The sequence below is a fragment of the Salvelinus sp. IW2-2015 genome, linkage group LG16 (assembly GCF_002910315.2).
Source record: "Salvelinus sp. IW2-2015 linkage group LG16, ASM291031v2, whole genome shotgun sequence".
Lineage (NCBI taxonomy): Eukaryota > Metazoa > Chordata > Actinopteri > Salmoniformes > Salmonidae > Salvelinus > Salvelinus sp. IW2-2015.
The window spans coordinates 23,201,753-23,273,841 of NC_036856.1; the positions used below are offsets into that span (position 1 = coordinate 23,201,753).

Consider the following 72,089-nt stretch of genomic DNA (forward strand, 5'->3'; position numbering starts at 1 on the left):
GGTGCACATGTAGCCTCTATCCTGTTCTAGAGAAATGTCATCATCAAATATTGTAAGAGCTTTCATTGTCTGCTTATATGCCTCCTTTATTTATCATACGGTTCTGAATTGGTGTACAGGGAGAATACTGTAAGAATGGCCTATGTTCTGAGTTCTGTCGCTGTACATTCCGCTCATCATTCCCTTATGCCATAGTTTGTACATCTCAATTGTCAGTAAAAACCACATTGTTTAGGTAAGTCAGCCATATCAGCTATGTTTTTTTTTAAAGGCAGTAAATGAGGCTGAATGAACTGTTTCGCTGTCAGACAAGGCTCTGCTGATAGCCAGGTGTAGTGGTGGTAAGGATTCACTCCATGGTGATGAAAAGAAAGCTCTACTGTTGGGACAGCTTTTTGTAGGCCCTAACAGTTTATGGGCACCGTTTTTCACCCTTATAGTGTAATTAATGTATTGTTTAGTGTTGCATCATTAAAAAAAAAAACATTTTGCCCCACCAAGATTCTTGCCCACCAAGATTTACATGCTAAAATCTCCACTGCTAGGAACTATGCCAAGAAGGCTGAAGCTTTATGGCACAGGTTAAAATTGCGAACAACACAGTCACTGGTAGCGTACTACATACTTAAACTGCATACTATTTACTCATCGTAGCATACATTTTAGCAAGCACTGTTTAGTAAACATTTTGGACTGGATCTTTTATTTCTGAGTCTCCTTATTCGTGAGTGAGCAAATTCTCACAGTATCTCAATGGAATTTGGGACTCAATCTCTCATGCTGAAACCGGAGTAGATACATACCGGTAGTGAAATGAAAGTTAAATGCCAAAAATATGGTATTACCAATGTCACTAAGCAAAAAACAAACAAACAAAACCGCAATAGCCACTACAATGTCGAAACATGATCTTGTCATGAGTTCAGTACCATTTCCTTGATTTTGCATACCCACAACTAGTGTATCGACATTAGCTAACTGGCTAACGTTAACATGCTAGAGACGCTAGTCAGCATAGGCTGCTACCGAAGCTAGCCAGCCTAGCAAGCTCTAGTCCAATGGAAACTGGTGCAACCCTGCTGGCTTCCGGCTAGCTAGATGACCAGATTCAAGGCTTTAATAATTGCCATTGTGCAGAAATAGCTCAGAAAATACTGATTGATGAGGTAGCTAAATTAGCTAGCAAGATGGCCATTATATTTTTTTATGGCTTTGATAGTTACCAGTGTACATGCACAAATGCATGATGACACATTGTATCGAAGTTTAAAAGGCATGCAGAACAAACTGCCTCTCTGGGACTGGACTGCTCCATCTAGCTGGCTAGTAGAGGTATATAAAAATGCCGGTATACAGATGCATAGCTCCTGCAATTATAATTTGTTAAAATTAAAATTGTAAAACTAGTTATTTACAATATATGTTGCAAAGTAAATACCTGCATCAAATATATTTAATTGTATGTAAGTGCATAATATTTCTAGTTGTTTTTTTGCATAGGAAAGGGGACTCACCCAACATCAAGCTTGTGAAGGGGGATACACATTTATGATAGCTAGTGACGAGGATGAAAAACCCGGTGCCCACTAGATGTCCTCGTATACCCATATTTAAATCAATGCACTAGATTTTTCATCAGTATTGTGAATGACAAGCCCATTCAATCTATTTTGGAGTATCTATAATTGTTTAAACTCAGCAGGTAGGAGCCTACGTACTTCAGATCATTTTTATTCATGAATGGTTTCATGTGAGCTTGGTTGCATTCCCCATCTTAAAGTGTAAGTTGGCATTTGATATCACAAATTAGGCTGTATTTCCATTTTTTCTGGATTGCCATTTCTCATTTAGTTTGTCCCTTCTCACCCCAGAAATGCAAATCAGTTGTCAAAAAAGTTTACAGAGAAAATAACTTGATCCATAAATGTTCAAGGTACCATATCTTAATAATATACAATTCATATATAATAGTGACATTTTACCAGTGGTGTAAAGTAGTTAAAACCTCTACAGGATCGATGTCCCCCCGCGGGACGGTTGAGCTAACGCAGGCTAATGTGATTAGCATGAGGTTGTAAGTAACAATACAATTTCCCAGGACATAGACATATCTGATATGGGCAGAAAGCTTACATTCTTGGTAATCTAACTGCACTGTCCAATTTACAGTAGCTATTACAGTGAAAGAATACCATGCTATTGTTTGAGGAGAGTGCACAGTTATGAACTTGAAAATGTTTGGGCAGTCTTGATAAAACATTTTGAACAGAAATACAATGGTTCATTGAATCAGTCTAAAACTTTGCACGTACACTGCTGCCGTCTAGTGGTCAAAATCTAAACTGCGCCTAGATTCCTAAGTCATATATTGGCCTTTCTCTTGCATTTCAAAGATGATGGAACAAAAAATAAACAAAAACAACGCATGTTTTTTTCTTTGTATTATTTTTTACCAGATCTAATGTGTTATATTCTCCTACATTTATTTCACATTTCCACAAACTTCAAAGTATTTCCTTTCAAATGCTATCAAGAACATGCATATCCTTGCTTCAGGTCCTGAGCTACAGGCAGTTAGATATGGGTATGTCATTTTAGGAGAAAATTGAAAATCCTTATAAAGTAAAAATACTTTAAAGTACTACTTAAGTCGTTTTTTGGGGTATCTGTAATTTACTTCACTATTTATATTTTGGATTACTTTTACTTTTACTTCAATACATTCCTAAAGAAAATTATGTACTTTTTACTCCATTAATTTTCCCTGACAGAGAAAATTACTCAAAATTACTAAATTTTGAATGCTATGCAGGACAGAAACGGTCCAATTCACATACTTATCAAAGAACATCCCTGGTCATCTCTACTACCTCTGATCTGGGGGACTCACTAAACACAAATGCTTTGTTTCTGAATGATGTCTGAGTGTCGGAGTGTGCCCCTGGCTATCCGTAAATTAAAAACCATGATCGATTGTGCCATCTTATTTTCTACTTTTACCACTTTTTCTCCCCAATTTTGTGATATCCAATTGGTTGTTACAGTCTTGTCCCATCGCTGCAACTCGGTATGGACTTGGGAGAGGCGAAGAAAAAGCAGCCAACAAGTGCTCAGCATATGTTGGAACTCCTTCAAGACTGTTGGAAAAGCATTCCAGGTGAACCTGGTTGAGAGAATGTCAAGAGTGTGCAGAGCTGTCATCAAGGCAAAGGGTGGCTACTTTGAAAAATCTCAAAACACTTTTTTGGTTACAACATGATCCCATATGTGTTATTTCATAGTTTTGATGTCTTCACTAGTATTCTATATGTAGAAAATAGTAAAAATAAAGAAAAACTCTTGAATGAGTAGGTGTGTCCAAACTTTGGACTGGTACTGTACATTGCTAGTTAACTTAACTAGCTCATCAAACTGTATTTTCTTTACTTATTAGAGCCTAGAATCTCATATGGACCTCACTGTCACCGCTGGTGATCTAGCTAGCCACATGGACTAGACTAGAGCTTGCTAGCTAGCTAGAGTGGCTAGCTAATGACAATATACACCATAGGTGTGGGTCCGCAAAATGTAAATGGTAAATGGTAGGTCTACTGAATTCATGACAAAATCATGTTTTGGTTGTTTGTTTCTTGCTTAGTGTAATTGCGAATATCATCTTGTTGGCATTTAACTCTGATTTAACTAGCTACAGTTGAAGTCAGAAGTTTACATACACCTTAGCCAAATACATTTAAACTCAGTTTTTCACAATTCCTGACATTTAATCAGAGTAAAAATTCCCTGTCTTAGGTCAGTTAGGATCACCACTTTATTTTAAGAATGTGAAATGTCAGAATAATAGTAGAGAGAATGATTTATTTCAGCTTTTATTTCTTTCATCACATTCCCAGTGGGTCAGAAGTTGACATACACTCAATTAGTATTTGGTAGCATTGCCTTTAAATTGTTTAACTTGGGTAAAATGTTTTGGGTAGCCTTCCACAAGCTTCCCACAATACGTTGGGTGAATTTTGGCCCATTCCTCCTGACAGAGCTGGTGTAACTGAGTCAGGTTTGTAGGCCTCCTTGCTTGCACACGCTTTTTCAGTTCTGCCCACAAATTTTCTATAGGATTGAGGTCAGGGCTTTGTGATGGCCACTCCAATACCTTGATTTTGTTGTCCTTAAGCCATTTTGCCACAACTTTGGAAGTATGCTTGGGGTCATTGTCCATTTGGAGACCCATTTGCGACCAAGCTTTAACTTCCTGACTGATGTCTTGAGATGTTGCTTCAATATATCCACATAATTGTCCTTCCTCATGATGCCATCTATTTTGTGAAGTGCACCAGTCCCTCTTGCAGCAAAGCACCCCCACAACATGATGCTGCCACCCCCTTACTTTACGGTTGGGATGGTGTTCTTCGGCTTGCAAGCCTCCCCCTTTATCCTCCAAACATAACGATGGTCATTATGGCCAAACAGTTATATTTTTGTTTCATCAGACCAGAGGACATTTCTCCAAAAAGTACGATCTTTGTCCCCATGTGCAGTTGCAGACCGTAATCTGGCTTTTATATGGCGGTTTTGGAGCAGTGGCTTCTTCCTTGCTGAGCGGCCTTTCAGGTTATGTTGATATAGGACTCGTTTTACTGTGGATATAGATACTTTTGTACCTTTTTCCTCCAGCATCTTCACAAGGTCCTTTGCTGTTGTTCTGGGATTGAATTGCACTTTTCACACCAAAGTACGTTCATCTCTATGAGACAGAACTCGTCTCCTTCCTGAGCGGTATGACGGCTGCGTGGTCCCATGGTGTTTATACTTGAATGCTATTGTTTGTACAGATGAGCGTGGTACCTTCAGGCGTTTGGAAATTGCTCTAAAGGATGAACCAGAGTTGTGGAGGTCTACATTTTTTTTTCTGAGGTCTTAGCTGATTTCTTTTGATTTTCCCATGAGTTTGAAGGTAGGCCTTGAAATACATCCACAGGTACACCTCCAATTTACTCAAATTATGTAAATTAGCCCATCAGAAGCTTCTAAAGCATGACATAATTTTCTGGAATTTTCCAAGCTGTTTAAAGGCACAGTCAACTTAGTGTATGTAAACTTCTGACCCACTGGAATTGTGATACAGTGAATTATAAGTGAAATAATCTATTTGTAAATAATTGGTGGGAAAATTACTTGTGCCATGCACAAAATAGATGTCTTAACCGACTTGCCAAAACTATAGTTTGTTAATTAACAAGATATTTGTGGAGTGGTTGAAAAACGAGTTTTATAATGACTCCAACCTAAGTGTATGCAAACTTCCAACTTCAACTGTATGTATTTAATCCGGTTTCAGATCCTGCAAAAATGTGCAGACTCACGGATACGGAGCGCTGAGGTATAACAATAACTGGAGACTGGGTCCAAGGTAATCTACTGAGGTTTCCATACTCCGATACATATATCCGGGTTGCTTCCAGTATGGGTAGCTGCAGCCCAATATGGCAACCGGAGTATGGGCAAGTGGGTGTGTTGAAAAGTATGGGTGTATGGAAATCTAATCAGTTAATTGGGCAGATTTGTTGCCACTCAAGACTGTTTGGCGTTTCTGATTGGACTGCATGATGAGATAAGCCAGCGACCAGTGCACAGGTGCTTCCTACTGGGTATCACGGTCGTGTTGCCGGTGGTAGCTAACTTGGCCATTTTTTTCTCCCACATTATTATTTTTTCAAGTAGGACAGCAGCCTACACAAGAAATAACTTATATTGATATCCATCTAGATGTCACCTTGATACATAGGCTACAGTCTAGTTGTCACGTTCTGACCTTAGTTCCTTTTTTATGTCTTTATTTTAGTTGGTCAGGGCGTGAGTTGGGGTGGGCATTCTATGTTGTTTTTCTATGTTTTGTTCTGTTGTTATATTTCTATGTGTTTGGCCTAGTATGGTTCTCAATCAGAGGCAGGTGTCRGTCGTTGTCTCTGATTGGGAGCCATATTTAGGTAGCCTGTTTYCTAKTGTGTTTTGTGGGYGGTTGTTTCCTGTTTCAGTGTTTGCACCATACGGGACTGTTTCGRTTGTTTGTTTGTGTTTTGTTATTTTTGTTCTGTGTTCATTTTGATTTATTAAAAATCTATTATGGACACTTACCACGCTGCACATTGGTCCGATCCTTGCTACTCCTCCTCAGACGAAGAGGAAATACATTACACTAGTCTACAACTCAATGGGAAGGGCATAAAAAAAACAGGACACAGTGCCGTTCGCATCTGCATGACAAGCACTACTGTCCAGCAACAGAGTGGGAAGTAGCTACCCGGTAGCCAATATCAGGGTGACTGTCACACTAAACAACAGTACACACATCGTCAATAGTTTAATCAAAATCAATCGTCAGTTTACAACTGAAAATGTACAATTATTTGTGTAAAACTAACAGTGAATTACAACTCAGACTCATTCTCTGGTTTAAAAACAAAAGTCAAAACTCTTGCGGTATGGTAACTCAATGTACAGCAGTCACCTGGTAATGGAAGAAAAACAACACAGCTCAATCTGAACAGTCTAACCAATAACAAAGTGCTTTTGACACACCCACTCCTTTCCACACGCCCACTACTTTCCTTTCGACAAACCCACTCCTGTCCACACACCCACTACTTTCCTTTCGACACACCCACTCTTTTCTACATGGGCTAAACACCCTTTTCTCATCTGGACTGACCACCGCAACCTGGAGTACATCGGGGCAGCGAGGAGACTGAATCCTTGTTTTTATTTATTTTTTATTTCACCTTTATTTAACCAGGTAGGCTAGTTGAGAACAAGTTCTCATTTGCAACTGCGACCTGGCCAAGATAAAGCAGGCCCACCTTGTCAGGCAAGGTGGGCCATGTTTTTTTTACCCGTTTTGTGTTCACCCTGTCCTACAGACCAGGTTCCCAAAATGTGAAGGCAGACGCACTGTCCCGGCTGTATGACAGAGGAGCGGCCCATGGATCAGATTCCCATACTCCCGGCCTCCTGCCTGGTAGCGCCGGTCGTGTGGGAGCTGGACACGGACATTGAGCAGGCGTTACGTACAGACCCCGCTCCCCCCCAGTGTCCCGTCGGGCGTCTGTACATTCCGTCTGCTGTCCGTGACCAGCTGATCTATTGGGCCCACACCTCACCCTCCTCTGGGGATCGGTCGGACGGTGCACTGTCTGAGTGGGAAATACTGGTGGCCCACCTTGGCAAAGGACGTGAGGGTTTACAGTATGTTTCCTCCTGCTCGGTTTGCGCCCAGTGTAAGGCTCCTAGACACCTGCCCAGAGGGAAGCTACATCCCTTACCTGTTCCACAACGGCCATGGTCACACCTGTCGGTGGATTTTCTGACCGATCTTCCTCCCTCACAGGGAAACACCACGATCCTGGTCGTTGTGGATCGTTTCTCTAAGTCCTGTCGTCTCCTCCCTCTGCCCAGTCTCCCTACGGCCCTACAGACTCCGGAGGCCTTGTTTACACACGTCTTCCGGCACTACGCGGTGCCTGAGGATATAGGGTAGGTTTCTGCGGTCATATTGCCAGGAACGGCCGGGGGAGTAGGTGGCGTTCGTGCCCTGGGCAGAGATGGCGCAGAACTCGCTCCGCCACTCCTCCACCAACCTCTTCCCTTTCCAGTGCGTACTGGGGTACCAGCCGGTTCTGACGCCGTGGCATCAGAGTCAGACCGAGGCTCCTGCGGTGGATGACTGGTTCAGGTGCGCGGAGGAGACATGGGAAGCCGCCCATGTTCACCTCCAGCGGGCAGCGTCGCGCCAAAAAACCAGCGCGGACCGTCACCGCAGTGAGGCCCCGGTGTGCACACCGGGGGACCGGGTCTGGCTCTTGACCCGAAACCTGCCCCTCCGCCTGCCCTGCCGGAAGCTGGGTCCGCAGTTTGTGGGGCCATTTAAAGTCCTGAGGAGAGTGAACGAGGTGTGTTACAGGTTACATGTGTCTCTCCTCAGGCTGGTGGTGGTTGGTCCGCTCCAGGATTCTGAGGTACGGGAGGTTCCTCCACCCCCTCTGAACATCGAGGGGGCCCTGGCGTACTTCGTTCGGTCCATCCTGGATTTGAGGCGTCGGGTGAGGGGCCTTCAATACCTCGTGGAGTGGGAGGGGTACGGTCCGGAGGAGAGGTGCTGGGTTCTGGTGGAGGACGTGTTGGACACTTCAATGTTGCTGGAGTTCCACCGTCTCCGGCCGGATCGCCCTGCGCCTCGCCCTCTGGGTCGTCCTTGAGGCCTGTGTCGGTGCGCTGCTGGAGCCGCGCGTCAAGGGGGGGTACTGTCACGACTTCCGGTCGACGTCACCGGCCTTCTAGCCATCGCCGCTCCACTTTTCATTGTTCCATGTGTTTTGTCTTGTTTCCCCTCACACCTGGTTTACATTCCCTAATCACACTACATATATATTCCCTCTGTTCCCCCCATGTCTTTGTGTGGAATTGTTTTTGTTACGTGTTTTGTATGACGCGCCAGGCTGTTTTTTCTCCAGGTACCATGTTCAACCCGTAGTATGTTTAATTGTTAAACATTTTGCATCTTGGTGACTTTGTTGCGCTTTTCACTTTTGCCTCTGGCTGGAGGTTTGTTTGACGCAGTTACGTCCGTCTGTTGTTTGCTTCTGCCAAATAAAGTGTGCGCCTGATCACAACTCTCTGCTCTCCTGCACCTGACTTCTACACCAGTAGCGCACAACCTGACAATTACAAGGGAAAGTCTGCTTGCGTTTGTGGGTAAAATGACTTTAGTGTAAAGTAAGCATTTCATTTCATGTCATTCAGGGCCAGACTCCAAGGTGCTCAGCGATAGAAACACAATTCCCCACAGTTCTGTATAATCACTGTAAATCAGTCAGCCCTTTTCATATCTCAACCCCACCCTAACCGTAGTTTCATGTCCACACCGGCTCAACCATAAACTTGGAGGTCTGCAAACTGTGATGAAATATTTAGGCTGTCATTGTAATAAGAATTTGTTCTTAACTGACTTGCCTAGTTAAATAAAGGTTACATTAAAAAAAAAATGTTAATGAAGCGATGGAGTGACAGATTGAGAGAACAAAATGTAAGGGACATAGCAAAAAACACAAACCAAAAACACAATAAAAGAACACGAATCATCCTCCTGTTATACAATCACATCTGACAAAGATCTGTCTGAATAAAAAAAAAAAAATGTAATACCTTTATTAGAATATAAAAAATTGGATCCCTGTTGACGTATATAAAATCCCAAACATGGACATTTTTGTGTTCTAATGAACATACATTCAGACCTGCAGCTGGAATCAGTGTCAGATCTTTATCATAATAAATACGACTTTTTTCTCCAGCATTTTAGTGTTTAGGTTCTCTGAGTGAAATATCAGTTGAAACCAACTCCAGATTTCATCCTTTTTGCTAGATCTTGTGGAGTCCAAAGAAGTTGGCATGATGAGTGTGGCTGAGCATGGCTGGGTGGGAGACGTTCACATAGACCCAGTCCTGCTTCTCCAGCTGCAATGTGGAGCCCAGGTAACTCCCAGAGGTCCAGACACGCCCATTAGAGCCTGAGCTGCAGTAGCCCTCCCTGTGCGACTCTATCAAGGTGAGAGGCTTGGAGCTCCAGGGCCTCCTCACAAACACAGAGTGAACCAAGGCATCTGTAGGGGTGCAGTGATTGGCCTCAAACTGCACCCGGGAGTAGATGTGGTAGAGCCCAGTCTCGTTGACCTGCAGACCACCATCCCGATAGACCACGCCTCCCTCTGTGAAGGCCCGCCCTGCCTTGGGCTCCCAACGCAAGGTATTCTGGGAAACATCCTTCTCGATACGGCCTGAAGGAGACAAAGGGAGACAGCAGGGAGAGTGGGGTTAGATATGAGACTTCACTGGATTTTACAGTCCCTACTCTACATCAGGGGTGCACACCTGATTCAGTTAATCATGATCCTGATTAGCAGCCGATTACTAGAATCAGGTGTTTGAGAAGGGCTGGAACAATAGCCTGCACACCCCAGCTTACTTACCTATGACGTGTGCTGCAGGTCTGCTGGCCTTCTTCCCTGTGTCTGGATCAGACTCTGGAAGGTCACCCACTAGCTTCTCAGGCGCACAACCTTGGCTCTCAATGTTAACCTGTGAAATAAGAAGAAAAAAGACATCAATGTCACATCACGTTAACATACACACAGGTTATTTTAAATTACATTTTGGGGTTAAGGGTTAAAGAGAAATGTTGCGCTAATGTGCGCTGAACATCAGCTCCTTTCTGAACGTGTTCTTTGATATGAGTCAAGGATATCCTGTAGCAGCGCTGGACTGGTGACCACAATTCTGAACAGATTCCGGTCTTTAAATGTCATTGCTACTTAATAGTCTGAGATGCAGAGGCAGCAATAAATCCTGCACGAAAATCAAAGTCAAACCTTTTTTCATCTAGACTTTACCTCAGTCTGTTTGTACCACCTACCTCTCACCAGTCTCCCACTCAATTTCCAGTGGTCACAATCATCTATTTTTAGGTTCAGAGTTTTCAACAGTTGTTGCATGTTGTAATGCATTTTAGGGGGGAAAAAACAGAGACTATAGAGCTCGCCAGCTTGTAGTACTTGAAGCCAGAAGTGAATTATGTCCGTTTCGTTCTGCTATTCCTATGGGGGAAATGAATGTTGCCCCTATTGGGGAAATAAAAAATAGGGTTTGAGGTTAAATGCCAAAAATGAGATCTGAGGTTATCACAGTCTTAGGGGCTATTATGCATTTTGTTCTAGATGATATCAGTCAGTTAACATGACCTTTATGAATTATGAAGCCTTTTTTGTGCTCGTTTTGAGCACATAAATGCTTAAACTCAAAAAGTGACGTTAGCTGATGAAGATGATCAAATAACAAAACATAAGATCTCCTAAGCATGTGTTTACCACAGACTATTTTCAGCGTTTATCCAAAACCCCCATAGGAAAAATTTTGCCCAAAGAGCCATGGTGGAGTTAATGCCCACAAAAAGTTGCCATTACTATTGCTCTCTATATGCCTGTTTTCCTCATCAGTAAGTTAAGAGGTTCCCAACAACAAAACAATGAAATGCAACAAGATGATAAATATGAACTGCCACAGATTCCTCCCTGCATCCATTTCATTGATATTTTTTGCAGAGGAGCAGTGCAGTGTCATTGCAAAGAGATGCTCTTATAATATCCTACAGAAAGAGCATTATGAGACAGAAGTGACGAGATACAAAGACCCTTTGATACAAATAGAAAACCCCTCACCTGTTGTATCCCATCCAGTTGAGTCTGTAGCCTGTGTATCTGGTAGGCTCCCAGCCCCAGAGCCCCAAACACCAGCAGCAGCAGAAACAGCAAAGCCACAACCAGGCTCCAGGAGCCAACCCCCCTGCAGCCCCTGGCCCTGCCCTGCTCCCTTACCCTCTCCTGGGCAGGAGGGAAGGACCAGCAAGGTACCAGGCCTGGAGGTTGGACCGACGGCTGTGGACCTCCACTGCGGTCCACTAGAAACACCTGGGGGTATATATAGCCCTGGGTACCGCTCATGGTGCAGTGTGTGTGAGAGGAGTGTGTGTCGCCTCTGTGTGCAGGAGGTGTGTGCTTCTATCTGAGCCTTGGTCTTAAAAAAAAAAAAAAAAATTATCAAGGCGACTGGAACCCACAGCTTCCACCCCCACGCTGGGTGGGTCTGTGACAAGCTCACACCACCTCGCACTCACTCTCGCCATCCTCTCCTCTGTCAAAATGAAACTTAGACAGGTGACTGGTGCTGTTGCAGGGCAGGTAGATAATGACCTCAGAGTAGAGAAACTAATTTACACTTTTCGCACACACTTTCATACATCCATGTGCACATACGCTCACAGACTTAGAAAATGGAAGTTAAACACGCAGTGATAGTTTATTACAGTGTCATTAAACACTGAAAAAGTGTTTCTTTAATATGCTCTCCAAACCATTGCACACCTCTCCTTAGTGGGGTCTTTGCACAGTGCAACGCTACAGAGAGAGGAAGTGGGGTGTTTAGCTGACCTGCGCCCTTCTAACCACTTTGTTCATCTCACCGTGGGGCCAGACAAAGAGGACAACCTAGAAAGACTTCTTGAGAAAACCCCTCACTTGTACTCACGGCCCCACAGAACTACATATGACCTATGAGGAAAGTTTGAGCTTTTGGGTAGAGTAGGGGGACTGCTGCACCTATATAAATAAAAATTAAAGTTAGAGAGGATTGTGCATGTATATTTTTATTTGTAAACAGTGATGCAGCAGAAAATGATCGTTTCAGAAGCACACACAGTGGGAAGTAGAAACTGCCACATGAAAAAGCTTACAGCTACTCAGCCTGCTTTCATCGGGAGTCTGCTGCACTTCGTAAGAACTGAGAACGGTATGGGGTGTTAGTGTGTATGGTGTTTGTGCGGTCTAACCATGCGAAGGAAGAAGTCATATCGACTCAGAACCCCCTAACGTTAACTAACCTGGGTTTACAGGAAAGTGACACTGACACACTTGCGCCTCCACTCTGCACTCAAAGAATGGTATCCAGCAGTGTCTATTGACCCTTAGCTCTGGACAGCCTTTTGGAGGCCCTTAGCAAGATATGGTTGGGGGTTAGAGAGAGAATGCAATTCTACACATTTTCTAATGACTTATGCCATGTTCATTTGATATTTGAGTGAGAATGACTAACAAAGTTTTTAAATCAAGTTTAGATGGCTGGCTAAACTAACTACCAATCTAAAAATGGTTAACTGACATGGCTAATTGAGTGACTGTCAGTGACTGACAGAAAAACTGCTGATGCACAACTAAGTTTCGAAAATGTACCTGGTGTATTCTACTATTCTTACTCAATAGTAAGTTGAGTGAGTTGTTAATATACACAGTGCACAAAACATTAAGAACACCTTCCTAATATTGAGTTGCACCCTTTTGCCCTCAGAACAGCATCAATTTGTCGGAGCATGGACTCTACAAGGTGTTGAAAGCGTTCCACAGAGATGCTGGCCCATGTTGACTCCAATGCTTCCCACAGTTGTGTCAAGTTGCCTGGTTGTCCTTTGTGTGATTGACCATTCTTTATATTTTGTACACACACACACAAACAACCAAAATATAAATGCAACATGCAGCAATTTCAAAGATCTTACTAAGTTACAGTTCATATAAGGAAATCAGTCAATTGAAATGAATTAATTAGGCAACAATCTACAGATTTTACATGACTGGGGATACAGATAGGCATCTGTTGGTCACATATAGGGGTGTGGATCAGAAAAACACTCAGTATCCCCTTCTGTCCCTGCGGAGGTTTCAATCAAACGGTTCTGACATTTTCTGCACAAAGCAACTTTACTGAAAATCTAAAGGGGGAAATGATTGATATAATATACTATGTCAACATTTCGGAACATACAGTTGAAGTCGGAAGTTTACATACACCAGCTCTGTCAGGCTAAGGTGTAACTGAGTCAGGTTTGTAGGCCTCCTTGCTTGCACACGCTTTTTCAGTTCTGCCCACAAATTTTCTATAGGATTGAGGTCAGGGCTTTGTGGTGGCCACTCCAATACCTTGATTTTGTTGTCCTTAAGCCATTTTGCCACAACTTTGGAAGTATGCTTGGGGTCATCTGCGACCAAGCTTTAACTTCCTGACTGATGTCTTGAGATGCTGCTTCAATATATCCACATCATTTTCCTTCCTCATGAAGCCATCTATTTTGTGAAGTGCACCAGTCCCTCCTGCAGCAAAGCACCCCCACAACATGATGCTGCCACCCCCGTGCTTCACGGTTGGGATGGTGTTCTTCGGCTTGCAAGCCTCCCCCTTTTTCCTCGAAACATAATGATGGTCATTATGGCCAAACAGTTATATTTTTGTTTCATCAGACCAGTGAACATTTCTTTGTCCCCATGTGCAGTTGAAACTGTAGTCTGGCTTTTATATGGTGGTTTTGGAGCAGTGGCTTCTTCCTTGCTGAGCGGCCTTTCAGGTTATGTCGATATAAGACTTGTTTTACTGTGGATATAGATACTTTTGTACCTTTTTCTTCCAGCATCTTCACAAGGTCCTTTGCTGTTGTTCTGGGATGGATTTGCACTTTTTGCACCAGAGTACGTTCATCTCTAGGAGACAGAATGCGTCTCTTTCCTGAGCGGTATGACGGCTGCGTGGTGTTTATACTTGCATACTATTGTTTGTACAGATGAACGTGGTACCTTCAGACGTTTGGAAATTGCTCCCAAGGATGAACCAGACTTGTGGAGGTCTACAATTGTTTTCTGGGGTCTTGACTGATTTCTTTTGATTTTCCCATGATGTCAAGCAAAGAGGCACTGAGTTTGAAGGTAGGCCTTGAAATACATTCACAGGTACACCTCCAATTAACTCAAATGATGTCAATTAGCCTTTCAGAAGCTTCTAAAGCCATGACATCATTTTCTGGAATTTTCCAAGCTGTTTACAGTTGACTATGTTGACTGTGCCTTTAAACTTCTGACCCACTGGAATTGTGATACAGTGAAATAATCTTTCTGTAAACAATTGTTGGAAAAATTACTTATGTCATGCACAAAGTAGATGTCCTGACCAACTTGCCAAAACTATAGTTTGTTAACAAGAAATTGATGGAGTGGTTGAAAAACGAGTTTTCATGACTCCAACCTAAGTGTATGTAAACTTCCGACTTCAACTGTATTAATTGAAATAGAAAATAAAATGTGTAATATCAGTAATTTGTGTTCATAATCTTTAGTCTTTACCAGTTCCCCTGCTCTGCGCAATACATTCATTTGTAAGTATTAGACATAACAATTGATAATGGTTCTTATCCTCCCCTCATCTCTACTCTGTGGTTTCTGCCATCAAACGATTATCTGACATGTTCTGCATCAAGCAACTTAACTTAAAATGTAAAAAAATATATATATTTAGCATATGAAGCTTACTCCTTTCAGTAATTTTCATTTAAATGGTCTTTCTCCAGTTCCCCTTCACGGCACATGGAATTGGTTTATAGTACAAATGTTTGTGATGGTACTCAAAACAACATCCATAGTATTAATTTTGGACATCACAAGCTCTTTGATCATTATAACTTCTGGAAAAAACAATGCCCTAATCTCTTCTCTACTGTGTTTCTGGAGGTTTCCATGAGACTGCATGTCAGCGCTCAGGGAGGGCCTGATCATCTGAATGTCAGAGCTCAGGGAGGGCCTGATTCCAGTGAAGGAATGAGTAATAGTGGTTACACAAACAGTCAGGCAGTGGTTAAACTGAAAGGGCATCACAATCCTCACAGTTCGGTTGACCAGATTAAAATCAACTGAAATTATGATAAATGGTTACGATAGTGGCACTCCTACACACCAGTAAAACTGCAAGCGAGAACCTCAGTAAATGTGCAGTTAGTGGCAGGAAAGTAATTGTATATATACAGTGGGGCAAAAAAGTATTTAGTCAGCCACCAATTGTGCAAGTTCTCCCACTAAAAAGATGAGAGAGGCCTGTAATTTTCATCATAGGTACACTTCAACTATGACAGACAAAATGAGAATTTTTTTTCCAGAAAATCACATTGTAGGATTTTTAATGAATTTATTTGCAAATTATGGTGGAAAATAAGTATTTGGTCAATAACAAAAGTTTATCTCAATACTTTGTTATATACCCTTTGTTGGCAATGACAGAGGTCAAACGTTTTCTGTAAGTCTTCACAAGTTTTCACACACTGTTGCTGGTATTTTGGCCCATTCCTCCATGCAGATCTCCTCTAGACAGAGTGATGTTTTGGGGCTGTTGCTGGGCAACATGGACTTTCAACTCCCTCCAAAGATTTTCTATGGGGTTGAGATCTGGAGCTGTCTAGGCCACTCCAGGACCTTGAAATGCTTCTTACGAAGCCACTCCTTCATTGCCCGGGCGTGTGTTTGGGATCATTTTTTAAAAATGCCTCCTCACCATCTTAAATAAGCATGCCCCATTCAAAAATTTAGAACCAGGAACAGATATAGCCCTTGGTTCTCTCCAGACCTGACTGCCCTTAACCAACACAAAAACATCCTATGGCGTTCTGCATTAGCATCGAACAACCCCCGTGATATGCAACTTTTCAGGGAAGCTAGAAACCAATATACACGGCAGTTAGAAAAGCCAAGGCTAGCTTTTTCAAGCAGAAAAAGCTAAAGTCCATGGAGAATAAGAACATCTCCTCCAGCTGCCCACTGCACTGAAGATAGGAAACACTGTCACCACTGACAAATCCACTATAATTGAGAATTTCAATAAGCATTTTTCTACGGCTGGCCATGCTTTCCACTTGGCTACCCTACCCCGGTCAACAGCACTGCACCCCCACAGCTACTCGCCCAAAACTTCCCCATTTCTCCTTCTCCAAATCCAGTCAGCTGATGTTCTGAAAGAGCTACAAAATCTGGACCCCTACAAATCAGCCGGGCTAGATAATCTGGACCCTTTCTTTCTAAAATGATTTACATTTACATTTAAGTCATTTAGCAGACGCTCTTATCCAGAGCGACTTACCAAATTGGTGCATTCACCTTATGATATCCAGTGGAACAACCACTTTACAATAGTGCATCTAACTCTTTTAAGGGGGAGGGGGGTTAGGAGGATTACTTTATCCTATCCTAGGTATTCCTTAAAGAGGTGGGGTTTCAGGTGTCTCCGGAAGGTGGTGATTGACTCCGCTGACCTGGCGTCGTGAGGGAGTTTGTTCCACCATTGGGGTGCCAGAGCAGCGAACATTTTGACTGGGCTGAGCGGGAACTGTACTTCCTCAGAGGTAGGGAGGCGAGCAGGCCAGAGGTGGATGAACGCAGTGCCCTTGTTTGGGTGTAGGGCCTGATCAGAGCCTGAAGGTACGGAGGTGCCGTTCCCCTCACAGCTCCGTAGGCAAGCACCATGGTCTTGTTAGCGGATGCGAGCTTCAACTGGAAGCCAGTGGAGAGAACGGAGGAGCGGGGGTGACGTGAGAGAACTTGGGAAGGTTGAACACCAGACGGGCTGCGGCGTTCTGGATGAGTTGTAGGGGTTTAATGCACAGGCAGGGAGCCCAGCCAACACGCGAGTTCAGTAATCTAGACGGGAGATGACAAGTGCCTGGATTAGGACCTGCGCCGCTTCCTGTGTGAGGCAGGGTCGTACTCTGCGAATGTTGTAGAGCATGAACCTACAGGAACGGGTCACCGCCTTGATGTGAGTTGAGAACGACAGGGTGTTTGTCCAGGATCACGCCAAGGTTCTTAGCGCCTGGGAGGAGGACACAATGGAGTTGTCAACCGTGATGGCGAGATCATGGAACGGGCAGTCCTTCCCCGGGAGGAAGAGGAGCTCCGTCTTGCCGAGGTTCAGCTTGAGGTGGTGATCCGTCATCCACACTGATATGTCTGCCAGACATGCAGAGATGCATTCGCCACCTGGTTATCAGAGGGGGGAAAGGAGAAGATTAATTGTTGTGTGTCGTCTGCATAGCATGATGAAGGAGAGGCCATGTGAGGATATGACAGAGCCAAGTGACTTGGTGTATAGCGAGAATAGGGAAGGGCCTAGAACAGAACCCTGGGGGACACCAGTGTGAGAGCACGTGGTGCGGAGACAGATTCTCGCCACGCCACCTGGTAGGAGCGACCTGTCAGGTAGGACGCAATCCAAGCGTGGGCCGCGCCGGAGATGCCCAGCTCGGAGAGGGTGGAGAGGAGGATCTGATGGTTCACAGTATCAAAGGCAGCCGATAGGTCTAGAAGGATGAGAGCAGAGGAGAGAGAGTTAGCTTTAGCAGTGCGGAGCGCCTCGTGACACAGAGAAGAGCAGTCTCAGTTGAATGACTAGTCTTGAAACCTGACTGATTTGGATCAAGAAGGTAATTCTGAGAGAGATAGCAGGAGAGCTGCCAAGGACGGCACGTTCAAGAGTTTTGGAGAGAAAAGAAAGAAGGGATACTGGTCTGTAGTTGTTGACATCGGAGGGATCGAGTGTAGGTTTTTCAGAAGGGGTGCAACTCTCGCTCTCTTGAAGACGGAAGGGACGTAGCCAGCGGTCAAGGATGAGTTGATGAGCGAGGTGAGGTAAGGAGAAGGTCTCCGGAAATGGTCTGGAGAAGAGAGGAGGGGATAGGTCAAGCGGGCAGGTTGTTGGGCGGCCGGCCGTCACAAGACGCGAGATTTCATCTGGAGAGAGAGGGAGAAAGAGGTCAAAGCACAGGGTAGGGCAGTGTGTGAGCAGAACCAGCGGTGTCGTTTGACTTAGCAAACGAGGATCGGATGTCGTCGACCTTCTTTTCAAAATGGTTGACGAAGTCATCCGCAGAGAGGGAGGAGGGGGAGGAGGGGGAGGAGGATTCAGGAGGGAGGAAGAGTGGCAAAGAGCTTCCTAGGGTTAGAGGCAGATGCTTGGAATTTAGAGTGGTAGAAAGTGGCTTTAGCAGCAGAGACAGAAGAGGAGAATGTAGAGAGGAGGGAGTGAAAGGATGCCAGGTCCGCAGGGAGGCGAGTTTTCCTCCATTTCCGCTCGGCTGCCCGGAGCCCTGTTCTGTGAGCTCGCAGTGAGTCGTCGAGCCACGGAGCAGGAGGGGAGGACCGAGCCGGCCTGGAGGATAGGGGACATAGAGAGTCAAAGGATGCAGAAAGGGAGGAGAGGAGGTTGAGGAGGCAGAATCAGGAGATATGTTGGAGAAGGTTTGAGCAGAGGGAAGAGATGATAGGATGGAAGAGGAGAGAGTAGCGGGGGAGAGAGAGCGAAGGTTGGGACGGCGCGATACCATCCGAGTAGGGGCAGTGTGGGAAGTGTTGGATGAGAGCGAGAGGGAAAAGGATACAAGGTAGTGGTCGGAGACTTGGAGGGGAGTTGCAGTGAGATTAGTGGAAGAACAGCATCTAGTAAGATGAGGTCAAGCGTATTGCCTGCCTTGTGAGTAGGGGGGAAGGTGAGAGGGTGAGGTCAAAAGAGGAGAGGAGTGGAAAGAAGGAGGCAGAGAGGAATGAGTCAGAGGTAGACGTGGGGAGGTTAAAGTCACCCAGAACTGTGAGAGGTGAGCCATCCTCAGGAAAGGAACTTATCAGGGCGTCAAGCTCATTGATGAACTCTCCAAGGGAACCTGGAGGGCGATAAATGATAAGGATGTTAAGCTTGAAAGGGCTGGTAACTGTGACAGCATGGAATTCAAAGGAGGCGATAGACAGATGGGTCAGGGGAGAAAGAGAGAATGTCCACTTGGGAGAGATGAGGATCCCAGTGCCACCGCCCCGCTGACCAGAAGCTCTCGGGGTGTGCGAGAACACGTTGGCAGACGAGGCGAGAGCAGTAGGAGTAGCAGTGTTGTCAGTGGTAATCCATGTTTCCGTCAGTGCCAAGAAGTCGAGGGACTGGAGGGACGCATAGGCTGAGATGAACTCTGCCTTGTTGGCCGCAGATCGGCAGTTCCAGAGGCTGCCGGAGACCTGGAACTCCACGTGGGTCGTGCGCGCTGGAACCACCAGGTTAGAATGGCAGCGGCCACGCGGTGTGAAGCGTTTGTATGGTCTGTGCAGAGAGGAGAAAGAGGGATAGACAGACACATAGTTGACAGGCTACAGAGGAGGCTACGCTAATGCAAAGGAGATTAGAATGACAAATGGACTACACGTCTCGAATGTTCAGGAAGTTAAGCTTACGTTGCAAAAATAAAATAAAATCTTATTGACTAAAAATGATATAGTACTGCTGGCGGTGAAGTAGGCTGGCTAGCAGTGGCTGCGTTGTTGACTTTGTTTGAACGTGTAGCTGGCTAGGTAACTCTAACTGGCTAGGTAACCTCGACAATTTCTCAAAACTACACAATTATCTTGGATAACAATAAAACCAAAAACATGGCCAGCAAACAAAACAACAACCTCATGGCTCGCCATGCTGAACCCTAATGATCTGCTGAAATTGTTGCCACTCCTATTACTAGCCTGTTCAACTCTCTTTCGTGTCGTCTGAGATTCCCAAAGATTGGAAAGCAGCTGCGTCATCCCCCTCTTCAAAGGGGGGGACACTCTTGACCCAAACTGCTACAGACCTATATCTATCCTACCCTGCCTTTCTAAGGTCTTCGAAAGCCAAGTCAACAAACAGATTACCGACCATTTCGAATCTCACCATACCTTCTCCGCTATGCAATCTGGTTTCAGAGCTGGTCACGGGTGCACCTCAGCCACCTCAAGGTCCTAAACGATATCTTAACCGCCATCGATAAGAAACAATACTGTGCAGCCGGTATTCATTGACCTGGCCAAGGCTTTCGACTCTGTCAATCACCACATCCTCATCGACAGACTCGACAGCCTTGGTCTCAAATGATTGCCTCGCCTGATTCACCAACTACTTCTCCGTTAGAGTTCAGTGTGTCAAATCGGAAGGTCTGTTGTACGGGCCTCCGGAAGTCTCTATGGGGTGCCACAGGGGTCAATTCTTGGACCGACTCTTCTCTCTGTATACATCAATGATGTCGCTCTTGCTGCTGGTGAGTCTCTGATCCACCTCTACGCAGACGACACCATTCTGTATACTTCCGGCCCTTCTTTGGACACTGTGTTAACTACCCTCCAGGCGAGCTTCAATGCCATACAACTCTCCTTCCGTGGCCTCCAATTGCTCTTAAATACAAGTAAAACTAAATGCATGCTCTTCACGACGATGCGCCTCGCACCTGCCCCCTGCTCGTCCACATCACTACTCTGGACGGTTCTGACTTAGAATATGTGGACAACTACAAATACCTAGATGTCTGGTTAGACTGTAAACTCTCCTTCCAGACTCACATACATCAAACATCTCCAATCCAAAGTTAAATCTAGAATTGGCTTCCTATTCTGCAACAAGCATCCTTCACTCATGCTGCCAAACATACCCTTGTAAAACTGACCATCCTACCAATCCTCGACTTCGTGATGTCATTTACAAAATAGCCTCCAATACCCTACTCAATAAATTGGATGCAGTCTATCACAGTGTCATCCGTTTTGTCACCAAGCCCCATATACTACCTACCACTGCGACCTGTACACTCTCGTTGGCTGGCCCTCGCTTCATACTCGTCGCCAAACCCACTGGCTCCAGGTCATCTACAAGACCCTGCTAGGTAAAGTCCCCCCTTATCTCAGCTCCCGGTCACCATAGCAGCACCCACCTGTAGCACGCGCGTCCAGCAGGTATATCTCTCTGGTCACCCCCAAAACCAAACTCTTCCTTTGGCCGCCTCTCCTTCCAGTTCTCTGCTGCCAATGACTGGAATGAACTACAAAAATCTCTGAAACTGGAAACACTTATCTCCCCCACTAGCTTTAAGCACCAGCTGTCAAAGAACCTCATAGATTACTGCACCTTTGCTTTGCTTTATCTTGGCCAGGTCGCAATTGTAAATGAGAACGTGTTCTCAACTTGCCTACCTGGTTAAATAAAGGTGAAATAAAAATAAATAAATAAAAATGGTCGGCCAGCACAAATGGATTGCTGTTGTTCAGTTGGTGGTGATGGAAAAAAATATATTCAAAAAAGAAACCACACACAGGCACGCCCAAATGAAATATTCAAAACCAAAACATGGCCAGCAAACAAACCAACAACCTCATGGCTCGCCATGCTGAACCCTAATTGACAGCACCTGATGTGCTTATCAAGGCTTCCTGGCAGAGCACAGCCTTTGACCCGGTTGGTGTTGCCACCTCAGGGATGGAGTGTGGAAATGTATCCTGGTAGTGTTGCCTAACTACCTAACTAACTGACTACAGAAAACCTTAACTCTGAGATAAAGACATTCTAGAAAACCGGACAAACCATAAAATTCACTGCTTTACACAGGAAATTTCTTCCTGCTAAAGAGTCTAACTTGAACAAACAAAAGGGACAAGCTGTGACCCATCTGGTTCTAAATTGAGAGACCAACTTCCTTCACTAGGCCCATGGTCACAAGCAACAAGCTCCATCTGATATGTAGCCAGCGTTAAAAGACTTGGAGCAAACACCACCAGGGAAAAGTGAACATCGACCACAACTTCAGCCAACTCACACCATCCATGTTCCCAAATAGCCCTTTTCTCCAGCCCTGAGCACTCACTGGAGGGGAACCGTTCATCATATCCTCCTCACTCATCAGACAACCTACTGAGAGTGACAATATTGGTGGATCTGGCTTTTCCATCAAACTCAATTCTTCAAGCTCCTGATTCTCATTGCTAGACAGCCGTGTCACCCTGCTAAACACAGACTTCGTCTTCCAGCAAATCCTCACTAATCTCACAACATGACTGGAAAGTATCTCCTTTCCACAGCTCAGTAAGAAACGTGTCAGCTAAATCAATACCTGACACCCAAACAACCTCATGGTCAGCAATGATCAACAACCAACCTCCTCTACCATGGCAAAGAACGTGTCCCCAAATTGACACCTGAATCAACCTCATCCTCAACCTGCACAGGGCACACTACATCATATCTCTGCCCAGGTCTCAGCTAGAGATACACAATAATCACCTTCCTCACAAGGGACAACCATTTCCTGGGAACCACTGTCTAGTTTGGCCAAGGAATGTTTCCTCCAAGTCCCCACACAAATCCTCCTCCTCCCTCATCTGGTTTGCCATCAGCACTCTGAGTAATTTCACAAACTGGGGATACCTCACCTCAAAACTCTCCTTGAGACTCCGGCCCCCGAATATACACCTGACTTTTCACAAACATTTGAGGAAACTAGCTCATCACTGATCACTGGCGGGAAACTGGTTTAGTGACAAGACTGTCTGACCGACTGGCAACACAAAATGTCTGTCCTCTATGCGGTCTTTAATTATTATGCTGTTTCAGCAGTGCCATCTCCTGTTCTAGCCACGCCATTTCCAACAAGACGTCTTCCTCCTGACTGCTATACACCAGAACCGGCGGCAAGAACTCACTCCACTTCTCCCAAAACATCACTGCAACGTCTAACTTGTTCTACTCCTCTGCTATTTCAACCTCCAGCATTTCTGCCACCTGACGTAACGATCCCTCATTAGCTTGAAAAAACCCCCCAACTATCTCTACAAAACACACTGCTGGCTCAAATGCCCTAGAGTCAAAATCAGTAGGCAAAACAGAACCAATAAATCGACTGGCAAAAGTTAGCCACTAGCTCACAGCTAACTAACCAATACCTGCACATGCTCAAAGCCCAAGAGATAACTCTAAACAGGCAAAAACCAAACCAGTACACCATGCACAAATGTTATAAACCATAGCCACAGTTAGCTACTAGCCTAGCGCTAACACGAACGCATACATCAAGCTACAAATCATTGCCACAGTTCAAAGCCCCAGAGATAGCCACTCTAAACAGGCAAAAACCAAACCAGTATGCCATGCACAAATGTTACAAGCCATAGCCCGGGTTAGCGACTAGCCTAGTGCTAACAAACACATGTGCCAAGGCTAAAAACATAGCAACAGTTAGCCACCAGCCTAGCATTAACACAAATGCATGTGCCATAGAGTCCTCCAAACTGGGAAATCTAATCCTTCAAACAGCACCAAAAAAAGTTACCAAAACCATAGGCAAAACCAGTGTTTTCTGTCCCAAGAAATGTTCTGTCCTAAGAGAAAAACACCTCATCAGCCCTACAGTAGCTAACAACTACCAGCTGCAAACAATTGAATACCTTCGTGGGCATGGCCACACCAAACATTTCTGTTGACCAAAACCATCAGCTATCTTGCTAGCATGCAACCTGACACTCACACTAGCGCTGCTGCAAACCTCACCTAGCATGCTAGCTCGACACAAACACCTGATACAAACTTTCTCAATAAATACTGTATACAAATAAATAAAAACATCCCACTCCTTCAGTCACAGTTCAAGTCACATCCCTAAACAGGCTCAGGTACATGTGAGGCTGGAGCATTCATTGACAGGATTCCTGAGTCCAAAAAACACTCAGCCGCACTCACAATGCCTATTTTCTCAGATTTCCTCTCTGTTTGGGCTGTGCAATTGATAACCAATGCAATACACGCTAAAGTCCACCTTCTTAATATGCAACATGTAAGGATCCCTCTGTTGACAAGGAATATTATCTGGTGTCTCTACTAGAGGTCGACCGATTAATCGGAATGGCCGATTAATTAGGGCCGATTTCAAGTTTTCATAACAATCGGAAATCGGTATTTTTGGGCGCCGATTTGCCTATTTTTTTATACCTTTATTTAACTAGGCAAGTCAGTTAAGAACACATTCTTATTTTCAATGACGGCCTAGGAACGGTGGGTTAACTGCCTTGTTCAGGGGCAGAATGACAGATTTTCACCTTGTCAGCTCGGGGGATCCAATCTTGCAACCTTACAGTTAACTAGTCCAACGCAATAACGACCTGCCTCTCTCTCGTTGCACACAAGGAGACTGCCTGTTACGCGAATGCAGTAAGCCAAGATAAGTTGCTAGCCAGCATTAAACTTATCTTATAAAAAACAATCAATCATAACCACTAGTTAACAACACATGGTTGATGATATTACTAGATATTATCTAGCGTGTCCTGCGTTGCATATAATCTGACTGAGCATACAAGCATACAAGTATCTAAGTATCTGACTGAGTGGTGGTAGGCAGAAGCAGGCGCGTAAACATTAATTCAAACAGCACTTTCGTGCGTTTTGCCAGCAGCTCTTCGTTGTGCGTCAAGCATTGCGCTGTTTATGACTTCAAGCCTATCAACTCCCGAGATGAGGCTGGTGTAACCGAAGTGAAATGGCTAGCTAGTTAGCGCGCGTTAATAGCGTTTCAAACGTCACTCGCTCTGAGCCTTCTAGTAGTTGTTCCCCTTGCTCTGCATGGGTAACGCTGCTTCGATGGTGGCTGTTGTCGTTGTGTTGCTGGTTCGAGCCCAGGGAGGAGCGAGGAGAGGGACGGAAGCTATACTGTTACACTTGCAATACTAAAGTGCCTATAAGAACATCCAATAGTCAAAGGTTAATGAAATACAAATGGTATAGAGAGAAATAGGAGTGATCCTTTCTTCCACTCTTCTCACCACCTCCGGATAGGAGACATGCTGGACATTCTTGCCACCTCCATCCCCTTCACCCTAATAGGACCATTCAGAAATTTGGGTGCATGTTCACCGCCACAATCGCAGCATTTAGACTCAGCTGGCATACGATACCCTTCCGTCTACATACACTTGACACATGACCAAATAATTGCATTTATCACACTGCATGGGTTTGGGCATGAAGGCTGTCACAGGGTATCGCATAAAACCCAAATACATGTAAGAAATGAGAGACGCTTCATCAAAAAACAATAGAACAGATGGAGTGGGCTTCGGTGTGCACCAACCACTTGATCCAATTCTTCACATACAGTACCAGTCAAAAAGTGCACACTTGGTATTTTCTCAACCAGCTTCATGAGGAAGTTCCATTTAATACATTTCAATTAACAGGTGTGCCTTGTTAAAAGTTAATTTGTGGAATTTCATTCCTTCATTCCTTCTTAAAGTGTTTGAGCCAATCAGTTGTGTTGTGACAAGGTAGAGGTGGTTTACAGAAGATAGCGCTATTTGGTAAAATACCAAGTCCATATTATGAAGGTCAGTCAATATAGAACATTTCAAGAACTTTGAAAGTTTCTTCAAGTTCTGTCGCAAAAACCATCAAGCACTTTGATGAAACTGGCTCTCATGAGTACCGCCACAGGAAAGGAAGACCCAGAGTTACTTCTGCTGCAGAGGATAAGTTGATTAGAGATAACTGCATCTCAGATTGCAGCCCAAATAAATGCTTCACAGAGTTCAAGTAACAGACACATCTCAACTTCAACTGTTCAGAGGAGACTGCGTGAATCAGGCCTTCATGGTTGAATTGCTGCAAAGAAACCACTACTAAAGGACACCAATAAGAAAAAGAGACTTGCTTGGGCCAAGAAACACGAGCAATGGACATTAGACCGGTGGAAATCTGTCCTTTGGTCTGATGAGTCCAAATCTGAGACTTTTGGTTCCAAACGCTGTGTCTTTGTGAGACGCAGAGCAGGTGAACGGATGATCTCCACATGTGTGGTTCCCACCATAAAGCATGGAGGAGGAGGTGTGATGGTGTGGGGATGCTTTGCTGGTGACACTTGCTGATTTATTAAGAATTCAAGGCACATTTAACCAGCATTGCTACCACAGCATTCTGCAGCGATTCGCCATCTCATCTGGTTTGAGCTTTTCAACAGGACAATGACCCAACACACTTCCAGGCTGTGTAAGGGGTATTTGACCAAGAAGGAGATTGATGGAGTGCTGCATCAGATGACCTGGCCGCCACAATCACCCGACCTCAACCCAATTGAGATGGTTTGGGGTGAGTTGGACCGCAGAGTGAAGGAAAAGCAGCCAACTAGTGCTCAGCATGTGTGAACACCTTCAAGCCTGTTTTATTTATTTTTTATTAACCCCCCCCACTACCCACCCTCTTCTGAGGACAAATATCTTCGTTTTTTTACAGCTTTTTTGCAACATATACATACATGTTACATATACAGTGCCTTGCAAAAGTATTCATCCCCTTTGGAGTTTGTCCTATTTTGTTGCATTACAACCTGTAATTTAAATTGATTTTTATTTGGATTTCATGTAATGGACTTACACAGAATAGTCCAAATTGGCAAAGTGAAATGAAAAAAATATGGAAAAGTAGTTTGTGCTCATGTCTTCACCACCTTTGCTATGAATCACCAAAATAAGAATTACCTTCAAAATCACATAATTAGTTAAATAAAGTCCACCTGTGTGCAATTTAAGTGTCACATGATCTCAGTATATATACACCTGTTCTGAAAGGCCCCAGAGTCTGCAACACCACTAAGCGGCACTATGAAGACCAAGAAGCTCTCCAAACAGGTCAGGGACAAAGTTGTGGAGAAGTACAGATCAGGGTTGGGTTATAAAAAAATATCTGAAACTTTGAACTTCCCACGGAGCACCATTAAATCCATTATTAAAAAATGGAAAGAATATGGCACTACAACAAACCTGCCAAGAGAGGGCCGCCCACCAAAACTCACGGACCAGGCAAGGAGAGCATTAATCAGAGAGGCAACACAGAGACCAAAGATAACCCTGAAGGAGCTGCAAAGCTCCACAGCGGAGATTGGAGTATCTGTCCACTTTAAGTGGACCACTTTAAGCCATACACTCCACAGAGCTGTGCTTTACGGAAGAGTGGCCAGAAAAAATATATTTCTTAAAGAAAGAAATAAGCAAACACGTTTGGTGTTCGCCAAAAGGCATTTGGGAGACTCCCCAAACATCTGGAAGAAGGTACTCTGGTCAGATGAGACTAAAGTTGAGATTTTTGGTCATCAAGGAAAACACTATGTTTGGTGCAAACCCAACACCTCATCACCCCAAGAACACCATCCCCACAATGAAGCATGGTGGTGACAGCATCATGCTGTGGGGATGTTTTTCATCGGCAGGGACTGGGAAACTGGTCAGAATTGAAGGAATGTTGGATGGCGTTAAATACAGGGAAATTCTTGAGGGAAACCTGTTTCAGTCTTCCAGAGATTTGAGACTGGGTCGGAGGTTCACCTTCAACAGGACAATGACCCTAAGCATACTGCTAAAGCAACACTCGAGTGGTTTAAGGTGAAACATTTAAATGTCTAGGAACGTCCTAGTTAAAGCCCAGACCTCAATCCAATTGATAATCTGTGGTATGACTTAAAGATTGTGGTACACCAGCGGAACCCATCCAACTTGAAGGAGCTGGAGCAGTTTAAAATGCAAGTGGCTAGATGTGTCAAGCTTATAGAGACATAGCCCAAGAGACTTGCAGCTGTAATGCCCAAGTATTGACTTTGGGGGGGTGAATAGTTATGCACGCTCAAGTTTTACGTTTTTTTGTCTTATTTCTTGTTTGTTTCACAAGAATAAATATTTAATATCTTCAAAGTGGTAGGCATGTCGTGTAAATCAAATGATACAAACCCCCCAAAAATCTATTTTAATTCCAGGTTGTAAGGGAACAAAATAGGAAAAATGCCAAGGGTGTTGAATACTTTCGCATGCCACTGTACATTCTATACACATTTTGCAACATGGTACTTTTATATTTATTTTATTTTTTATTTCACCTTTATTTAACCAGGTAGGCAAATTGAGAACACGTTCTCATTTACAATTGCGACCTGGCCAAGATAAAGCAAAGCAGTTCGACACATACAACAACACATAGTTACACATGGAGTAAAACAAACATACAGTCAATAATACAGTGAAAAATAAGTCTATATACAATATGAGCAAGTGAGGTGAGATAAGGGAGGTGAAGGCAAACAAAATATATATATAAATAAATAAAAATATAAAAAGGCCCTGGTGGCGAAGTAAATACAATATAGCAAGTAAAAAAAAAAAAAGTAGAGTAGAGATAGTAGAGATAGAAAAAGTAGAGATAGAAATAATGGGGTGCAAAAGAGCAAAATAAATAAATAAATACAGTAGGTAAAGAGTAGTTGTTTGGGCTAAATTATAGATGGGCTATGTACAGGTGCAGTAATCTATGAGCTTCTCTGACAGCTGGTGCTTAAAGCTAGTGAGGAGATAAGTGTTTCCAGTTTCAGAGATTTTGTTAGTTCGTTCCAGTCATTGGCAGCAGAGAACTGGAAGGAGAGGCGGCCAAAGGAAGAATTGGTTTTGGGGGTGACCAGAGAGATATACCTGCTGGAGCGCGTGCTACAGGTAGGTGCTGCATTGGTGACCAGCGAGCTGAGATAAGGGGGACTTACCTAGCAGGGTCTTGTAGATGACCTGGAGCCAGTGGGTTTGGCGACGAGTATGAAGCGAGGGCCAGCCAACGAGAGTGTACAGGTCGCAGTGGTGGGTAGTATATGGGGCTTTGGTGACAAAACGGAGGGCACTGTGATAGAGCTGCATCCAATTTATTGAGTAGGTTTTGGAGGCTATTTTGTAAATGACATCACCGAAGTCGAGGATTGGTGAGGATGGTCAGTTTTACAAGGGTATGTTTGCAGCATGAGTGAAGGATGCTTTGTTGCGAATAGGAAGCCAATTCTAGATTAACTTTGGATTGGAGATGTTTGATGTGAGTCTGGAAGGAGAGTTTACAGTCTAACCAGACACCTAGGTATTTGTAGTTGTCCACATATTCTAAGTCAGAGCCGTCCAGAGTAGTGATGTTTGACAGGCGGGCAGGTGCAGGCAGCGATCGGTTGAAGAGCATGCATTAGTTTTCTTGTATTTAAGAGCAAATGGAGGCCACGGAAGGAGAGTTGTATGGCATTGAAGCTCTATAAAGCAATCACATAACAATAATACATTACAAAACATAAGCTATTTAATCCCAACCCTCAGCCACTCTCATCCCATACCAACTATCACATTCCAGACTGTTGGAAAAGCATTCCTCATGAAGCTGGTTGAGAGAATGCCAAGAGTGTGCAAAGCTGTCATCAAGGCAAAGGGTGGCTACTTTGAAGAATCTCAAATATAAAACACTTTTTTGGTTACTACATGATTCCATATGTGTTATTTCATAGTTTTGATATCTTCACTATTATTCTGCAATGTATAAAATAGTCAAAATAAAGAAAACCCCTTGAATGAGTAGGTGTGTCCAAACTTTTGACTGGTACTGTATATTCTATTCTTTACTTCTACCGCCACCCCAGAGATAACACCTTTGATATGCACCCTGCTTCGAAGATCCACACACCACACATTCCACTCTGATATCTTCTTTAGGTGCAGAGCATGTTCCTCCTGTTCCATAGATACACTACAAATAATAATATGCCCACTTCTTGTTACTCTCATCAACGCTACCTCATCCACAATTTGTATAGACACTTCAAACGGATCTCCCAGATCAAAAACCCTTACTCCGACCAAAATATTGTCAAAACTAGCCATCGATTTACCAAATTCCACTACCACTTTACTTCTCTTATTTCCTTTTGCATTCACCATTGTAATCCAATTCTTCTCACACTCATCTCCACTCAACACGCTTTCGGATTCCAACATAACATCCGCTTCCGCTATTTTGCTCATTGAGTTTGGCAGCACCTGATGTAGTTATCCAGGCTTCCTGGCAGGGACAGCCCTTGACCCGGTTGGTGGTGCCATCTGCGGGATGAAGTGTGGAAGTGTATCCTGGTAGAGTATGTTGCCTAACTGTATGCTAACACTAAACTACTCCCCCCATATAATAACAGCACAAATCTGCAGGTAACAGGTTCTGCAGTAACTGTGCTCTGACTAAAAGGGCACCTCACCACCACGTCAGCCCAACCAGACACTTCTGGTTTCCTCTCTGGGTATATAACACACCTGTTTCCCAGAAGTGCCATGCTGATAGAGGTCCCCACAGCAACGGAGCGGGGGGGGGTTAGGGTCGGCCGTGGGCTGTGCATCGTCAGGGATGTGAGTTTTGTATATGAATAAGCAGTCTGGCTAACATTGAGTCAGCATGTCATCAACACAGCGAGGTGTCTGTTGCATAAAGCTGCTGGAAGTGGTAGAGCCTGATTATGCAGAAACAGAAGCTGCAACCTGAGAGTGACAGCTAATATGTCACCCTGAAATATAGACATCCTATTCTCATCATCGCCTTAGCAGGTCATCTGTTGCAATTATTGTTTCATGTTCTAATCAAACAATCAGAATGGAGTGAAAATCTGTCCTACTAATTATTATTGGTTCTTATATTATTTCCAAAGTAGAATTCAGCACCACAATCTCAGAAGGGTCTGTCTGTCAGGTCACATTTGTTTTCTCAAGCAAAAGAAAAGCCCTTGAAGTATATTGTATCATTGCCCTTTTTTGTTCAAATATTTTTTATTGAACACACACAGGAATGGTGTATAGGTATGAAAGGCAGGTATACCATTTTTAACTAAACATAAAAGAGCAGACAGAAATAAAAAGATCCAGAGTTCTGGGTACAAAACAATTATTACAAAACAAGACATACAAAACAAGGACAGGTAGAAAGAAAGAGGGTGGGTGTCACCCCCCCCTTATCCCTCCCCCCCTTTATCCCTTCCCCTTATACCCCTCCCCGCTGCTCGGGTGGCGGTGCCAGCACGTGCTGCCCAGAGGTGGATTAAAATATTACAATGGAGAGTGCGTTAAAAAGTACAAATTCACAGCGCCGAATGGTCCAAGTAAGAGAGGAAAGGCTGCCAGATCTGATCAAATGTTAATAATTTATTGTTCAGAATATATCTAATCCTTTCTAAGTGTACAGTGTTTGCCAATTCGCTGAGCCATAATTTGGTAGTGGGCGCTTCCCTCTTTTTCCAGAACAACAAGATTAGTTTTTTTGCCGAAATGAGACTGTAAGAGATGAGTTGTTTTTGGGGGTTGGTTAGTCCGATTAGGGAATCAGATACTCCCAGGATTATCAGAAGCGGGTCTGGGTCAATTGAAGTCTCCAGAACTTCAGAGAGGATCCTAAAAATTCCACACCAGTAACATATCATTGCCCTTTTTATTGTGTATTTACATAATGTACAATAAGAAAAGAAAGAACCTGTGGTTCACAACAGCTGATTGAGTTCAGGGCAAAATGGACAAGTACTGGAGCATGGGATGTCCATGAATGGCAGATTGAGTTCTGAGTAGTGATCAGGGATCCAGTGTTAATAACATAGCCATGTCATGTGTCGGCTTCATCGTCTGAGGATGAGTAGCAGCCTAGTCCCAGTACATGCCCTGTGCTCTTTTCATCATTAACGGTGCTATGGGCTCCTCCTGCCCCTGTGCTGTCTTGTATCTCTCCCCCTGTATTGTCTCTGTCCTGTGCAGCAATGGCCCTTCCCAGTGGGGAGCTGTGGAGGTTGGGTAGCCCAGAGAGCAGCACCCTGGCCAGGCTCTGAGTGTGAGACGACCCTGGTTGTAATGGGCCTCTGGACCCAGCTAGAACCACCGCCAGATGGGTGCGATCAAAGTTCAGGGGCTGGTCCTGATCTGGATTGGTGGTCTCTGGGCTGGGATTAGTCAGGTCAACTGGAAATGTGCTGAGGAAAGTCCCTGATTGGTGGAAGTGTACCTTGTTCTCAGAGGCTGAGGTTGCATCACTTCCTGTTCTTTCAACGACCCAGTTACTCTGTGCTCCACCCACCGGCCTGCTCAGATCACATGATTGGAGACCGCGTGGTTTCTTGGCTACAGATGAGAGAAACCAGGAATTACCTCTAGACCAGAGTTTCTCAAAATGTTAGTCATGCCTGATATATTTGGGATCAAGGCTAAAGACAGGAACCTGACTGTAAAATAGGTTTGGTATTTTTTATGTGCCACAATATAATTTTAGATTGGTTATGACTATGGTCATATTAAAAGACTAATTGGGAACCTCTCTTCTTAATAGAAGACAACCCATATAGCATATGAAAGCTGATTGTTTATGTTAGAGGTAAGACAACAAAACTGGTCAGAACTAGACAACAGAGCCAAACCCTGTTAAACTGACCAGTGTTGGGGGAGATGTGTGTGTCTGCACTCCTCTTGGTGTATGCTCTAAGTGTCCAGGGCTGGTGTTTACAGGTCGGGTCCAGGGCTTGCAGTTTACAGATGAAGCGTTTATACTCTTTCTCCAGCCCCTGGATGCTCAGCTGGAACTCTGCTATTTTCCTCTCAGGGTAGTGAGACAACTGGGACTGCTGAGAGAGAGGAGAAAAAAATTACGTGTGCCATACTCACTTTAACATGAAACTTCAGTGTGGGTATCCTTTCTTCACACACACAAGTCAATAAACAACAGCATTATTACTGTCACTCATCACTTCACAAGCCTACCTGCAGATAATACTCAATTTCATTCTTGATGCTTGGAATCCACTTTTTAATGGATGAGGCTGAATTGAGTGTTGACTGTGGAGGGGGAAAAAACATATCAGATCGTTAGTGCAAGTCATATTTATCCCCAATAAAGTGTGAATTACTGTCAATTAGATTAAATGTGTAGGAGAACTCACCAGTTTGGGTCTAGGTTCATGAACATCTTTGATACGGCCCTCTGTTTCAGGGCACAGAGAAGGAATTACATTTAGCTACACATTTACAGTAAATGTTCAACACAGGCTTTTATTCAAGCCCGGGATAACACACCGGATTCAACTGATCACCCAGATCTGAATAAGTTGAAAGGTGTTGGGTTCTAGCTTTAAATATACTTATTCGTGTTACCATACTAGAACTTAACGATTACTTTACATGTATAAGGAATAGGTTGGGGTCAATGAAGGATGTATAGGAACGTGGTGTATGGAAAGTCACATTCTGTCAAGCATGTTATTGCTGAATATCAAGGCTCCTAAAAAAGGGAGGTAAAAGGAGAACTGTCTGGTTTCAGTCACTGATAAGGTAGGACAGTGGCGGATTAGGGAGGAGCGAGGAATTCGGCCCAAGGTCAGGTCAGATGAAGTGAGAAGAAACAGTCCAATTTCATACGCATACACTTCCACAAATGTTCTAGCATCAGGCAGGGCCATGACTACACCAGTGAAAATAACTAATTAAGTTCCAGCCTAACAACAGAGATGTATTGGCTGTCCAGATGTATAAGGAGTTGACCCCGAATAGTAGGAGGTAATAAATATATGTGCTTGTGTAATCATGCTTAGTCTTTTACAGCTCTATGACCCAGTGGGGTGAACAAACTTGGTTTGAGCTTTTTCTAGTTGTCCGTGAGTTTTTACTCTGTTTGTTCAGAACCTAACAGCTGTAACAAAAGTCTCTCCACCCAAGATCGATCTGTAGCTAGCTCTGGTCCAAGGCGTTACTTGCAGCTTAAACCTTCTTCAACGCCCTGCTGCATCTTCACATGTAACTCTTCATATAGCTGACTAAACTCCATGGTGAAGGAAGTTTCTGATGAACACAACCAACAGAGTTGAGCAGGGACCAGGCTTTGTGGAATTCAGTCCCGACTACATCGATTCGCTCAAGGTCAAATATATTTTATTATTATATAATTTTCCTTATTTCAGGTCAACATTAGGGACAGATTTGACATACAGTAGCAGTCAAAAGTTGACACCTACTCATTCAAGGGTTTTTCTTTATTTTTACTATTTTCTACATTGTAGAATAATAGTGAAGACATCAAAACTATGAAATAACACAAATGGAATCATGTAACCAAAAAAGTGTTAAAGACTATTCAAAGTAGCCACCCTTTGCCTTGATGACAGCTTTGTATACTCTTGGCATTCTCTCAACAAGCTTCATGAAGAAAGCTTTTCCAACAGTTTTGAAGGAGTTCCCACATATGCTCAGCACTTGTTGGCTGCTTTTCCTTCACTCTGCGGTCCAACTCATCCCAAACTATCTCAATTGGGTTGAGGTCGGGTGATTGTGGATGCCAAGTCATCTGATGCAGCACTCCATCACTCTCCTTGGTCAAATAGCCCTTACACAGCCTGGAAGTGTGTTTTGGGTCATTGTCCTGTTGAAAAACAAATAATAGTCCCACTAAGCACAAACCAGATGGGATGGCGTATCGCTGCAGAATGCTGTGGTAGCAATGCTGGTTAAGTGTGCCTTGAATTCAAAATAAATCACTGACAGGTTCACCAGAAAGCACCCCCACATCTCATCCTCTATGAGTCATGGTGGGAACCACACATGTGGAGATCATCCATTCACCTACTCTGCATCTCACAAAGACATGGTGGTTGGAACCAAAAATCTCTAATTTGGACTCAGACCAAAGGACAGATTTCCACCGGTCTAATGTCTATTGCTTGTGTTTCTTGGCCCAAGCAAGTCTCTTCTTCTTATTGGTGTCCTTTAGTAGTGGTTTCTTTGCAGCAATTCGACCATGAAGGCCTGATTCACGCAGTCTCCTCTAAACAGTTGATGTTGAGATATGTCTGTTACTCTTTGAAGCATTTATTTGGGCTGAACTCTGAGGTGCAGTTAACTCTAATGACCTTATCCTCTGCAGCAGAGGTAACTCTGGGTCTACCTTTCCTGTGGCGGTCCTCATGAGAACCAGCTTCATCATAGCGCTTGATGGTTTTTGCGACTGCAATTGAAACTTTCAAAGTTCTAGAAATGTTCCATATTGACTGACCTTCATGTCTGAAAGTAATGATGTACTGTCATTTCACTTCGCTTATTTGATCTGTTCTTGCCATAATATGGACTTGGTCTTTTACCAAATAGGGCTATCTTCTGTATACCACCCCTACCTTGTCACAACACAACTGATTAGCTCAAACACATTAAGGAAAGAAATTCCACAAATGAACTTTTAACAAGGCACACCTGTTAATTGAAATGCATTCCAGGTGACTACCTCATGAAGTTGGTTGAGAGAATGCCAAGAGTGTGCAAAGCTGTCATGAAAGGGTGGCTACTTTGAAGAATCTCTCTTGGTTACTACATGATTCCATGTGTTATTTAATAGTTTTGATGTCTTCACCATTATTCTACAATGTAGAAAATAGTAAAAATAAAGAGAAACCCTGGAATGAGTAGGTGTCCAAACTTTTGACTGGTACTGAATGTACATATATTTGAATTCCAAAATGAAACAAGGTAACATAAAACATTGCATAACCAACATACACCAAAACAAAAGCATACAAAACCAATATAATTATACATTCCCTTTCAGTTCCCTGCTCTTAATTTTTCATATTCATTTAATGAATAAAACATTTTCCTTACATGCCTTAATTAATTTGACTGTCGCAAAATGTGAGGCTGTAGCGACAAAATAATTATTCTATACAAGAAAGCGACCAGCGTCAAGTTGACACACATTCATATAATTGTTATATTGACACTTCTTAGGGTATCTGCAAGATTAGGGGTAAGTGATAGCAAAAAGGGGTCTCATATTGTTTAGAAATCTCATTACTTGTTCCTGAATACAGCACTCATTCTCTCCAGTGTTAACACTTTAAAGATCTCACAATACCACTGGTTTATTTTTGTTGGCTGGTCTTTTACCCAGTGAAGGAGAATGCATTTGCAGGCCACAAAGAAAATTTCACACGAAGATTGAGCAGTGCTCAATTAAAGTAAGTGAGAGCCTGTTCCCGACGACACCGAGTACAAATAGCCATGGGTCCATTCTTCTAGGACATACATGGCATTCGGAAAGTAGTCAGACCCCTTGACTTTTTCCACATTTTGTTAGGTTACAGCCTCATTCTAAAATGGATTAAATTACAAAATTTCCTCAATCTACACACAATACCGCATAATGACAAAGAAAGCTTTTTGACATTTGTGCAAATCTATATATATAAAAAACACTTAAATATTACATTTACATAAGTATTCAGACCCTTTGCTCAGTACTTTGTTGAAGCACCTTCAGCAGCGATTATAGCCTCCCGTCTTCTTGGGTATGACGCTACAAGCTTGGCACACCTGTATTTGGGGAGTTTCTACCATTCTTCTCTGCAGATACTCTCAAGCTCTGCCAGGTTGGATGGGTAGCGTTGCTGCACAGCTATTTCCAGGTCTCACCAGAGATCGGGTTCAAAACCGGGCTCTGGCTGGGCCACTCATGGACATTGAGACTTGTCCCAAAGCAACTCCTGCATTGTCTTGGCTGTGTGTAGAATGTCATTGTCCTGTTGGAAGGTGAACCTTCGCCCCAGGTCTGAGGTCCTGAGCAGGTTTTCATCAAGGATCTATGTACTTTGCTCCGTTCATCTTTCTCTCGATCCTGACTAGTGTCCCAGTCCCTGCCGCTGAAAAACATCCCCACAGCATGATGCTGCCACCACCATGCTTCACCGTAGGGAGTGCCAGCTTTCCTCCAGACTTAATGCTTGGCATTCAAGCCAAAAAGTTCAATCTTGCTTTCATCAGACAAGATCATTTTGTTTCTCATGGTCTGAGAGCCCTTTAGGTGCCCTTTGGCAAACTCCAAGAGGGCTGTCATGTGCCTTATACTGAGGAGTGGCTTCCGTCTGGCCACTCAACTCAACTTTAAAGGCATGATTGGTTAAGTGCTGCAGAGATGGATGTCCTTCTGGAAGGTTCTCCCATCTCCATAGAGGACCTCTGGAACTCTGTCAGAGTGCATAGTGACCACCTGGTTTTGGTCACCACCCTGACCCTGACCAAGGCCCTTCTCCCCCGATTGCTCAGTTTGGCTGGGCGGTGGTTCCAAACTTCTTCCATTTAAGAATGATGGAGGCCACTGTGTTCTTGGGGACCTTCAATGCTGCAGAAATGATTTGGTACCTTTCCCCAGACATGTGCCTAGACACAATCCTGTCGCGGAGCTCTACGGACAATTCCTTCAACCTCAAGGCTTGCTTTTTGCTCTGACATGCACTGTCAACTGTGGGACCTTACATAGACAGGGGTGTGCCTTTCAAAATCATGTCCAATCAATTGAATTTACCACAGGTGGACTCCAATCAAGTTGTTAAAACATCAAGGATAATCAACGGAAAAAGGATGCACCTGAGCTCAATTTCATGTCTCAAAGCAAAACTTTTTTATTATTATTACTTTTAACACATTTGCAAAAATAAAAAACTGTTTTCGTTTCGTCATTATGGTGTGTTGTCTGTAGATTGGTGAGTAAATTATTATTATTATTATTATTATTTTTAAATATATGTTTAAATAAGGCTGTAAAGTCACAAAATTTGGAAAAATGGTAGGGGATCTGAATACTTTCCAAATGCACTGTGTAAAGGTGCCATCTGGAGAGGATACAAAAGTCTGGGAAAAATATTCCTTTTAAATCAGATTCATTCTAATGGCAGGTATGTCTATCTAGGTCTTCCTTCCCCACCCCCCATTTTAATGCTGCTGCTACTTTCTATTTTCCATGTATAGTTACTTTACCTATACCTACATGTACATATTACCTCAATTACCTCGACTAACCGGTGATCCTGCACAATGACTCTGTATATAGCCTCTCTACTGTTATTTTATGGTTGCTCCTTAATTATATTTCAAATCAAAGTTTGTTTGTCACGTGGCCAAATACAACAGGTGTAGACCTTACAGTGAAATGCTTACTTACAGGCTCTAACCAATAGTGCGGAAAAAAAGGTGTGTGTGTAGGTAAGTAAAGAAATAAAACAACAGTAAAAATACATTTAAAAATAAGAGTAGCAAGGCTATATACAGACACCGGTTAGTCAGGCTTATTGAGGTAGTATGTACATGTAGGTATGGTTAAAGTGACTATGCATATATGATGAACAGAGAGTAGCAGTAGCGTAAAAGGAGGGGTTGGCGGGAGGTGGGACACAACGCAGATAGCCCAGTTTGCCAATGTGCGGGAGCACTGGTTGGTCGGGCCAATTGAGGTAGTATGTACATGGATGTATGGTTAAAGTGACTATGCATATAAGATAAACAGAGAGTAGCAGCAGCGTAAAAGAGGGGTTGGGGGGGGGGCACACAATGTAAATAGTCCGGGTAACCATTGGTTGCCTGTTCAGAGGTCTTATGGCTTGGGGGTAAAAACTGTTGAGAAGCATTTTTGTCCTAGACTTGGCACTCCGGTACCGCTTGCCATGCAGTAGTAGAGAGAACAGTCTATGACTGGGGTGGCTGGGGTCTTTGACAATTTTTTCCTCTGACACCGCCTGGTGTAGAGGTCCTGGATGGCAGACAGCTTTGCCCCAGTGATGTATTGGGCCGTACGCACTACCCTCTGAAGTGCCTTGCAGTCAGAGGCCGAGCAATTGTCGTACCAGGCAGTGATGCAACCGGTCAGGATGCTCTCGATGTTGCAGCTGTAGAACCTTTTGAGGATCTCAGGACCCATGCCAAATCTTTTTAGTTTCCTGAGGGGAATAGGCTTTGTCGTGCCCTCTTCACGACTGTCTTGGTGTGGTTGGACCATTCTAGTTTGTTGTTGATGTGGACACCGAGGAATTTGAAGCTCTCAACCTGCTCCACTACAGCCCCGTCGATGAGAATGGGACGTGCTCGGTGCTCCTTTTCCTGTAGTCCACAATCATCTCCTTAGTCTTGGTTACGTTGAGGGATAGGTTGTTATTCTGGCACCACCGGCCAGGTCTCTGACCTCCTCCCTATAGGCTGTCTCGTCGTTGTCGGTGATCAGGCCTACCACTGTTGTGTCGTCTGCAAACTTAATGATGGTGTTGGACTTGTGCCTGGCCATGCAGTCGTGAGTGAACAGGAGTACAGAGGGGGACTGAGCACGCACCCCTGGGGAGCTCCAGTGTTGAGGATCAGTGTGGCAGATGTGTTGCTACCTACCCTCACCACCTGGGGGCGACCCGTCAGGAAGTCCAGGATCCAGTTGCAGAGGGAGTGTTTAGTCCCAGGTTCCTTAGCTAGTGATGAGCTTTGAAGGTACTATGGGGTTGAACGCTGAGCTGTAGTCAATGAATAGCATTCTCACATAGGTGTTCCTTTTGTCCAGGTGGAAAGGGCAGTGTGGAGTGCAATAGAAATTGCATCATCTGTGGATCTGTTTGGGTGGTATGCAAATTGGAGTGGGTCTAGGGTTTCTGGGATAATGGTGTTGATGTGAGCCCTTACCAGCCTTTCAAAGCAATTCATGGCTACAGACGTGAGTGCTACGGGTCTGTAGTCATTTAGGCAGGTTGTCTTTGTGTTCTTGGGCACAGGGACTATGGTGGTCTGCTTGAAGCATGTTGGTATTACAGACTATCAGGGACATGTTGAAAATGTCAGTGAAGACACCTGCCAGTTGGTCAGCACATGCCCGTAGCACACGTCCTGGTAATCCGTCTGGCCCCGCAGCCTTGTGTTTGTTGACCTGTTTAAACGTCTTACTCACGTCGGCTACGGAGAGCGTGATCACACAGTCGTTCGGAACAGCTGATGCTCTCATGCATGCCTCAGTGTTGCTTGCCTCGAAGCGAGCATAGAAGTGATTTAGCTCGTCTGGTAGGCTCGTGTCACAGGGCAGCTCACGGCTGTGCTTCCCTTTGTAGTCTGTAATAGTTTGCAAGCCCTGCCACATCCGACGAGCGTTGGAGCCGGTGTAGTATGATTCAATCTTAGCCCTGTCTTGACGCTTTGCCTGTTTGATGGTTCGTCGCAGGGCATAGCGGGATTTCTTGTAAGCTTCCGTGTTAGAGTCCCTCACCTTGAAAGCGGCAGCTCTACCCTTTAGCTCAGTGCAAATGTTGCCTGTAATCCATGGCTTCTGGTTGGGGTATGTACGTACAGTCACTGTGGGGACAACATCCTCAATGTACTTATTGATAAAGCCAGTGACTGATGTGGTGTATTCCTCAATGTCATCAGAAGAATCCCGGAACATGTTCCAGTCTGTGATAGCAAAACAGTCCTGTAGTTTAGCATCTGCTTCATCTGACCATTTTTTTAATAGACCGAGTGACTGGTGCTTCCTGCTTTAATTTTTGCTTGTAAGCAGGAATCAGGAGGATAGAGTTGTGGTCGGATTTACCAAGGGGAGGGCGAGGGAGAACTTTGTACGCGTCTCTGTGTGTGGAGTACAGGTGATACAGGTGAATGCCCTTTGAATGGTTTGGTACCTACTGGAGAGCTCCTCTTTGTCTACACCCATTCAGCATTGTTCACACCCTCTTAAGCTTTAGCCCCACCCATCTCTTTAAGGGTTGATCCGAGCGTTCTGTCCTAATAACGGCATTCAAGTACCCAAGCTAACTGGCTAGCTACTTCCAGACACATATGAGAGAACAGCTCACTGACCATTTTACTCATCCTAGCAGAGCTGGTTAGGCTGTTTTTATGTTATCCAGAGTGTTGGTGACTGCAACTCCAGAGCGTTGGAAACAATTTACGCTTTTTTGCCAACGTTTACTGACACCGGCCATATTCAACGGGTGTTGAGCGTTTGTAAATTCCTCATTTGTTCTGCGCTCTGGCACGGACGAGAGTGCTCTGAAATCGGAGTAGATAGCCAGGCAGAATTTACCAGCTACGTCTGTCAACAGTTGTCGCAGTGACATTCTTGAAATGGATACTTGCATAGTGGAGTCTTTTGTTAAGACACATAGGTAGCTAGCTAGCTAAACAATGAACCATAATCCCAACTCATGTTACTACCATGCATGAATATGGTAGCTAACCAACCAGGTTCAATGTTAGCTAGCTAACATTAGACTATAACTAGCAAAGCAAATGGCTCTCAGATACGAATAATAAGATCATACACGTAACGTTAGCTAGCGAGCCAGCTAGCTAACATTAGCTAGCTAGCTAACAGTACACTTCAACTTGAAATTAAAACAACTTTCTGTCAAAATTAGAAAAGTGTAATATCTGAAAATGTAGCTAGCTAGACTACCCTACCTGTATAAATCATGGATGGACGCTTCTCCCAGTCACAGATGCCCATACTCTAATTCCACTGATTTCCCTCCATACATGTTAGAATTTTTTAACTAGATAAAGTGTTTTTATCAAAATCAATCACTTTTGCATGGGAAAACACAGAATCCTACTAATTACCACTCATGCTTAATTACGTCACATGGCTCATGCCCAGGAGTCAGTCTGGTTTTAAATCGAATGTAATCAACTTTCAGACACCAACAAGGCCAGGCAAGATAATGCCACGTTCTTGTGCTAGAACTAGGAAACTCATACATTTCCAATTTGTTATTGTTGAACGCAGCACGTGATTACCTACAACCAATTAGCAAGTCGGAAATGTCAGAGTTTCCTAGTTCCTACTAGCATAATCCCTCAATCTGTCAGTTTATGACGTGGGGGGGGCATTCCTGCAGATTCCCACGGGCAGGAATGCCCGAATTGTGGTCTGCAGTGGCACACTATTGATCAAATCGGGGGAATATCATTTTTGGAGGGATGAATGGAAAGCTGCATGGAGTTGAAAAAGACTCAAACCGAACATATCACCGTGGACCAGATATATAATGTAAATAGCTAGCTTGTTAAGAACAGGCTAGCTCGCTGATAGCTAAGGCAGTGGGTGTTTCTAGCTATAGGCTAGTAGCAAGCTTGCCAGAGCGAAATTAACTTGATAGGAAGTCTAGCTAGCTAGATAATACTAACAATGTTTGCTAGTACTGCAAAGAGCCATAGTTAACGTGTAGCTAAAAATACAAACGGAATATTTAATCACTTACCATCTCTTTCTTTTTGAAGCCATAATCTGTTCAATTTCCCCAGTTGTTTCTCCTCGTTTCTAGCCATTTGGGAGAGACACGCTAATTTACCAGCGACATTCTTCTTTTTGGGGTATATTGGCGAACTGACGTTACACAAAAAAAAGTGTATTGTCGTCACCAATTGGATGGGGGTTAAACAATGAACTAAAGGAAAATAAACTACTAAATATATAAGTATATATTCCCACTCCTCTGTCATTCGAAACCTTACCAGCAACACATCAACAAAATGTCACATAATTGTCTAGCCAAGTCATGTGACACGATGGACGGACTCGTTCCAGGATGTCTGTGTTCTAGTGCATCTCAGATGTTAAAAATGAACAACCACGAACCAGAGTACTCCCTGGTGGGAGCGGCCATTCTTATTGACTTTGTATTTTATTGTATTGTTGTTTAAACAAAACAAATGTAACTATATATATATATATAATGTAACGACCCTGGGTTTATAAGCGCGGATATCGGCTCTGCCGCCCGAGCATGCTTTTGCCGCACAGTCGTTAGCGCGCCGGACTTCGGGCTAGAAGGTCGAGGATACGAGACCTGCTCCCTGCTGCTTCATTACAATATATATATATATATATTAGTTAAAAATGGGGGAGGCAGCAGTAATAGTAAACTTCATATCCACATTTGTCTCTCAGTGTCTGTGAAATTGAAAAACAAAATAGATGGCTGCTATGCATAGTTATAGACGACACTATGCTACAGTTTATGACCATCCTGATAACTGTTATAAGCTGTTATAAGCTTCATAAGCATCAGAAATTTCACCCTTTTTAAACAACCTTTTGTGGCCAATTAATAAACCTCATCTTTACAAGGGTTAATTTAGAAATGGAATAAATGATTGGCATATTCTTAAATTACTAACTTTTATATATTTAATTCTGCTAAACATTGCATTATAACATTTCACCGTGTATTAGGCTCCCGAGTGGCACAGCGGTCTAAGGCACTGCATCTCAGTGCTAGAGGCGTCCAGGCTGTATCACAACCGGCCGTGATTGGGAGTCCCATAGGGAGGCGCACAATTGGCCTAGCATCGTCTGGGTTAGGGTTTGGCCGGTGTAGACCGTCATTGTTAATAAGAATTTGTTCTTAACTTACTTGCTTGGTTAGATAAAGGTTATGTCTTTAGTTATTTGCCTTTGAACGAACAAACAACCTGCTTGGAGGACAACGTGCAGTGAACGCTCATTCAAGTGCAACGTAGGATGCTTTGGTCTGTCCCGCGCAAAGATTAGAGAGTGATCTCCACTTCCGGTGAAACACGCATACTTCCTATGAAGATAGGATGAAACTGGTTCTCCAATAGAAATCCCCGATAACGCCTATAGGCGATGTCATGGCGACTTTGGCTATCTAATGTCATGCTCAGAAACACGTCATCGGGTCTAACGTTCGTCTTGCGCCAAACTGCGCATGTGCAGGCCGTTAAAATCAAAGCCACTCCATCAATATAACGTTTTTTTTTACAAGAATGAAAACGTGTCAGTTTGTCACTTTCACGAGGTTGGAGTAATAACATGTTCAACTACTTAAGACATTGGCATAGGTAGTGTCTTTCGATTTCGAGAAAATGAACAACTAAGGAAGAATTGTTCACTTCTCTCACTGACATCTCAAACCCGGCCTGGTCTGCTTTGTCTGTTTCGCAAGCTTTCCCAGAACTGTCACGACGTTGCGCATCTGGGTTTAGAAACTCTTGGGTTTAAAAATGTTTCGACTTGCTAACTAGTTGAACGCAGCACGTGTATAATACAACAATTTAGCAAATCTGAAATTTACGAGTTTCCTATTCCTGACTAGGACGTGAACGCGGCATGTGTGCTTATCTGGCGGGGTGACGTAGGTCTTTCGAACGTACTCTGTCATCATACGGGGTGCGTTCGTAAATTCCCTCTGGCTATCTACTCCGATTTAAGAGCACTCTCGTCTGAGTGATTTTAAATCTTAGTTTGACCTACTTTGTAGTTTGTATATTTGTAGTACATTGTGTAGATATTATGTCTTCTAGATACTTCTAGATATTCCTGTTTTTAATTATAGGGAACATTTATTTGTGTAGCGAACAACTACTTGTTTCTTGAACATCAGATTCTATTCCTCTATGAGTACTGTTGTAATATAAACATGCTTTTATTTGTTCTGTATTGTCCTGATCATGATCTTCATCAGTAATAAACTAGAGCCTTGGCTCTGGAGAAAATACCCAGATTTTTTAAACTGTGCTCATCTCATTGGCAATGTCGCCCTCTTGTGAATATTTCAGAGTCCTACAGGAAATCACATACTTTCTGCTCATCCAGTATATATGTATGTTTTCTTTACTGTTTCTGTATTAGCAGGTGCTCATCGGCCATCTAGCTGGATAGTTATTAAAACGTTATGATTATGCTCTTATTTATTACAATTGTATGACTCTGCCCAGTGCCCACCCCTCAATATAACATGTCTGGATACAATGTAACCATAGACCTATGCTCAAATGTTTTGTTTGTAAATATATTTGTTTACATTAGTTACCACCATGTTTCTTCCTGTCGCTTATTCCTCTGGTGTTATTGTTGTTTACAGTGATCATGCTTGTAATGCTGTGTGAGCAACCCTATAGTCATGTTGACCAGGGCAACAGGAAGTTAAGTTTATGATACAATATAGGGACAGAACATGTTCCACTACACACAATTCAGCTGTGCTATGAATTTACTAAACACTTTGGCTGCAATGCATTAAAAATTACTTTAGAAATGATTGACAATGTATTATGATTGAGTAATTGAAGTTATAATCATGATTTACTTTATAGGTCCCTCAACCATAGCAGTGTGTCAGAAGCATTTGCCCTGGAGGCCTGTGAATGTAGGCCACTTCACAACATACAGAGTATCTGTGTTCCTTTTACCTTGTTAGATGGTGAGACTCAAGTGGAGCTGAGGTGTTAGGTGGCCCACTCATGTTGCACTCGAATCTACACTAGAGAGATAGAAGGGTCATTGACTGAAACTCAATCACTAACCTCAGGATCAATAAGGCATTCCTGGCCTACATCCCTGCTGTAGAGGTTGAACCTATAACCACAGGCCTAGGACCAGATTACTCAGTCCCACAGCAATGTCTAACTAGTGTGCTGTAGAGAGATAAAAGGGTCATTGACTGTGAAACTCCATCACTAATCTCAGGATCAATAAGGCATTCATGGTACAGATAACTTGCTGCTCTCTTAACATGTTGCAACATGTTTCAGTGTACACACACAATACACATCATTTCACAACACACACAGAAGCATCGTATTCAGTTCACATATGTTTTATTACATTTCTTAAATATTGATTTGTTTCTGAAGTGCTCAGAAAATGAACATACAAAATTATATTGTTTCTTATTACAAATTGTAAATGTAAGTACTCCAAGTCGATCTTATATACAACTAATAACAATGAGTGGAACCCCATTAAATAACTTCAGAAAAAAACAAGTAACTAAGCTTTTTTCTAACTTAATTCAATACAATTAAGAATAAACAATACATTGTAACTCAAAAGTTAGGCAGCTTTTGTTAAACGTTTTCATCTGTTTAGACTAGGCTACACGCCTTCTCCTTCAGCGCCAGGAAGTTTTAAAAGCTACTGTCTTTGTTTTTTCTAATACTGAATCATCACGAAGGTCCATTCATAAAAGCACAGCTTGGTCAACGCCAACAAATACCCAGTCAATAAAAACAACACGAAACAAAACATCCGTTTGTCCTGTTTGTTGCTGTTTCTTTTCCTTCACACGCTCTGCTCTGTCCGGGGCCCCAACTCCTGTGCGCAACGGTGGCGCGCGAAGCACCCGGTTAGAGGCAGCCAGCCAGTCACGGTTCCCTCCCACCATTCTCGTGCTGTTACTGTCCCATTCTACCTGTCACAATGCCACGGAGCCACGGAACAGCCATCCAGTCACTTATAAACGATCTGTCCTTTTCGTTCAAACTCTTTCTCTATTCTTCCCCAAGTGTCCTCTCCTCTTCAGAAGGTCTGGAGCTGCTGCGTCAGCATGAGTTGACAGCCGCTGTTGACATGGTTCATCACCTTCTGTTTGAGCTGGGCTACCTGTTCCCTCAGCATGTTGGCTGTGGAAGCCAGGTCGGAGTTCTGAGTCTTCAGGTTCTTCACCTTGTCCTCCAGCCGGGAGATGCGCTCTAGCTTCCGCTTCCTGCACTTGGAAGCGGCGACGCGGTTCCTCATGCGCTTCCTCTCGGCTTTGATCCTCTCCTGATTCTCCATGTCGATGGGAGAGAGTGGAGGGGTCTCCCCGAGCATCTCAGGTACCGTCTGGGGCTCCTCTTTCAGGGCTGTGATCCTGGGGTGGGGGTGAGACTGCTGCCCATAGATGGGGAGCTGAGGCGGGGCAGAGGGGAAGCTCATAGCCGGCACTGAGGTGGTGTAACCCGGGGCTGAGTTGGTGGTGACAGCCGGGGTGAAAGTGTTCAAGTTTTCGTAGACAGGTGACTCAGAGCGCATGGCTACGTTGTTATAAACAGTGCTCCCAGCCACGGAGCAAACAGGTGGGAGTGTGGTCGAGTTGTTGATTCTTGTCTGCCCGGTGGAGGTGACTGGGACCCCAGGTGCGTTGGGCAAGACGTGTTGATGATGGAGCTCCGCCAGAGCTCTAACGAACCCCTCGGCAAAGCCCTCCTGCTCATCAGTCACGTTCCTCGGGCAGAGGAACTGCGTCGGGGTAGGTGTGGTGGTGATCAGGCCGTTGCTGGACTGAATGATGAGTCGCTCCAACTCTGGGGAGGCAAGTTTGAGGAGCTGCACATCCGGAGAGGTGAGGATATCGCTGGCTTTAGCCTGGAGGTGAGGTTTGAGTGTGATGGTTGGGTCAGCCAGGTTCAGTGTCATGCTGTGTTTCAGAGCTTTGGGGTTGTATCCGTAGCCCGCGTTCTGATGCTGGGAGAAAGCATTATGCGAGTCGTCGTAGAAAGTAGTTTCCATCTTGGTAGACATAGAATATAAACCAAACACTCAGTTTGAAATGTCTCTAGTAGGCTACTCAAACAGAAGATATGTGTGTTTCGGTCACCTCTCTCTCGTTCTTTCCGTTGTAAAACTCTGAGAAATGTGTCATAATGTGTCAGACAATGCTTTCAACCCCCGAAGCCGAGCTAAGAGTCTCTGGAATAAAATCGTGTCCCGTACACAGACTTCTAACTTGTAAGCGCACTCCTTGTCCCGAGAAAAAGTATTATGTTCAGCTGCACGGATAGTCTGACTCAGAACGCTGTATAAATTCTTCAAATTCGTTCTTTCGCTTCTGTCCACAGTTTTTTGACAGTCTTTGAATGAGACGCGGTAAGTGCTATAAGTTCTTATAGTTCAACAGCATTCCTGCTCAAAGCGCGCCTCTCTAGCGCTCTGTGTGTATACTGACTCTTCCAGCGTGGAGGCAAAGCTTATCTGCAGCCACTGTCTCTCTAAAAATAGACATGATGTCACCTCTGGAGTCTTCCATTGGTTGCAGGCGTTCGCGGGGCGTTCCCTGTTGCCAGATAAGGCGCGTTGCCTAGACGACCACCCAGAAGATTCTCGGTCTCGCGTTGGCTGATGGGATGAGGTAATGCTGCAAGAGAAGGGACGCGGTGCATTGTGGAATGACGTGTGGTTTTTGAATATCTGGTTACCCGCGGCTTAGCGCTCACAGACAGTAGTGGCGGGATAGACAGTGTGTGTTTGGAAAATTCCCTTGATATGTACAATTCATTGATGTATGTTATCCAATATATAGGTCTATGCTGCATTATGTATTATTCCACAGAAAATATACTCCCCATACGTTTTTATAGAGATTCAAATTATTTTCTGCCAGACAGACTTCCTCTGCCTCCAGAAACTTTGCATGATCAGCCCTGAGGTAATGTGTTACTGTTTTATTATCCATGATGCAAATAATGATGTGTTTGAATAATTGTCTTGATGAATGTCATTGTTTGATTGAATGAATAATAGACTAACATTTGCTTATGAAGTTATACAGGACATCACTTATTAGACGTTTTATCTGTATCTGTCTGTTTCAGTACATTGAGAGAAATTATATCCATTCACTACTGTGTTTATTTATTGGCCCAGGGCAGGCCTTTATTTAACCAGGATAGTCCACTCAGCAATAATCACCACTGTTTTTTAGGAGTCCTGGGATCCATGAAAACATGAACCTGCAGATGACATGATTCAGTTGAAGTTGTAAGTTTACATACACTTAGGTTGGAGTCATTAAAACTAGTTTATCAAATTTAATGTTAACAATATAGTTTTGGCAAGTCGGTTAGGACATCTACTTTGTGCATGACACAAGTAATTTTTCCAACAATTGTTTACAGAAAGATTATTTCACTTATAATTCACTGTATCAATTCCAGTTGGTCAGAAGTTTACATACACTAAGTTGACTGCCTTTAAACAGCTTGGAAAATTCCCGAAAATGATGTCATGGCTTTAGAAGCTTCTGGTAGGCTAATTGACATCATTTGAGTCAATTGGAGGTGTACCTGTGGATGTATTTCAAGGCCTACCTTCAAACTCAGTGCCTCTTCGCTTGACATCATGGGAAAATCAAAATAAATCCCAAAAATTGTAGACCAACACAAGTCTGGTTCATTCTTGGGAGCAATTTCCAAATGCCTGAAGGTACCATGTTCATCTGTAGAAACAATAGTATGCAAGTATAAACACCATGGGACCACGCAGCCGTCATACCGCTCAGGAAGGAGACGCGTTCTGTCTCCTAGAGATTAACGTACTTTGGTGCGAAAAGTGCAAATCAATCCCAGAACAACAGCAAAGGACCTTGTGAAGATGCTGAAAGAAAAAGGTAAAGAAGTATCTATATCCACAGTAAAACAAGTCTTATATCGACATAACCTGAAAGGCCGCTCAGCAAGGAAGAAGCCACTGCTCCAAACTCGCCATAAAGAAGCCAGAATATGGTTTGCAACTGCACATGTGGACAAAGATCGTACTTTTTGGAGAAAGGTCCTCTGGTCTGATGAAACAAAAATATAACTGTTTGGCCATAATGACCATCGTTATGTTTGGAGGAAAAAAGGGGAGGCTTGCAAGCCAAAGAACACCATCCCAACCGTGAAGCACGGGGTGGCAGCATCATGTTGTGGGTGTGCTTTGCTGCAGGAGGGACTGGTGCACTTCACAAAGTCAAGAAGTTAAAGCTTGGTCGCAAATGGGTCTTCCAAATGGACAATGACCACAAGCATACTTCCAAAGTTGTGGAAAAATGGCTTAAGGACAACTAAGTCAAGGTATTGGAGTGGCCATCACAAAGCCCTGACCTCAATCCTATAGAAAATTGGTGGGCAGAATTTAAAAAGCGTTTGGGAGCAAGGAGGCCTACAAACCTGACTCAGTTACACCAGCTCTCTCAGGAGGAATGGGCCAAAATTCACCCAACTTATTGTGGGAAGCTTGTGGAAGGCTACCCGAAATGTTTGACCCAAGTTAAACAATTTAAAGGCAATGCTACCAAATACTAATTGAGTGTATGTCAACTTCTGACCCACTGGGAATGTGATGAAAGAAATAAAAGCTGAAATAAATCATTCTCTCTACTATTATTCTGACATTTCACATTCTTAAAATAAATTGGTGATCCGAACTGACCTAGGACTGGGAATTTTTACTCTGATTAAATGTCAGGAATTGTGAAAAACTGAATTTAAATGTATTTGGCTGTCACGGCTGTCTTCCTCCTCCTCGCCTGAGGAGGAAAAGTTTGAAGGATCGGAGGACCAATATGCAGCGTGGTATGTGTTCATCTTGTTTTTAATAGAAAGAGAACACTTTGCGAAACTAATACAAAAACAATAAACGATGACCGTGAAGCTAAATAACAAATAGTGCTGATACTAAACACTACACATAGACAATCACCCACAACCCACAATACAAAACAGGCTACCTAAATATGGTTCCCAATCAGAGACAACGCAAAACACCTGTCTCTGATTGAGAACCATATCAGGCCAAACACATAGAAATAGACAGACCAGACATACAACATGCCCACTCAGATCACACCCTGACCAAACAAAACATAAAACATACAAAGCAAACTATGGTCAGGGCGTGACATTGGCTAAGGTGCATGTAAACTTCCGACTTCAACTGTATGTTTAACAATCATAACATACATCACAACATACACAAACACCCATATTGCTTTCTATCGGAGAGACCTGAAGTGGAGATACTGTTTTTCATTTGTTTGAAGTGTCATAATCCAGTTGAGATACTAAAAAATCTCATCAGTGGATGCACGCACACAGCATACACTCACCTGTGGAAAATCACCTCCTGTTTTAGGTATAACATGACAGACCTTTTAACAAAGACACACTCCTGTTCACACACCGGTATGCAGTGTGTGGTGTGTGTGCATGGGCCGTGTGTTTGGCTTGTCATGTAGCATGTAGGGTGCAGTGGTGGCTCTTGACGGTGGTCCTCTCAATGTTGCCCACCCCCACAGTATATGCTGCGATGGTTAAAACAGGATACCTGGGCAGGGTAGTCTACACAAACACAGACTTTTATTTACCTAGACACCCAGTAAAACACTGTGATTATATTAGCCTGTGGTTCCCAAACAATTTAACTATACCGTATGGCCCACCTAAAGATTTAGGAGTTTTCTCAGGACCCACCAAGTGGAGACGGCCAGGGTCTTTAGCCTGACTAAAGTAGGCAGCCCAAAGTAATTAGTCACGACCCACCTGCCATAGATGCCCATGGTAGAAGAGCTCAAACAGTACATCTGGGTGGTCTTCTCTTCAATGGTGCCACACGCAGAGGACAGTGTTGTGGTCTTACTGTATATCTGGGGCACCGGGACACTTGGCTATGTCTATATTTAGATTAAACTGATGAATGATGAACAGCTTTGATTTCTTATTCCTGATTTGGGTTAAAATGTTTACCTGTTCACAATATACAGCACCACCCTTTCAGACCAAATAGTTACTGTATTTTAGAATAACTGTCTGTAACCCATCCCACTCAACTATACTGTAACAATAAAACTAGAGTCTATCCATTCTCATAAAATCCTTTTGTATGCCCAGTGTCATTGCATTAAACATGACACAGAATCTATTTTATCCTTATAACTATACCATCTAGTACTGCTATCTCTCATAAAGTCCCAGTGTACCTCTAGCTCTGTGTGTGTGTGTGGTGTGTGTATGTGTGTGTGTATGTGTGTGTGTGTGTGTGTGTGTGTGTGTGTGTGTGTGTGTGTGTGTGTGTGTGTGTGTGTGTGTGTAATTAGTGGAGTTTAGACCACATTTTCCCCTAACCTCTGGACAGAAATCACTGTTGCGTTAATGATGTAGCTCCTTCACACACACACACACACACACCCACACACACACACACACACACACACACACACACACACACACACACACACACACACACACACACACACCTCTCTCACTGCCTGGGTCACTATCTGCCCAACCATCTTTACTACCTACTGTCTCCAGCGTGCCAAGCCTAAATCAGTCCCTGGCGCCATAAGTAAATCAGTCCCCCGGTGCAACATTTAAATCAGTCCCCCAGCATTAGACCTGAGAAGGATGACCTGGGACATAAAAAAGAAAGACGGACTCTTTACAACTCCTTATGTTGTCTTTATGTACTGAGTGTGTCTGATATACTGTCTGCTGAAATAACATCACCCTGCAGGGATCAATAAAGTATCATCTTATACTATCTTTGTCTTCCTTTATGGAGAGAAAGAGGAAGAGAGGAACTATTGTTGATGGAGTTTGTTTGATTCATGTCCCAACACCTTCCTTCCAAGGCACGTGGTCCTCCTGGCAAGGGTTTAGGTTAGTGAGGTCTCAACTAGTTTAATGCTCCATAAAAGCTCTGTTGCAGTGATTTGTGTTGTCATTTTATTTCTCTGTGGCGTCTGTTAGAGATGGTAATGATAATGGTCTGTCTGATCAATGTGATTAAACTGTTTGATGTCATCAGTAGTTGACTGGAGGTCAGTGCAATGCTTTCACCTGGTCTCAGTGCTTTTTTGACGATGATGATGATGTTGAACCATGGACGAAGTCTTTGAGATGCATGAGAAGTGGGGTTCGGCTGGTCTCTTTTTCATTCACTCTTTCTTTCTCTCTGTCTTTCTCTCATTCATTTTCTGATCGTTCATAACTCTTGCTCCAGGAAAAGACCAGAGTCAAACCCAATGTTGTTTAGAGGCTTGTGTTTGAAATACTTAATTACTTCACTGAAGTTCTCTGAAAAATGTATCTTGTTTCCTTCATTCATCTGTTCATGGCTTATTTTCTTCTGAATTAAAACACATTCATTAATGATAACGTGGTCCTGAAGGAGGTCCAATTGCCAAACTACTGACTACCTTCCCATTAATTTAATATGTAACAAGGCATCCTCAATAATCCATGTGTACTGTGTCCTTAAAACACATCCATTCCATTCATAATGTAACGGCAGCCTTCCCTCTCTTCATGAGAAGAGGAGGTGTAGCAGGGATCGGACCAAGACGCAGCGTAGCTCGTGTTCAACATGATTTTAATTACGAAAATACTGAACACTAAACAAATACAAAATAACAAATGTGGCTTACCGATACAGCCCTATCTGGTGCAGCGAAAACACAGAGACAGGAAACAACCACCCACAAATCCCCAACACAAAACAAGCCACCTATATATGATTCCCAATCAGGGACAACGATTGACAGCTGCCTCTGATTGAGAACCATATTAGGCCGAACAAAGAAACAGACAAACTAGACACACAACATAGACTGCCCACCCAGCTCACGTCCTGACCAACACTAAAACAAGCAAAACACACAAGAACTATGGTCAGAACGTGACACATAATTGTGCTGTTTAATTAAAGTCACATTAAATAATCATAACGTTGTCCAAATGGGCACACTACAGTACACATCCTCATTCATAAACAACAAGGCATTCTCAGTCACTCCCTTGTCCTCGTAACAGAGACTGGGGACAAGGTGAGTGGGTTTATAGCGATCTTTACGCAATAAAGTATGGCTTGAGAGAGAGAGAGAGAGAGAGAGAGAGCAATGGCTATGTGTGAAAAACTGTGATGTTGGGTTCTGTCCCCAATCCACCATTCTCCTGTTGGGTTCCAGTCCCCATTCTCAGACTGTGACGTTATAGAGTCTAGTCCCCGTTCTCCCTATACAGCCTGTCTTGGACCTCATACTGTAGTGGTAACTGATGATGTTTAGAAAAGGGGAGTCTGTTTAGAAAATACACAAATTTACAACCTCATGGTCAGACATGTGGTAGCCAGCGGGTGAAAAGCATGTGTGTGTCGAAAAAGGATACCTAGTCAGTAGCACAACTGAATGCATTCAACTGGAATGTGTCTTCCGGACCTCATTTAACCCAACCCCTCTGAATCAGAGGTGCAGGGGGCTGCCTTGACATCATCAGCGCCCAGGAAACAGTTGTGCCTTGCTCAAGGGCAGAACGTCAGATTTTTCCACCTTGCTGGCTTGGGGATTTGAATACTGGCTCTTTCGGTTACTGGCCCAACGCTCTTAACCGCTAGGCTAACTGCCAACCCGTGTGTGTGTGTGTGTGTGTGTGTGTGTGTGTGTGTGTGTGTGTGTGTGTGTGTGTGTGTGTGTGTTTGGTGTTGTGGTGTGTGTGGTGTGTTGTGTGTGTGTGTGTGTGTGGTGGTGTGTGTGGTGTGTATGCGTGTGTGTGGTGGGTGTATTTATTAACCTTCTTCATCAGAGTCTAAGTCAACACCACAGTACCACGATTCACGGACACCCACAGCTGAGCTGGCATCAGCCAAACCAGCAGCCAAACCTAGCACCACCTCTGGCCCAATAAACTCCCTGGCCACAGACAGTCACAGGGCTTTCAGTTTATGATTCAGCATTCTGAAGTATTGTATTTTGCTGTGCTTGCTTTGTAGAGGAGCTAGTGTGTGTGTCTGGCCGTTAGTCTGTCTGGTTTCTTTATACAATTGTCTTTGATCTCATGAAAGCAGTTTTGCTTTGAGTGAAAATATCATTTTCAAGTAATGTTTGGTGTTTCAGAATGCTCAGGGCTCGTGGTTGTCCCACATCTATAGACTGGAGGCACTGGGTTATAAGCTTCATAAGTCTTTCTTTATCTCTAGACTCATGTTTGAACAAAAACCCTCTTTCTAAGGACTATTTCCCCAATGAAGTGCATGTTATATGTTTGTATTCAGTGTTGCTCAATGTCATCTTTTTCCTGACTGAAGGTATTGGAAATTCTGCTCCTTCTCTCTTCACTTACCCTTCCTCCATCCTCAACTCAAAAAATAGCTCCAAGCTCCAAGCAGTGCCTGCAATCTGGTTCAGGTCATCAGTCAACATACCAGGGTATTTACAAACAGAACAGGAACTAACTCATCCATGTGTATTCATCACAGCTTTACTAATGTTGCAGAAATCTGCTCTAAAGTAGTATCCACACACATCGGATGCAGTGATCATAATATAATAGCCATATCTCGAAAAAAACTAGTTTCAAAGACTGGACCCATACAAGATGTTTTGCAATGATTCCTACAGTACAGTTGAAGTCGGAAGTTTACATACACTTAGGTTGGAGTCATTAAAACTAGTTTATCAACCACTCCACATATTTCTTGTTAACAAACTATAGTTATGGCAAGTCAGTTAGGACATATACTTTATGCATGACACAAGTAATTTTTCCAACAATTGTTTACAGACAGATTATTTCACTTATGATTCACTGTATCACAATTCCAGTGGGTCAGAAGTTTACATACACTAAGTTGACTGTGCCTTTAAACAGTTTGGAAAATTCCAGAAATGTATGTCATGGCTTTAGAAGCTTCTGATAGGCTAATTGACATAATTTGAGTCAATTGGAGGTGTACCTGTGGATGTATTTCAAGGCCTACCTTCAAACTCTGTGCCTCTTTGCTTGACATCATGGGAAAATCTAAAGAAATCCTTACTTCAATCCTATAGAAAATTTGTGGGCAGAACTGTAAAATCGTGTGCGAGCAAGGAGGCCTACAACTCAGTTACACCAGCTCTGTCAGGAGGAATGGGCCAAAATTCATCCAACTTATTGTGGGAAGCTTGTGGAAGGCTACCCGAAACGTTTGACCCAAGTTAAACAATTTAAAGGAAATGCTACCAAATACTAATTGAGTGTATGTAAACTTCTGACCCACAGGGAATGTGATGAAATAAATAAAAGCTGAAATAAATCATTCTCTCTACTATTATTCTGACATTTCACATTCTTAAAATAAAGTGGTGATCCTAACTGACCTAAGACAGGGAATTTTTACTAGGACTAAATGTCAGGAATTGTGAAAAACTGAGTTTAAATGTATGTGGCTAAGGTGTATGTAAACATCCGACTTCAACTGTATGTCCGCATAGCATATTTGTGTGTCTGATGTGTGTAATGAGGAACAAACAGATGCTGCATTAATGAAATTGTTTCTTCCAGTTACTGATAGGCATGCCCCAATCAAGAAACTGACTGTTAAAACTGCCAAATCCCCATGGATAGATGATGAATTGAAAAACTGTATGGCTGAGAGGGATGAGGCAAAGCGAAATGCAAATAGGTCTGACAACCCAGCGGACAAGCAAACATACAGTAAATTGGGAAATAACGTAACTAAACTAAACAAAAAGAAGAAGAAACTATATTATGGAACAAAGATAAATGACATAAAGAATGATTGTAAAAAATCTCTGGGATACTTTAAATGAAATTCTTGGCAAAAAGCAAACTCGGCTCCATCCTTCATTGAGGCAGGTGTCTTGTTAATAACAAAACCCTTTGATATTACCAACAATTTCAATAACTTTTTGTTGACAAGATTAGCTAACTTAGGTATGACATGCAAACAACAAATGCTGAGTCTTCATATTCATGCATAATGGACCAAATAATGAAAGACAATCACTGTAGTTTTGAGTTCCACACCTACTTTGTGGAAGAGTTCATTATTTTTTGCCGTCAATAAATAAGGACAAACCACCTGGTACCGACAACCTGGATTGTAAAATTCTGAGGTTGGTTGCGGAATACTTTGTGACTCCTGTTTGCCACATCTTCAATTTAAGCCTAGAAGATGGGTGTAACCTCAAACATGGAGGTAGGCAAAGATCATTCCACTACCCAAGAAAAGCAGAGCACCCTTTAATGGTTCAAACAGCCAACCAATCAGCCTGTTACAAGTGCTTAGCAAACTTTTGGGAAAAAATTGTGTTTGATCAAATACAAAGTTATTTTACAGAAAACAAATTAACAACAGACGTTCAACATGCTCAGCACTGATACAAATGACGGATGATTGGCTGAAATAAATTGATAGTAAGAAGATTGTGAAAGCTGTTTTGTTAGACTTCAGTGCAGCTTTTGATGTCATTGATCATAACCTATTGCTGAAAAAACGTAGGTGTTATGGATTTGCATCCTTTGCCTTATTATGGATTCAGCGTTACCTATCTAATAGAACACAGAGGGTTTTCGTTAATGGAAGCCTCTCTCATGCAAATTCAGTTGGGTGGTGAACCGCAGGGAAACCGGCTAGGGCCATTATTGTTTTCTGTTTTTACAAATGACCCTCCACTGACCTTGAATAAAGTCTGTGTGTCTATGTACGCTGACGACTGAACAGTATACATGTCGGCTGCAACAGTAAAATCGATAACTTAACATAGAGCTCCAGTCAGTTTTAGAATGGGTAACTAGCAATAGGCTGGTGCTAAATATCAAAAAATAAATAAAAGTATAATTTTTGGGACAAATCACTTGCTCAGCGCTAAACTTCACTTAGCTCTATTTTTGAATAATGTGGCTATTGAGTAAGTTGATGAGACTAAACTGCTGGGTGTAACCCTAGATAGCAAGCTGTCATGGTCAAACATATAGACTCAATGGTTGCTAAAATGGGAAGAGGTCTGTCCATGATAGGGCGTTGCTTAGCCTTCTTGACATCTCAGTTGACCAGATAGGTCCTACAGACCCCTAGTTTTGTCTCACCTGGACTACTGCACAGCTGTGTGGTCATATGAGGCAAAGAAGGACATAGGTAAATTGCAGTTGGTCCAGAACAAAGCAGCGCGTATCGCACTTAGATGTACAAGGAGGGAAAGTGCCCGTAACATGCATGTCAGTCTCTTCTGGCTCAAAGTTGAGGAGAGATTGACTGCATCATTAATGGTCTTTATGCGAGGTATTGATGTGTTGAAGGTACCGAACTGTCTGTTTAAACAGTTGTCACACAGTTCGGACACTCATTGGTACAACACAAAACATAATATTGTGTGTATGTACTAATATGTAGGCTGTGTGTGACATTTTACATTGATCTATTTCAGTCCTTGACTAATAATGTTCTGTACTATGTATTATGTCATGTTTCATGCGGACCCCAGGAGGAGTAGCTTTTTCAGTAGCTAATGAGGATCCTAATAAATACCAAATAAGTACAAAATAACAAATCTCTCTTACCCCTAGCATTTCTCCCTCCACCTCTTCCTTCATCCGTCTCTCATTGCATCCACCTTTCCATCTCCCATTCCACCTCTCTTTACCACAATATCCCTTCACTAACACCATGCACAAACCGGACTTACGCGTGCGCCATCGTGTGCAAATTGATTTTGGCCCCCCACACCAAACTCGATCACGACACGCAGGTTGAAATATAAAAACAAACTCTGAACCAATTATATTAATTTGGGGACAGGTTGAAAAGCATTAAACATGTATGTCAATTTAACTAGCTAGCTTGCAGTTGCTAGCTAATATGTCCTATTTAGCTAGCTTGCTGTTGCTAGTTAATTTGTCCTGGGATATAAACGTTGAGTTGTTATTTTACCTGAAATGCACAAGGTCCTCTACTCCGACAATTAATCCACACATTAAATGTTCAACCGAATCGTTTCTAGTCATCTCTCCTCCTTCCAGACTTTTTCTTCTTTGGACTTTATATGGCGATTGGCATCTAACTTTCATAACGAGGTGTATTACCACAACTGACCGACCGACCTCAGTTCATCTTTCAATCACCCACGTGGGTATAACCAATGAGGAGATGGCATGTGGGTATATGCTTCTATAAACCAATGAGAAGATGGGAGAGGCAGGACTTGCAGCACATTGAGAGTCATAAAAAGAACTGACTTATATTTTAGTACTTGGCAACGCAGATGCACGTTGGCGCACGAGCAGTGTGGGTGCAATGATTGAATAACATGTATGTGTACATTTATTTTGCAGCGCTCGCGCATGCGACGCCAGCCGTGTGGTCAGCATGTCACGCTCCTTCCCTTTCTCTGTTTCTTTGTCTCTCTCTCTCTCTCTCTTTCTTCCTATCAGTGCCTCTGCAGGCAGGATTTCCTCTGTGACGGAAACGCTATTGTGTTGGTAATTCTGTTCCACACACTCACATGTGAGCTAAGTAGTTCTCTTCCTGTGCTCAAAGGCTGCATGGGGCAGAGAGCACACACACAATGAGGAACAGAGAGAAATATACAAAAACCTGTGAACGCTCATACTGTACATTCACACACTTTCTCACTTGCACATTATACATACTATAACATATGAAGCAGGATGTGATTATGAGGTGACTATCCTACAGAATATGAGAACGGCCCTGCTCACATGTGATGTGTTTGAACGTATTCAAGTGGAAAACCTGTGTTGAAAGGCTGGTCATGGCCCATATCAACACAATTATCCCAGAAACCCTAGACCCACTCCAATTTGCATACTGCCCCAACAGATCCACAGATGATGCAATCTCTGTTGCACACTGCCCTTTCCCACCTGGACAAAAGGAACACCTACGTGAGAACGCTATTCATTGACTACAGCTCAACGTTCAACACCATTGTGCCCTCAAAGCTCATCACTAAGCTAAGGATCCTAGGACTAAACACTTCCCTCTGCTACTGGATCCTGGACTTCCTGACTGGCCGCCCCCAGGTGGTAAGGGTAGGTAACAACACATCTGCCACGCTGATCCTCAACACGGGGGCCCTTCAGGGGTGTGTGCTCAGTACCCTCCTGTACTCCCTGTTCACCCATGACTGCATGGCCAGGCACGACTCCAACACCATTATTACGACACAACAGTGGTAGGCCTGATCACCGACAACGATGAGACAGTCTATAGGGAGGAGGTCAGAGACCTGGCCGTGTGGTGCCAGGATAACAACCTCTCCCTCAACGTGACCAAGACAAAGGAGATGATTGTGGACTACAGGAAAAGGAGGACCGAGCACGCCCCCATTCTCAACAACAGGGCTGTAGTGCAGCAGGTTGAGAGCTTCAAGTTCCTTGGTGTCCACATCACCAACAAACTATCATGGTCCAAACACACCAAGACAGTCGTGATGAAGGGACGACAAAGCCTATTCCCCCTCAGGAAACTAAAAAGATTTGGCATGGGTCCTCAGATCCTCAAAAAGTTCTACAGCTGTACCATCGAGAGCATCCTGACTGGTTGCATCACTGCCTCGTATGGCAACTGCTCGGCCTCCGACCGCAAGGCACTACAGAGGGTAATGCGTATGGCCCAGTACATCACTGGGGCCAGCTTCCTGCCATCGGAGACCTCTATACCAGGCGGTGTCAGAGGAAGGCCCTAAAAATTGTCAAAGACTCCAGCCACCCCAGTCATAGACTGTTTTCTCTGCTACCACGCGGCAAGCAGTACAGGAGCGTCAAGTCTAGGTCCAAAAGGCTTCTTAACAGCTTCTACCCCCAAGCCATAAGACTCCTGAACAGCTAATCAAATGGCTACCCAGATAATTTGCACCCCCCCTCTTCTACACTGCTGCTACTCTCTGTTATTATCTATGCATAGTCACTTTAATAACTTTACCTACATGTACTTATTACCTCAACTAACCTGTGCCCCCGCACATTGACTCTGTACCGGTACTCCCTGTATATGGCCTTGCTACTGTTATTTTACTGCTGCTCTTTAACTATTTAAAATAAAAAAATAATTCATGTACTTATGTATTTCTACTTAACATTTATTTTCTTAAAACGGCATTGTTGGTTAAGGGCTTGTAAGTAAGCATTTCACTGTAAGGTCTACACCTGTTGCATTCAACGCATGTGACATAACATTTGATTTGATTTGTTCTCTCTTTGTTAGGGAAGTTGCAAACCCTTTATATTGGGTATGCTTAAGAATCACTGAGGTTGTTGAGCTGAAAGCAGAACTACTACTTTACCCTCACTTTTATCTTAAGTATGAGAGAGAGAGAGAGAGGGCGCTTACTCTGTGTTTTGAGATCGTCTTTCTGACATACTATTTTCTTTGGCTGAGAGTCAAAATGATGACCAATTATACACAAACACACACACACACACACACACACACACACACACACACACACACACACACACACACACACACACACACACACACACACACACACACACACACACACACACACACACACACACACACACACACACAACACACACACACCCACACACACTGTTACAGCAGTTGTTGTTTCGCTGTTGGAGAGAAAAAGCGCCTCTGTAGATTGTGTTGGACTGGCCTTGCAATAGATGATAATGGTTTATTTTTATTTAATTTGGTTTCATGTGCACTATGACAGCTAAAGGCTGAATTGCAGTAACACACACAAAAAAACATTTCTTTATTTCTTTATTTTCTTTTAAACTTTTTTAAACTTTTATTTATTACAAAAAACACAAGGAAGGGGTAACATTAAAGTATTAGAACATAAAGGACAAACAATACAGCATCAAGACACTATCAAACATGTATCAGTCTTTCCGAACAACGAACCATCCTTATGTGTGAGGGTGTGTGTGCATGATAGTTATATAAAATATCTTTCATAGTTTTATTTTTCATGATCACAATCTTGTGAAACCCGACCCTCCAAGATCCCCCCCCCCCACAGTTCCCCAATAGCTGTCTCTCAACCAATCGAGACCCACTCCAATGTCCCAGCCGCATGGAAAGAAAAATAAATAAAAATACAATTAATTTCATTCCCCATCCCCAAGAACCCCCCAATGCACCAACAACCAAGAGAATGAACTAAAGAGAAAAAAGAAAAAGACAGAAGAAAACAGCAAACAACAATGCAAATAATAATAATAATAATAATACATTTAAAACAAAGGACATCAAGAACAACTGAAATCATAACAGCAATGTCTACTTTATATGTTTGTGTGCATGTCTGGCACTATTACATGTATGTGTGTGTTCTTGTATGTGTTTATTTGAATGATAGTGTGTGTATATGCATGTGTTCAAACAACTACATGGCATCAGCCTCAGGCAACCCGGCATTAGTTGTAAAAACACTGCCACTTAGTGTCATTCAAATATACTTTTATTATGTTTAATTTTGACTTTTTTCCCCCTTTATCTTTTGACCATCATTCTCTCTCTCACACAGCAACTCCACTCCCACTTGTCTCCAATTCCACAAACCAACCCTCAGCTTCCCTCAGCCCATCCCATCTATCTCTGCTGGCCACCCACTTCGTGTTTCTATGCAACACATATCTTTCAACTATGCTATGATGTTTAACGTACAATTTCAATCTATCTAATCGAATAGAATCTACAGATTGCGTGTTGAAGATAAATACTTTTCCTAAGAGTATTAGTATATTAGTAATTGACTGACCTGGTCTCTCCAGATCTCCTAACAGTACTATTTCTAGGGTCAATTTTAGATCAATGCTATGCATTTTCAGCCATTCCTGAACCTGAGACCAGAAACAGGCTTCCTGAGGGCAATACCAAAATAAATGGTCTATTGATTCTGTATCCTCACAACAAAATCTGCAGAGCTTCGATGATTTGATGGCCCAAATATTCAACATTTTGTTGGTGGCAAGAATTCTATATAATAATTTTAGCTGAAAAGCACGAAGTCTTGAATCTTGCGTTGTTTTATATATCAACTCATACACCCTGTACCATGGAATTGGTACATCAAAAATCTCTTCCCAACTATTTTGCAATATGTATGGCACAGTTGTCAACATCTTGTCCCAAAATGAAACTGGTATACTTTCCTATTTATGCTATTTTTATTCCTCCGCCAGTTTTGATCCTTTATATTGGGCAGACAGACCAGTTCTGTACCTCCTCCCGCTGCCACCCGCCTCATCCATTATTGGGGCAATGCTGTAATCAATTGGTTGTACTCTTGGATTGAGCAGACCTTCCCGTACAATTCTGATAACTCCATGAAGGACATAACTCTACCATTACAATTTACAATATCATTTAAGAACAAAATACCCTTTTCAAACATCTTTCCCATAAATACAGGTATTTTATCAACCAGCACATTTGAGTTCAGCCATAATATTTGTTCTAATATTTGTTCTATCTTTTCAGGGGGATGAAATTGAAATTGTAGCCAGCTCTGCAATGCTTGTTTGAAAAAGACAGATACTTTGAAAAAARTATCATTTTCAAWTAATCGAAAATGAGAYATGGCMATCTGCACAAAGRCAAAAAGGCMAKTTTTAAACAATGGATGAGCTTTTCATATTAATCTACTTGAGAACCATTTAGGGTTCAAATAAAACTTTTGAATGAGTGAAGCTTTTAGAGAGAGGTTTAGTGCTTTTATATTTAATAATCTCAACCCACCCAATTCATATTCATTATATGGATTTGCTCGTTTTATTTTGTTTGGTTTAGCGTCCCAGATTTACCAGATATTTTTTTGCTCATATGATTTGAAAAACGAATCATCAGGAGTAGGCAGCGCCATAAGTATGTGAGTAAACTGAGATATGACTAAGGAGTTAATCAGGGCAATTTTTCCATAAATAGACCTCTCCATGGTTGCCGGATCTTGTCTATTTTTACAAGTTTTCTATTGAAATTCATTGTGGAGAGCTTATTTATATATTTTGTGATATAAATACCAAGTATGTCTACTTCACCATCAGCCCATTTTATAGGTAAGCTGAAAGGTAATGTAAAAGTTGTATTTTTTAAGGATCCTATACGTAATATTGTACACTTATCATAATTCAGTCTTAGTCCAGAGAGTACAGAGATCTTTAATGAGACATTGCAGGGATATAGCTTGCGGAATTAACATAAAACTTGAGTCCTTGGCATACATGGACACCTTTGTTTTTAAGCCTTGGATTTCTAATCCTTTAATGTTGTTATTGGATCTGATTTTAATAGCTAGCATTTTGATGGCCATAACGAATAGATATGGTGACAGCGGACACCCTTGTTTAACTCCTCTTGACAATTCAAAACTCCCTCAGAAGTAGCCGTTATTTACTATTTTACACCTGGGGTTGCTATACATTATTTTTACCCATATTATAAGAGAATTACCGAAATTGAAAAAATCCAGGCATTTATAAATAAAATCCAGTCTTACTTTATCAAATGCCTTTTCAAAATTCGCTATAAAGACCATTCCTGGCTTCTTATATGTTTCATGATGTTCTATTATTTCTAGTAGTTGTCGTATATTATCTACAATGTATTGTCCATGTAAAAAACCTGTATGATCAGGATGAACAATACCTGGTAAAACCCTTTTAATTCTGAGTGCTATGCATTTTGCCATCAAGCCCTGGGGTTTTTCCAGACTGAAAGGATTTATATTTCGGGAACTCCCCAATATTTCGGGAAAAAAACACATTTAGATTAATAAGACGATGCCACATAATCAAATGCAATCTAGCTGATCTACAACACACCTGCTAGCTAGTATTAGCTATCTTGTTGACAATGCTGATTTCCATAAATTTAGGGGTAGGAATCCAATTCATGATATCAACACTTGATCTGCAATCATTTAGCAATTGAAAAATATTTACATAAAAACTATTAAATATGATTAAATATGTACATAATGTAATGAGCTCTCTGCCAAGGCTGCCACCATGGCAATTTTAGATGGGCCCGTGTGTGTGCATGCTGGGCAGGCTTGTTGTGGACACCTGCTCGTCGAACGTATCATTACAAAATCATGAGCATTAATATGGAGTTGGTCCCCCTTTGCTGCTATAACAGCCTCCTCTCTCCTGGGAAGGCTTCCCTCTAGATGTTGGGACATTGCTGCGGGGACTTGCTTCCATTCAGCCACAAGAGCATTAGTGAGGTTGGGCACTGATGTTGGGCGATCAGGCCTGGCTCGCAGTCGGCGTTCCAATTAACCTCAAAGGTGTTAAGTGGGGTTGAGGTCAAGGCTCTGTGCAGTCCAGTCAAGTTCTTCCACACCGATCTCGACAAACCATTTCTGTATGGAACTCGCTTTGTGCACACGAGCATTGTCATGCTGAAACAGGAAAGGGCCTTCCCCAAACTGTTGCCACAATCGTCTAGAATGTCATTGTATGCTGTAATGTTAAGATTTCCTTTCACTGGAACTAAGGGGCCTAGCCCGAACTATGAAAAATAGCCCCAGACCATTATACCTCCTCCACCAAACATTACAGTTGGCACTCTGCATTTGGGCAGGTAGTGTTCTCCTGGCATCCGCCAAACCCAGATTCGTCTGTTGGACTGCCAGATGGTGAAGCGTGATTCATCCCTTCAGAAAATGCGTTTCCACTGCTCCAATGGCGGCAAGCTTTACACCACTCCAGCTGACATCTAGCAGGGCAGATATTTGATGAACTGACTTGTTGGAAAGGTGGCATCCTATGACGGTGCCACGCTGAAAGTCACTATGCTCTTCAGTAAGACCATTTTACTGACAATGTTTGTCTTGGAGATTGCATGGCTGTGTGCTCGATTTTATACATCTGTCAGCAATGGGTGTGGCTGAAATAGCAGAATCCACTCATTTGAGGGGGTGTCCACACACTTTTGTATATATAGTGTACACTACCGGTCAAAAGGTTTAGAACACCTACCAATTTAAGTTTTTTTCTTTATTTTTACTATTTTCTACATTGTAGAATAATAGTGAAGACATCAAAACTATGAAATAACACATATGGGATCATGTAGTAATCAAAAAAGTGTTAAAATCATAATATATTTGAGATTCTTCAAATAGCCACCCTTTGCCTTGATGACAGCTTTGCACACTCTTGGCATTCTCTCAACCAGCTTCTTGAGGTAGTCACCTGGAATGCATTTCAGTTAACAGGTGTGACTTCTTATAAGTTAATTTGTGGAATTTCTTTCCTTCTTAATGCATTTGAGCCAATCAGTTGTATTGTGACAAGGTAGGAGGGTATACAGAAGACAGCCCATATTATGGCAAGAACAGCTCAAATAAGCAAAGAGAAACGACAGTCCTTCATTACTTTAAGACATGAAGGTCAGTCAATACGGAACATTTCAAGAACTTTTGCAGTCGCAAACCCATCAAGCACTAAGATGAAACTGAATCTCATGAGGTCCAACACACAGGAATAGAAGACCCAGAGTTACCTCTGCTGCTGAGGATAAGTTCATTAGAGTTACCGGCCTCAGAAATTGCAGCCCAAATAAATGCTTCACAGAGTTCAAGTAACAGACACATCTCAACATCATTTGTTCAGAGGAGACTGTGTGAATCAGGCCTTCATGGTCGAATTGCTGCAAAGAAACCACTAGTAAAGGACACCAATTGTCAGAAGGTGAGTGTAGCTGGTGCATGAAGTCAGGCGCAGGAGAGCAAAATGAGTGAGCAACGTACTTTACTCAAAAACTAAAGGCACAAGGTAAACAAATACACTTGACCAATAACCAACGGTAAATATAACGCACGGGTGAACACAGCACCCGTCGAAAAACCAGCCATCATAAACCGAACTGAACATAGAGTTAATCACGCACAACAAACATGGAAACAGAGGGTTAAATACATGAACATGTAATTGGATAATGAAAACCAGGTGTGTAGAAAATAAAGACAAAACTAATGGACAATGAAAGATGGATCAGTGATGGCTAGAAGACCAGTGACGTCGACCGCCGAACGCCGCCCATACAAGGAGAGGGACTTCCTCGGCGGAAGTCGTGACACCAATAATAAGAAGAGACTTTCTTGGGCCAAGAAACACAAGCAATGAACATTAGACCAGTGGAAATTTGTCCTTTGGTCTGGAGTCCAAATTTGAAATGTTTTGTTCCAACCGTCATGTCTTTGTGAGACGCTAACGGAGGATGGGTTTATTGTAATGGAATGGAATAAATGGAACGTAGTCAAACGTGGTTTCCATATGTTTGATGTGTTTAATACTGTTCCATTTATTCCATTCCAGCTATTACAATGAGCCTGTCCTCCTATAGCTCCTCCCACCAGCCTCCTCTGACACACTCACGGTCATACAGCAGGTGAACAGGCGGCCTGTCTGAGGTGTGAAAGGCCTCCTTGATGCTCTGTAGTAGGTATGGAAAGCCTTAGCACACAGCCTGACATGTAACAAGTAACAAGCCGGCGTGTGTATGTTTGTGTGTGTGTGTGTTGCTGGGCATAATGATCTATAGCTATTAAACCGCTGGTTCCTGAACCCAGATGTAGCTCTGTGTTTATACAGGTGGGAAACAAGAATGGCCGACGCTCTAACCTGATCCACCCCATTTACCTGCTGTCGGATAGGGGAGAGGGTTGTCAAGGGTGTGTCAGAGGGTGGGTTGTCTGCTAGTGTTTATATTCTGTGGTTATGCTAGACTGACTTTTCAGAGGCAATAAAAAACACGAGGGACAGGGAGGGGGAGGTAGTAAAAAGAGGAGGCCGAGGGGAGAAGAGGAGGTGGTGGAGGGAGGGAAGTAGATGGTGACAGCAGGACTTGGCTCTTGTTTTAGCTGACCAGTTGTTTTCGTCATCTGTGAGGGAGAGGGAGTGTGTATAGAGAGATGGGGGGAGGGAGAAAAGAGGGGAGAAGAGAGGAGAAGGAGAGCTGAGGCTGGTTATCTGGATTAGAGGGTAGAGGGTGTGGTGGAGCGTCACAGGGATTCTATATGAGATCCTACCACAGCCTGTAAGGGACTACAAAGGCTCTGTGATTTGGGAGAGAGAATAACAAGTACAATACAATCTTAGAGGAATCATACTTTGTGATCAGGCCTCTCTTTGAGCACTCAGATGTACCTCCCTCCCTGCGTTAGTTATTGAAGTGATCAGAACTAGTCTAAGTCGTTAAACCTCAGCGGAGAGAGAGGGGCTTCTATTGATTCTGTCATATATCATGAAGCTATTTGCGTGAGCTAGCATTGGTTTGTGGTACCTAGAGCCGGTCTGTGTAGCTGAGATAAAGATTTAACACTCCTCTCCTTCATCCCCCTCGGCAGGCAGCAATGAAACCCGATCACAGATCAATGCTTAGAGGTCTTAGGGGAGTAGGGTTGGTTAGGGGGTTTTAATATTTTCTCTTTGAAGAGCAGCTTGGCCCTGTGTTGTGTGTGTGTGTGTGTGTGTGTGTGTGTGTGTGTGTGTGTGTGTGTGTGTGTGTGTGTGTGTGTGTGTGTGTGTGTGTGTGTGTGTGTGTGTGTGTGTGTGTGTGTGTGTAGACCAGAGAGATCAGCCAAAGCAGCCTGATCACTCCACTCACATACAGCATGCCAGTACTACACCAGATATTACAGCCTGTTATTTGTGCACATGCTGTGCTTCTGTGTGTGTGTGTGTGTGTGTGTGTGTGTGTGTGTGTGTTAGTGTGTTGTGTGTGTGTGTGTGTGTGTGTGTGTGTGTGTGTGTGTGTGTGTGTGTGTGTGTGTGTGTGTGTGTGTGTGTGTGTGTGTGTGTGTGTGTGTGTGTGTGTGTGTGTGTGTGGAGAGGCGAGGCAGAGAAGAACTCAGCAATAGTTGAGTGACAGTAGTTTGATCTGTTCACCTCTCGAAGCTGTGTCTGCCTGAGAAGAGCTGTCGCTGTGTGTGGAAGACTGTGTGTTTCACAATGCAACAAAACTCCACATCAAATCAAATCAAGTTTTGGTGGGCATCTACACATGTTTAGCAGATGTTATTGTGGGTGTAGTGAAATACTTGTGTTCCTTGCTCCAACAGTGCAGTAATATCTAACAATACTCAACAATAACAATCTAAACAACAATCTAAAAGTAAAATAATATATACAGTATATACAGTGCCTTCGGTAAGTATTCAGACCCCTTGACTCAGAAATCTACACACAATACCACAAAATGACATGGTGAAAACAGGTTTTTGTTTGCAAATTCATTAAGAACAAAAAACAGAAATACCTTATTTACATACGTATTCAGACCCTTTGCTATGAGACTCGAAATTGAGCTCAGGTGCATCCTGTTTCCATTGATCATCCTTGAGATGCTTGTACAACTTGATTGGAGTACACCTGTGGTAAATTCAATTGATTGGACATGATTTGCACCTGACTATATAACGTCCCACAGTTTGACAGTGGATGTCAGAGCAAAAAACAAGCCATGAGGTAAAAAGAACTGTCCATAGAGCTCTGAGACAGGATGGTGTCGAGGAACAGATCTGGGGAAGGATACCAAAACATTTCCACAGTATTGAAGGTCCCCAAGAATACAGTGGCCTCCATCATACTTCATTTTTTGTATAAATAATTTCTTTACCCCCTTTTTCTCCCTAATTTAGATATTTTCTCATCACTGCAACTCCCAAATGTGTCGAGGAAACACCGTTCAACAGACGACCGAGGTCAGCCTGCAGGTGCCTGGCCCACCACAAGGAGTCACTAAAGCGTGATGAGCCAAGTAAAGCCCCCTAACCCGGTTGATGCTGGGCCAATTGTGCGCTGTCCCAATTGGGACTCCCGATCACGGCCGGTTGAGATACAGCCCAGGATCGAACCCGGGTATGTAGTGACGCCTCTAGCATTGCGATGCAGTGCCTTAGACCACTGCGCCACTCAGGAAGCCATGGCCTCCATCATTCTTAAATTGAAGAAATTTGGAACCACCAAGACTTCCTAAAGCTGGCCGCCCTGTCAAACTGAGCAATCGGGGGAGAAGGGCCTTGGTCAGGGAGGTGACCAAGAACCCAATGGTCATTCTGACAGAGCTCTAGAGTTCCTCTGTGGAGATGACCTCCCAGAAGGTCAACCATCTCTGCAGCACTCCACCAATTATGCCTTTATGGTAGAGTGGCCAGATGGGAGCCACTCCTCAGTAAAAAACACATGACAGCCTGCTATGAGGCAGCTAAAGACTCTCAGACCATGAAAAACAAGATTCTCAGTTCGGATGAAACCAAGATTGAACTTTTTGGCCTGAATACCAAGCGTCACGTCTGGAGGAAACCTGGCACCATCCCTAAGGTGAAGCATGGCGGTGGCAGCATCATGCTGTGGGGAGGTTTTTTCAGCCACAGGTACTGGGAGACTAGTCAGGATTGAGGCAAAGATGAACAGAATAAAGTACAAAGAGATCCTTGATGAAAACCTGCTCCAGAGCACTCAGGACCTCAGACTGGGGTGAAAGTTCACCTTCCAACAGGACAATGACCCTAAGCACACATCCAAGACAACGGAGGAGTGGCTTCGGGACAAGTCTCTGAATGTCCTTGAGTGGCCCCGCCAGAGCCCGGACTTGAACCTGATCGAACATCTCTGGAAAGACCTGAAAATAGCTGTGCTAGTGACAGTGACTAAGTTCAGGACAGGGTACTGGGTGGAGGTCGGCTAGCGATGGCTATTTATCATCTGATGGCCTTGAGATAGCAGCTGGTTTTCAGTATCTCGGTCCCAGCTTTGATGCACCTGTACAGACCTCGCCTTCTGGATGATAGCGGGGTGAACAGGCTCCCGGTGATGCGTTGGGCTGACCGCAATACCTGGTTGGCCTGCAGTTGCGGACGGTGCAGTTGCCGTAAACGTTTCCCTCTCACAAAACTGAGCTTGGATCCGCGTTAAGTAGCAATAATATCCTTTGCCACCGTTGTCTTACGACAGATGTCTCGAACCAGTCATGACTTTTCAACAAAACAATAAAACAATACATCATTTTCAAGTTTCTTTCCAGAGAATTTCTTAGTTACATAATTGTATAACTAGAAAAGGAGTTTGAAAGTTGAGGGTGCAGGATTTATGAAGTTTGGCAATGAGGACGAAAACTAGCATAGTTCAGCTACCCAGCTAGTTTAGCCAGGGAAAACCGTGGAAAACGAGGTCGGGCCTAGTGCGCCAGCGGCGAAAAGTTTAATTTAACAATCCAGAGACTGAAATTAATAAATCAGATTACTTATATTTAAGGAGAGCAAATCGATACCCATTTCCGAAATCAACTGTAACTGTCAATAGTAAAACAAAGCTTAAAACAATGTTTGAGTGAACCCTGTATACAGAAAATGAATGGTGAATTTGCTTCCGGACATGGTAGAATCCTCCTCAGCACTCTATTAAACTCCTTGGCCGTTCCATTGCCTTGACGATGGAAACAACAAATATTTGAAGCTATGTGGCACCTTCCACCAACATTCCAGAACCAAATGTTTTGGAAAGTTCTTCTGTCACTCCTCTCTCTCTATCATTTTCTATCTCCTCATCCCTCTCTCCCTGCCTTTCACTCTTCTCTCTCTCCCTTTCTCTAAATCAATGGACTCTGTTGTTTTGGTGAAATTCTGGTGTGTGTGTTGTCTTAAAACACACACATAACACACACACACACACACACACACACACACACACACACACAACACACACACACACACACACAACACACAACACCACACACACACACACACACACACAGACAGACAGACAGACAGACAGACAGACAGACAGACAGACAGACAGACAGACAGACAGACAGACAGACAGACAGACAGACAGACAGACAGACAGACAGACACGAGTGTATTAGAACAGGGCTTGAGAAAAAGCCTGCACCCAGCAGCTCTCCATGGGGAGCATTGTCTACTCCTACCCTACTGCATTATGTATAATTATAATTATACAGATATGGTATCTTAATTGGATCACCCTGTTGTTACAGGAAACATGTAGTGTATTCACGGCTTAAACAGGCTTTTAAAGTTAGTAATTTCAATTTAAAAATGTCAGACTTGACATGCATCAACCCCTAGGAAAATGTCCATTAATTATAATCCACACAATAATTCACATTTCCTTTTGCTGGAGGATTATTTTCCTGCTCTGAGAAACTGGTCAAATTAAGATACTACACCTGTAGGTACTGGATATACAGATACTGCTCGTGAGAATATAGTTGGACATCAGTCACCAGCTTTTAATGTGCATCGATGATGTCATCCCCACAGTGACCGTACGTCTTGCAAACTATCATGGATTACAAAGTGGAAACCCAGCCGAAAGCTGCCGAGTGATGAGAGACTAACAGAGGAGCTAAATGCCTTCTATGCTCACTTTGAGGTAATCAACACTGAACCATGCATGAGAGCATCAACAGTTCTAGACGACTGTGTGATCACGCTCTCTGTAGCCGATGTGAATAGCCTTTCTTATGTCATTCTCTCTGGCACCAAAAATAGAAAAGTGTTGATAAACTATAGTTTGTTAACAAGAAGAATGTGGTCGGACCATCAAATAATTGGCATATACATTACTCTTACAGAATTTCCACGTGGGCGAGGATATTGGAAATGTAATTCAAGCCTATTGGATGATAACTTGTTTTTAGCTAGGACAGAAGAATTTATTACTTACTTTTTCTTACATAACATACAGTTGAAGTCGGAAGTTTACATACACCTTAGCCAAACACATTTAAACTCAGTTTTTCACAATTCCTAACATTTAATCCTAGTAAAAATTCCCTGTTTTAGGTTAGTTAGGATCACCACTTTATTTTAAGAATGTGAAATGTCAGAATAATAGTAGAGAGACTGATTTATTTCAGCTTTTATTTCTTTCATCACATTCCCTGTGGGTCAGAAGTTTACA

General features: G+C 43.1%; 3 protein-coding genes across 5 annotated transcripts; all 3 read right to left on the reverse strand.

Moving 5' to 3' along the window:
* Window positions 1-6,497: 6,497 nt before the first annotated feature.
* Window positions 6,498-11,569, reverse strand: faslg (Fas ligand (TNF superfamily, member 6)). The gene is made up of 3 exons (XM_024004721.2): window positions 11,262-11,569; window positions 10,017-10,125; window positions 6,498-9,824 (listed from the first exon to the last, which is right to left on the reverse strand). Exons 1-3 carry the CDS (start codon window positions 11,541-11,543, stop codon window positions 9,409-9,411), a joined length of 807 nt encoding a protein of 268 aa, XP_023860489.1. The 5' UTR covers window positions 11,544-11,569; the 3' UTR covers window positions 6,498-9,408.
* Window positions 11,570-31,499: 19,930 nt separating this feature from the next.
* si:dkey-86e18.1 (uncharacterized) lies at window positions 31,500-42,445 on the reverse strand. 3 transcript variants are annotated; one of them, XM_024003528.2, is made up of 6 exons: window positions 42,360-42,445; window positions 42,107-42,231; window positions 33,008-33,048; window positions 32,829-32,903; window positions 32,503-32,692; window positions 31,500-32,195 (listed from the first exon to the last, which is right to left on the reverse strand). In XM_024003528.2, the coding sequence occupies exons 1-6, from the start codon at window positions 42,368-42,370 to the stop codon at window positions 31,687-31,689; spliced, it is 951 nt and encodes a 316-aa protein (XP_023859296.1). In that variant the 5' UTR covers window positions 42,371-42,445; the 3' UTR covers window positions 31,500-31,686. The 3 variants fall into 3 exon arrangements, with proteins under 3 accessions (XP_023859296.1, XP_023859295.1, XP_023859294.1); XM_024003527.2 differs by having other exon boundaries at window positions 32,503-32,689; window positions 42,107-42,427; XM_024003526.2 differs by having other exon boundaries at window positions 42,107-42,425.
* A 3,005-nt stretch (window positions 42,446-45,450) lies between these two features.
* On the reverse strand, window positions 45,451-47,582 carry LOC111975849 (transcription factor Jun). Its single transcript, XM_024004496.2, has one exon. It carries the CDS (start codon window positions 47,149-47,151, stop codon window positions 46,168-46,170), a length of 984 nt encoding a protein of 327 aa, XP_023860264.1. The 5' UTR covers window positions 47,152-47,582; the 3' UTR covers window positions 45,451-46,167.
* Window positions 47,583-72,089: the final 24,507 nt, after the last annotated feature.

What these genes read in the sequence shown, in the direction of transcription:
- faslg (XM_024004721.2), bottom strand. Translation starts at nt 11,543, where the DNA reads ATGAGCGGTACCCAGGGCTATATATACCCCCAGGTGTTTCTAGTGGAC. An exon ending in AACTGGATGGGATACAACAG is followed by an intron (nt 10,126 to 11,261) that starts GTGAGGGGTTTT and finishes CTTATTTCACAG; the next exon opens with GTTAACATTGAGAGCCAAGG. An exon ending in ACCTGCAGCACACGTCATAG is followed by an intron (nt 9,825 to 10,016) that starts GTAAGTAAGCTG and finishes TGTCTCCTTCAG; the next exon opens with GCCGTATCGAGAAGGATGTT.
- si:dkey-86e18.1 (XM_024003526.2), bottom strand. Translation starts at nt 42,347, where the DNA reads ATGACAGAGGAGTGGGAATATATACTTATATATTTAGTAGTTTATTTT. An exon ending in AAATTGAGTATTATCTGCAG is followed by an intron (nt 32,693 to 32,828) that starts GTAGGCTTGTGA and finishes CCTCTCTCTCAG; the next exon opens with CAGTCCCAGTTGTCTCACTA. An exon ending in ACACATCTCCCCCAACACTG is followed by an intron (nt 32,196 to 32,502) that starts GTCAGTTTAACA and finishes TCTCATCTGTAG; the next exon opens with CCAAGAAACCACGCGGTCTC.
- LOC111975849 (XM_024004496.2), bottom strand. Translation starts at nt 47,151, where the DNA reads ATGTCTACCAAGATGGAAACTACTTTCTACGACGACTCGCATAATGCT.